Raw genomic sequence first — 60,948 nt, forward strand, 5'->3', positions numbered from 1 at the left:
CCCAACCCGAGGCACCGCAAGGGAGCAGTCAGACCCATGGCAGACAGAGCTCTCCAGCCAGTGGAGCTGTGCCAGGTTTTACCCAGCGTAACCTTGAAAATGGAGCCGAAATATGGCAAAATAAGGTTTTTCCCCCCCCCAGTTTTAGCCGTGTCCTCTGCGATGCTCTGACAGGAGCTGGCGGGGGGATTTGCGTGGGACGTGGGTGCATCTGAGCCAGACTAAAATGATGCCCTTGTTTAAATGGTAAACCGGGCTATTCTGCTCCCCACAGCACGCGGTGGGCTGGCTTTGCTTCCTCAATCCACCCCGGTCTCCAGAAGCCTTTCTGCCAACCACAGTGGTGCGATATTTCTGTAAAATGAAAAAACAGCATTTTTTTAGGGGAAAACAAACCAAACCAAACAGCCTGATCTTGATCCTTCAGCGGTGTCTGCCCAGGAAAGCGGCTCGACCCAGACAAGAGCCACGGCTGCAATAACCCATCCGACAGACTGGGTGTCTCGCTCGGCCGCCCCTCCGCACCCACCCGAGTGTCACTTCATCTGCACCATCCACATCCCCCTAACTGTATCTGCCTCCCATACACTTAACGATAATTACATCCACGCGAGCCCGGCTCCCGTATCATTGCGGGTCTGTCTCTGGTGCACCCATTAGGTTAACTCCGTGTTGTTAAATAGGAGGATCTCATTTTCAGAAGCTCAACATGTATTTCAAACAGCATTTCTATGGCTCCTCGGTCTATATTTAGACACCAGTTGTTTACCCACCGCTGAAAACCCACCCACAATTTCAGAAGCATCATCCTTTTCAGGAGGAGACGACACGACAGGGAGAAATGCAGCCTAATGGACCGCTATTAAAAAAATCTGATTCAATTCTGTCTCTGTTGGATGAAGACGTTCCTGGGGAGCGATCTGGTTTCCGTGGGGTGACACAGAGGCGCGGGGACATTTCACCCAGGGGCACAGCGAGGAACATGGTGCTTCGTGCTCTCGTTTCAAACCACTGAAGCTGTGATGATAAAACGTGGTTTGGGAGGGGGGGAGGCTGGAGCACCACTGGGTTCAGTGAAGTTCCTCCTGCTGCAATGTGGTTGCAGGTTTTTTACGTTTTTAAGCAGGTACTGCTGGATTTCGATGCATTTCAATGGCCTCAAAGGAAAACACAAATCGAAGTGTTCCTTGCCCATTGGCTGGGGGGTTTAGCTGGAGAACAGGAGCTGAGGGGAGACCTTCTGATCTCTGAACTGCCTGAAAGGAGCTTGGAGTCAGGGGGGGTCGGGCTCTGCTCCCCAGGAACAAGCGCCAAGAGCAGAGGAAACGGCCTCAGGTTGCGCCAGGGGAGGTTGAGGTTGGATTTAGGAACAATTTCTTCCCCAAAGGGCTGTGGGGCATTGGAATAGGCTGCCCAGGGCAGTGCTGGAGTCACCATCCCTGGAGGGGTTGGACAGACCGGAGATGACGGAAACACAACACAAAGCCCCGCTGCCCCGATGCGCGCCGCAGCCCGACGCGCTCTGAGCGCTCCGCCGCGGGCGCACGGCGAACTCTGCCGGGGAACCGCCCCCTTCCAAAGAAGACAAATCAGAGTCAGAGCGAGCATGACTGATCTTCGCTTTAGCCAATCCGTAATTTATCTGACTGCACCCAATCATGTGCCAGGGAAGATTTTTCTCGCCCAATGATGAACGAAGAGCGGAGCTTGGGCGGCAGCCCGCGCTCCTTGGGGAGCGGCGTAAGCTTTGGCCAATCAGAGCAGCGCAGGAGAGGTTAGCGGGGATCAATGAGGAAAGGGGGCGGGGAAAGAACATCTCGCGAGACTTTGAAAGGGACGACGGGAACCCTCTTCTAAGCGAATGGGGAAGGGCGGGGCGGGGCCGCAGAAGGAGCATTATAATTGGCATGAAAGAAAGCCAATTAGAAGGAGGCTATGTGTTCGCTAATGAGCAGGGCAAATCCTCTCGTGGTTGAATACTACGATTGACAGGGCAAGAAACCCAATCAGAAGGCCGCGCTCTTTCTAATCATCCAATGCGCGAGCGGGGCATGGAGGAGTGGGGAAGAGGCTCTTCCCGCCCCCTCCTCGCAGGCGCGCGAGGCCGGCCGGCGGAAGGACAACCCGCTGAGCCAATCGCAAATGGCGAAGAGGAGGAGTGGGTGGGTCTTCCGCCCGGCGGCGGCGAGGGGGTGGTGGTGACGCTCCAGGCGGCCAACGAGGGCGGCGGGCCGGCGCCGGGCGGCCAATGGGCGCCGAGGGGGCGGGGCTTGCTGCCGCCGCGGCTTCCAAGATGGCGGCGGGTGCGTGAGCGCGGCGGTCAGTCAGTCGGTGAGGCCGCCGGCGGGAGCAGGGCCGGGGGCGGGAGGGCGCCCCGCCGCCCGCTGCCATGAAGGGCAAGGAGCGCTCGCCGGCCAAAGCCAAGCGTTCGCGGGGCGGCGGGGGTGGCGGCGAGGACTCGGCGTCCTCCTCCTCGTCGGCGCGGGGCGAGCGGAGCAGCAAGAAGCCGAGCGGCTCCGGCGGCTCCAACGGCAGCGGCGGGAAAGCGGCGGCGGCGGCTTCCAACGAGAGCAACAGCGGCAGCAGCCGGCGCGGCCCGCACCCGGACAAGGCCGGCCGGGCCGGGAGCCGCGAGTACGAGGCCGGGGCGGCGGCGGCGGGCGGCGGCAGCCGGCACAGCTACGGCAGCGGGAAAACCGCGGAGGCGTCGCGGAGCAGCAGCAGCCGCGGGGGTGAGTCCCGGACGGCGGCAGCGGCCCCGTCCTCCTCCTCCTCCGAGTCGGGCGGCGGGGAGTACAAGACGCTGAAGATCAGCGAGCTGGGCTCGGCGCTGAGCGACGAGGCGGTGGAGGACGGGCTGTTCCACGAGTTCAAGCGCTTCGGCGACGTGAGCGTCAAAATCAGCCGTCTCCCGCCCGGCACCGGCGCCGCCGACGAGCGCGTGGCCTTCGTCAACTTCCGCCGGCCCGAGGACGCCCGCGCCGCCAAGCACGCCCGCGGCCGCCTGGTGCTCTACGACCGCCCGCTGAAGATCGAGGCTGTCTACGTCGGGGGCGGCGGAGGGAGCAGCCGGCGGCGCAGCAGCCGTTCCCCAGCGCTGCTGGACAAGGAGTCGCCCTACGGTGCGGCGGCCGTCGGGGTGGCGGCGGCGGTGGCGGCAGCTGTCCGGCACCCCCCGGCCGGGGCCACGCAGCGGGCGCTGTCACCCGCCGGCAGTGGCGGAGCCCTGGGTTACCGAGACTACCGCCTGCAGCAGCTCGCCCTGGGCCGCTTGCCGCCTCCGCCTCCTCTGCCCCGGGAGCTGGAGAGGGAGAGGGACTACGGGGGTTTCTACGAAGCGCGAGTGCGGCCGGCCTACGGGTTGGAGCGGGTGGCCGGTGTGGCGGCCGCCGGGGGCTTTCGTGGCGGAGGAGGGGGTGCCGGAGTTGCCAGCGAGGAGGAGATCAGCCCCGAGGATGACCAGAGGGCCAACCGCACGTTGTTCCTGGGTAACCTGGACATCACCGTGAGCGAGTCAGATTTACGCCGAGCTTTTGACCGTTTCGGGGTCATCACCGAGGTGGACATCAAAAGGCCGGGGCGCGGGCAGACCAGCACGTATGGTTTTCTTAAATTTGAAAATCTGGACATGGCGCACCGGGCCAAATTGGCCATGTCAGGAAAGGTGCTTCTGCGCAACCCCATCAAGATCGGGTATGGTAAAGCCACTCCGACTACCCGGCTCTGGGTGGGCGGCCTCGGGCCCTGGGTGCCCCTTGCCGCTCTGGCCAGGGAGTTTGATCGGTTTGGCACCATTCGCACTATTGATTACCGTAAAGGGGATTCGTGGGCTTATATCCAATATGAGAGCTTGGATGCGGCGCAGGCAGCCTGCACCCACATGCGTGGGTTTCCCTTGGGTGGGCCAGACCGCCGCCTCCGCGTAGACTTTGCCGACACCGAGCATCGGTACCAGCAGCCCTACCTGCAACCTCTACCTCTGCCACCCCCTGCTCATTACGAGCTTGTGGCGGAGGCGGCTGCTTTTGGGGCTCACCGGGGAGCCCCACCTGATCCTCTTCGGGGGGCCCGGGACAGGACGCCACCGTTGCTCTATAGAGACCGCGACAGAGACCTTTATCCTGAGACAGAGTGGGTGCCGCCCCCACCCCCTGTGCGGGACAGGAGTAACCGGGCAGCTGCCTACGACCCGCTGGAAAGCTTAGAACGCCGCCGGGATGGTTGGTCCTTGGAGCGGGACCGAGGGGAGAGGGAGTTGGGCAGCAGTAGCAGGGATCAGCCGAGGAAACGCAGGCTGGCGGAGGATGGAGGCCGGCACTTGGACCGCTCTCCAGACAGCGAACGCTCTTCTTCCTCCCGTAAACGTCACTGTTTGACCACAACCTCTCCGCCGGACCGCAGCCCCGAGCTCCTTGGAGGGAGGGAGCGTTACAGTAGTGACCCCGAGCGCTCATCATCCCGTTTGCTCCTCTTGGAGCGACCCTCGCCCGTCCGGGAATCTCGCCGGGGCAGTCTGGAGCGAGGGCAGAACGACAAGCGCGACCGTAAAAATTCCGCCGAACGGGAGCGGAAGCATCGCGCTTCTGCGGCAGCCGCCGTGCAGGAGTGCAAAAGTCCGGCCAAAAAGGACGAACGTGGCGCGGAAGGAGGTGGCGGAGGCTCCCGCCTCAAACCCCCTCCTCAGAAACAGCAGCAGGACGGGGTGTCGCAGGCCGGGGGAGCCCCCAAGCTGTGCTTGGCTTGGCAGGGGATGCTCCTGCTGAAAAACAGCAACTTCCCCTCCAACATGCACCTGCTGCAGGGGGACCTGGGTGTCGCCAGCAGCCTCCTGGTGGAGGGAGCGACTGGTGGGAAAGTAGCTCAGCTCAAGATCACCCAGCGGCTTCGTTTGGACCAGCCCAAGCTGGACGAGGTCAATCGGCGCATCAAAGTGGCGGGTCCCAACGGCTACGCCATCCTTTTGGCCGTGCCTGGGGCGTCATCAGACAACCGCTCCGCAGCCGGGGCCGCTGAGCCCGCGGCCGCCACCACCTCCACGCAGAGGCCCCTCAGGAATCTGGTGTCCTACCTAAAGCAAAAGCAGGCTGCCGGGGTGATCAGCCTCCCCGTGGGGGGGAACAAAGACAAGGAGAACAGCGGGGTCCTGCACGCTTTCCCGCCCTGCGATTTCTCCCAGCAGTTCCTGGACTCCACGGCCAAGGCGTTGGCCAAATCAGAGGACGACTACCTGGTCATGATCATTGTCCGGGGGGCGTCCTAAGGCCCTCGTGTTCTCTGTACCCAACCCTGCCGACTCCTCCACGCAGCCCCTCCAGCGTGTGCCAGGTGCTATGGGATACAGCCTTAGCCAGCCCCGATGTTATTTTAAATTAGATCTTTGTTTGTAGGTGACTTTCCCTGCCCATTTTTCTGTTACTACATTTTTCTATAAAAAACAAAAAGAAGTTAGAAGGCAGAAAGGTTGGTTAGCTGTTAGCGTGAATAGGGTGTTTTGAGAAGCCCCCGTCGGTGGGGGCAGCAGGGAGGTTAGGCCTGCTTTGATTTACAACAAAAAAAAAAGAGAAAAAAGAAAAAAAGAAAAAAAAAATAGAGGAAAAAAACTGGGGGAGGGGGGAAAGAACAAACTCCCGTCTTCTTAATTTTGATTCGTGTCCTTTTTTCATTTCATATATTTTAAAGCGAGTTCGATAGCTCATCCTCGATAGAGCTACAAACCCTAAAGACCAGATTTAAAGCACTCAGTAGTTTCAGTGGCAAACCACACACCTCCAGCAGCACTGCTGGCAGCTCCGTGTTTTCCCAGCCCTTCCGATTCGGCAGCGGCCGCCTGGGCGGCGCGGCCCCTTTCCTGGGGAGCCCCCGGGGTCCCCCTGAGTTGCGCAGCTCGAGGTCGGTGTTTTCAGGTGAGCGGCTCCAGCTCCCGGGTGCACTGCACGACATTTCATTCCCTCCCTTGGGTGTTTTCTCTACTCGTCCAGCCCCTCGAATGCATGCACTGAAAGGATGCTTTTTTTAACAGGTGTATTTCTCCTCTTCCTCTGAGTTCTGTTGTATCCCATAGATGCACTTTGGGTTTGTAGAAGTGACAACGTTTGGTAAATAGCTGAGGACTTTGTTACAAACCATGAATGTCTTGTGCTTACTCTGGTATGCAAGAAACAAGGAGGTGCTTTGAGAATAACTTTAGTTCTATTGTGGGGTTTTGTTTTTACGGCCTTTTTTTTCCCAAAGAGTTGCAGGTACAGTGGGGTCTGGTTCCACAGTGCAAACTCTGAGCAGGTGTGCTTCTCTCCAGAGATGGTTTTAATTCTGTGATGATTTAATTACATAAAAGTTCTCATTAACGTTTTACCTCTTTGTTAATAGCAAGAAACTGCTGTCTGCTTGGGACTTTTCAGCTACAGCACAGTGGGCATTACATGAGGTTTATCATTTCACAGCACCTGCAGTAAAGTGTTTTTAGCATCTCGGAGAAGTATTAAATGTGCTCTGAGGTGCTGAGGTTGGAGCTCTGGTTCCTGTGATTCTAGGAGGAAACACTTTGCTTTTTGTTTTGAAGAGGAACTTAGTTCATTGGTTCTTTTTCCCCCGCTGGTTGGGCACTTTTCTCCAGCTGTCTCCAACACGGGCATTGAGGGGGAAGAGGGATCTCAATCCCTGTCGTTTTCCGTAACGACCCAAGGGATGTTGCAGCGACCTTCGAAACCGAAGCGTCGCTGTGACCGTATCTACCTACAGGCCCCAAAATTGGAATCTTGCACTTAAACCCAGAATGTAGTCTTGCACTTAGCAACGTTTTCAGCGACCTGGGCAGCGGGAAAGCGATGCCGCTCTGCTCGGTCCATCCTCCGATTTATTCCTTGGGCAGTTGATACCAGGGCCGAGTTGATTTCCATTTCAACTCGCACGCCGCCAAAATCCCGTTCAAAATGCAGAATACCGCACGGAGGAGGAAATGTCTTGAATGTATTTTGTGGGCCCAGCAGTTCGGAAGGTGACTGCACCTGCCTGGGATTCGCTGTCACAAAATAGGAATTTCTGTAATCCGAACCACTCGTGCTTTGGTTTACGAGGGATTTGATTCCCTTTGACCGCAATGAGCAGCCGTAGCATCCCCAAAATTGCGGCGAAGTGAGAATTTGAGTGTGGCAGCGTATCTTGAAAACAGATTTTTGGTTTTATAGCTACTTCTCTTTCTCAATGGAAACATAAAAGCCTCATTTAATGCTCTTAAATATTTGAGGGTAAAATCCAGGATTTCTGGGTTGTCGTCCTTCAGCGTGAATGTAATAGATGGCAGAATTCAGCTGTTCGTCTTACTATTAACAATGAGATTTTATTTGAAATGGCACCGGTAACTCCAAGAACTGTTGTTTTAGAAGATACGGCGTGTTTACCGCTAATTGCAGCGAATGTTTTAATTGGGCGGGTGCCTGTTGCGCGGCGGCCGCTGCCCCGTGCTGCCATTCCCGGCGCCTTTTCTGACGCCAGTCGCCTTCAAGTGCGGAGTCCTGAAGGGAACTCGAACCGCTGGGAATTTAAATTACCCAAAACCAAAAAAAAAACCACCCCAAAACGAAGCACTAATGTCATTTGTATTCAACACTTGCTGACAACAGTGTTCATTCCGCCGACACGCAGCAGGCACCTGTTTCTAAAACCCGTAAAACTTGGGGTCAACGTAGTTTGTCGAAGCCAACTCGGTGTGGGAACCTTTTTGGAAAGAGCATCCGAGGTGCGCTTTGCTTGTCCCCTGTAAATCGCGGTGGTTGTACCTCCCTTGGGCTGCAGGAGTCCAATCCAAGCTGCGCTGGGGGCGATCGGGAACAGGTGAGGCCGCATTTGACTCCAGGTTTTCCGGTTCCTTATTGAACCGAGTACCTGCTTCTTTAAATCTGGTTTATTTGTGGTTGCTGCTCTGTTTTGTAAGCAAGGATTTTTAACACCCTTGGAGGGTCCTTAATGTCCAAACGTGGTTGATTGGCGATGTGTGAAGGTTCCCGTGTTGCCATGGAGGCCGGCGCAGCTTTTCCCTTCGCTCCCAACTTTGCACCATTGGAGTCCACGAAAAGTTGTCTTGGGCAGAGCGGGGGGCAAATAAAAGCCCACGTTGTACCAACACCGCTTGTGCGTAGAGCAAAGCAGATGTAGCAGACCGCAGGTCCTTGGCATTACGGTGCTCAGTATTCCTCCGATGGTCGTGTGCAGCTGCTGTTCCGATATTTCATTATTTTGTTGAATTAGCGTGGAAAAAGGATGTCCTTTTCCTGAATCCTTTCATAGCTGGGCGCTGTGCTTTGGGGAAAGAACCTCAAATGACTCAGACTTTGATTTTTGACTATTTTTCAATGGGAAACCTTACGCAACTTCCTCGGCACCACCCGGGGTTTGTTTGACCGCTCTGTGTTCGCTGCGGCACGAGCAGCGACCTCCCCCCAACCCCAGAAATTCCAGGGGTTTTGATCATAAATACCAACGCATCCTTGTGAGAGACAGAGAGGAGGGTGCTATTTGCTGTTATGTGCCAGGCAGAGAAACTTTCCCCTCTCTCTTTATTTTTAATTTCACAAGGATGTTCAAGGGTTGAAATGCTTTGGGGATGAATTGTTCAGCCCCCCGGGAAGAGCTTTGGGTTTCTCACGTGCGTTGAGGAGCCATCTGCTTGATGGGAATGGAGGCGAAAGGCTTTGAGTATTAATGGGGAGGAGGCGGGAAGGCGGGTTCAAAATCTCCAGGGACTCAGGGAAAATGGCCGGGAAAGTTGGGATTCCCGGCTCTGAGAAAAACAGTGTTGAGGGCAGAGCTCGGCCAGAAAGCAGAGGGAAGGGATCCCTGCCGTGGCATTTGGGGTTCTTTCCCCTTTTTCTGCAGATAGCACCCAAGGACAGATATTGCAATGATTTCTAAACGGAATGATGAAATGCATTTTGTATCGGGCTTAAAGCAAGAACGTATGGTTCCGAGAACGGTTCGTTGAATATTCAACTTGGTGCAGTTTCGATTGTGTGGAAATGATGGATGAGGAGCATTACTTGAACGGTAACAGTTTGAAATTCCATTAGGTGTGTCTTTGATTTGACCGTCTCTCTAAGATTGGAGTTGTCCACTGTTAGAATTACGCAGCGAAATGAGAACGGAAGAGAAACGTGTAACACTACATTTCATGGTTCTGTTGATAAGTTGCCTTCAGGAGCTGTTCTTTGAGGAAAGTCAACGGAATTACCGATCATTCCGTTGGTTTTTCTCGTGGTTAATTATGTCGATGTGTCCCATGAACTTACCGCAAGTTGAATAATCCTCAGTACTGTAAGCCTGGTTTAACCTCGGTCCAAAAAGAAGCCCTGCACTACTCGTTATGCATCCATAGAGAAAGTGGCTTAATTTCAAGGTTTCGTGCCCGTGGGTGGAATTGGTGCTTTTTGAAATCCGAGTCGAACATTCAGAAAGGCCTTGTAGCTCTTTATGTTCATCTGTATGATGTAGGAAGGGGAAAAAAAATCATCTGTTGTGTACATTTGTATTGAAATAACATTTTCTTTCCTCCTGCAAGCAAAGCTGGTGGACTGCGGAAGGCAAAGCGCATGGATACCGAGCTCTAATGGACCTTTGGGAAGAGAAGCTGCAGCTTAATGTGGAATTTCCATGGGCCTCTTGATGGAAGAAAGCTTATCTGTTTAGTATTTGTGCATTTTACTAAAATGGCAGCTTTAAAAAAAAAGTTGTGTATCTGCTATTGTGATGCCAATGCCCGTGTTTTAAGTGGAAAACTATGACCTCTTTGCTTTGTGCTGTGTACACAAGATTGCTGGAAAAAGTAAAGGAATACCCTTTTTATGGCTCACACAGCTTAAAAGTAGCTGTCACAAACATGCGCTCACAGTTGAGCTGATTTTGTTTCATTCTAAATAAATTGTTTCTTTTGAGGAAAATGGTTTTTCTGCCTGGAAGTGAATTGACGACAAACGTTTGGCCCCTTGGTTCGCAGCCCCAGGGGTCGTTTGCCGCTGCCGCTCCATGTTTGAGCTCTGATAGTTTGTGGGTCTTTGAGCAAGACGCGGGGAGAAGCGACACTTCTGGCGGTGACCGACCTCGTGTACCGAATCCGGAAGGAATCTGGTTGATTGGCTGCGGCGCCCCCTTGGTTTGCAGTGAAAAGCGGGGTGGCCGCCTGCTCTAACTCCTCATCTTGGCGAGGAAGCGGTGCCGACGCTGCCGTGAGAACGCAGGGAGCGTCGCCCCGCGTCTCGGGACCCCGTCCACGGCTGGGGCTTCGCTGTCGGAAGAGCTGGAGTTGCTGCATTTTAAGTTTCTGATTTAAGTTGTTCACCCACCGCGTTTGGCTTTAGTTTTGATTCTTTTTCTTTTTTCTTTATTTTTTTAATTTTGAAGAAAAAAAAAAAGAGTTTGAGATGATTGCTTTTGAATCTTTGCACGTAAACCTTTGCACCACACTGCCAAAAGAAAAGAGAATTGAGTCCTTAGGAGTGTTAAGCTGATGGTAATAAAGCCTTTGCTGACATACCCGAGGCGCTGCTCCATCTCCGGGGGCTTTTCAGCAGTTACGGGTTTAGTGCTGAATGGATGAAGAGTTCCGGAGAGCTAGAGTCGGTAATTTCACCAAACCTTTGCGTTGGTGTCTCAGTGCCTTATTCTGACCGGTTTACCGAAGCAAACGGTTCCACACGCCTCGGATGTGCATGCACCCTGCTCGCGCCCCCGCTCCGGCTGCACGTGCGCTCGCAGCCGCCTCCCGGTGTAGTACAGATGGTGAGATGAGCAAAAGAGTAATAATTATGGAGGCGTTACGGAGGCGTCCGGAAAAGTGTTGTGTGCTGTAGTTGCTACGTTCTCCTGTGTTTTGGGGGCTCCTGAGCTTTGGAAGGTTCCGGTGCACGGCTCCACGTTTGCTGCACGTTTGACGACCGCGGACGGCGAGGAGGAGCTGACCCGGCGGCGGCGTTGGCTTCGGGACCCTCCGGTGCTGTGCGTTTTGGTAGAGTTAACGTGACGTTGCAGATGAAGACGCCTCGAGACTCCAGCTTGCTCTGATTGCCTTGGCGTAACTTTTAACGTCCCACGGACGCCCAACCCGGCACGGGGTCCTTGCTGGGTGCCCTCAACCCGAGGATGCTGCGGTCGTGCTGTTCCCGGGGCAAAGAGCTCAGGAAATCGCTCTGACAGGTAAGGGGGTTTGCGAGCTTGAGCTGAATTGTGATGTAAAACAACATTATCTTATTGTTCGCCTCTTTTTTAATTGTTTTTCTAGCCTACTAACTTTTACTGATGTGTTTTCTGTGGTCTTTGTCCACTCTGGAGCGAAGGAGCAAACTCGTCGCTGCATCTTCTGTGTTGGATTTTGGGGGTTCCCGTTGATGAATGGGAGGGGTTTTTCTGCCAACCTGGGGCAAGATGCTGCGCGGGTGTAAAACCGCAGGTTTTCAGCTTGGCAAACTAGAGCTGGTATTGGGACTTTGTGAACCGCTTGAATGAACCCTGCTTTTAACCCAGAGCGCTGTGTATAATGTGGATGTGTTAATACGGAAAGCCAACTCGTGATTAGGCAAAGCTACGTGTGTGTTTACGGGATGCTGGTGTGAACGTTTAAATTAAGCTGTTTATTGTAAACGGGAGCGATTGTAGAGATCGGTGACAACAAGGGGAGACTTTTGAGATGCCTTTTTTCCAGAAGCTGGCATTTGTGGTTAAAATCAGTATTTTCGCAATGTATTTCGTGTTGGGTTGAGATACGATCTCTGAATCTGGTGGTGTGAAGTGTTGTATGGAAGGTTTGGGGCTGGGAGCCGTGATGGGAGGTTCATTGGAGCCTCTTTACCGGGGCTGGGTGGTGGTGCCAGCGGGACATGAGCCGTGTGTTGGTGTCACCAAACACAGGAGATGGTTTTGCCGAGCTGCCCGGCGCTCGGGCAACCGGGCGCGTGTTTTAGGGCTCGGGCGCTCTCCCGCTTTTTGGGCCTGCTTGGGCTTGTCTGACAGCAAACGGATCCATTGGTGGCCGTTCCAGAAGGGATCCGACTCCGATTTTACTGTGGGTTTAACCAGGAGGTTATGCCCTGTCTCCTTTATTTATCACAAGACTCGGAGGTGTCGTGGGATGCGGTGTGGGATGGTTCTGCGATGGCTGCTCTGCAATAGCGGGTTGGTTTTCGTGCGCTGGGTCTGAATCAGTTGGAGCGGTGCTGCAGCTGCCAGCTAAAGCCAGGCTTTTGTTAAAACTGGGCTCTTGGAAGGGTTAAGTGCTCTATATGCATCATATTAATTTGGCTAATGAGACTTCTGGGGAAAGTGGATTTATAAAGAGAACCATTTAATTAACTGCTCTGCAGTAGAAAGTGATGCGAGTGGATTAGACGGGGAACCGGTTATTGGAATTCACACATACTTTTTTTTTAGAGTTGTGCTTTTACCAGCCGCAGCTGAATTAATAGGAAAGTTTAAAACATCAGATGGCCCAGATTCTGCTCCTCGCTAATAACAAGCTTATGTTCGCCTCGTGCTGCTGGTTCGCAGTCAAATGGCAAATGCTCTTGGAGGAGACGCTCGCACCGCGTGTCCTGGGTTTGGGTGCAAATCGATGGGCAAAGCGCCTGCAGAAGGGCCGGGGAGAGGGCTGGCAAGTGGCTTGGGCTGCTCGGTGCTTCCTATTGTGCCTTGTCGGTTATTATCTGGGAGCTGTGTGCCCGGGTTTCATTACAACCGCCTGGAGAACCGGAGGGAGCAGAATAAGCTGCCGAAGGGCTCGCTCGGCGCTGGGATGGGTTATTGGGCTGATTAACCTGGTGTTCCCCTCTTTGTCCGTGCGCTGATGGAGCCGAGGTGCTGCTGGAAGGAGAACGTGGCCCTGCTGACACAGAGGTCTCCCGCAGGGTGTTTCGAAAAGACGGACCCATTTCACATCAGTTGCCCTTTGAAATTGGGTCTGTCTGTTTGAAACACCCTACGTTTTGTCAATCCTTTGTATCCCGCTCCAGGGATGTGCTAATTAAGGAGAATCGAGGTACAGGCGCGGTCAAACGTGATGATGTTCATGAGTTGCACCCTCCCAGCTCCTGTGTCCCGGATTTTGGGTTGAACTCACGCGTGTTGTCCCAGGGTTGGGATGGGTTGTGCGTGCCCGTGGTGGCACCCACGATGAGCCGCGGGTTGACTGTGGGTAAGGGACATTTCATCCTCTTTTCCCTGCCTTGACCTTCATACCTAGTGCTGCAATCGGCTCTGAAGATCGGGCTGTAGATCTTTAGCTGTCCGCAGCATCTCCCCTCCCCAGCCCCAGCGACAGGTCAGGCCGACTTTTAGCAACACGTACAACTTAACCCAGCATCCTGCTCCAAACTTGCACTTCTCCCTGGAGTTTCTACCATTTGTAGCAAGTGAGCACTTAGATGCTGCAATCTGTTTCTCCTTCCATATGCAAGCGCTGTGTGTCAAGCCTGTAAAATGAGATATTGCAGGTGTGCCTGAGGACACGCGTAGTGTGCAGGGGGATTTGAGTTAAGGGAAGGCAATGAGGTCTCTCGAGGTTGTTGTTGAGCTCTTGTTGCCGTCCAGCCTGGCCTGGGATGTCTCCAGGGATGGTTCATCCACCACCTCTCTGGGCAACCTGGGCCAGGCTCTCACCACCCTCAGGGCCAACAATTTAATCCTCATGTCCAGCCTGAATCTCCATCCTTTAGTTTAAAACCATCACCCTTGTCCAACCCCGCGCTGCTGCCATCGAACCTCACGGGGTGGGCACAGCGAGGAAGAGGATGGTGTGGCTTCTCTTATCTCAGCCAGCTTGGCCGTAACTCCCTTTTCCTGCTTGACAAAGGCCTTAAGGGTTGAAAATCAATTTATTGACAGTTTATTAGTCACTGAGGTGTTGTAAAGACACCCTTTGCCTCTCCCGAGCCAGAGCGCGATCCTTGCCCCGTCTTGCCCACGTTAGACATACTGGTTGGGGAAAGTTTTCCAAGCTCGGGGGTGACTTAGGAGGCAAAGCCTTTGTGGCTTTGGAAACGGAGGAATTCCTTGTGAAATTGCCCATGGCCGCGAGCAGGAGCTCCCGTCTCCTTTGCAGACACCACAGGCTGGAGAGCTGTTCCCCGGGGATCTCTTGGCTAAAGCTAAAACTTCGTGTATTTCAAACATCTGGTTTATTTTTCTTTTCATTAGAGCAGCTTGTGAATTCTCATTGACTTCCATGGAGATCGTTAGGTTGCCTTTAAAGAACGCGGCTGCTCCGCAGGACGTGTGTGCAGGGAGGGACACGGGGACAACAACTACAGAACAGAGCGCGGTGTCCCTGTTATCGGCGCTGGGCGAGGGCAGAGCCGCTGCGCTTCCTGTGGCCCCGTCCTCACCCGGCTATTTTAGATCGCTTCTTGCTTTCTTCCTGTGGCCAAAGGGAAAAGCAGCAGCGTCGGGAGGGCAGCAGCGCTTGGGGGGTGTTGTGTGTCACTGTGTGCAGCCACCCCAAAACCAGCCCCGTGCTGCCGCAGCCACCGAAAACCTTCTAATTCACCTTTAAAATCTGAATTATGTCGATATTTCTTCCCCTCTGTGTCCTGCCAAGCCGGTGTTTCTCACAGTATCACTGTAGGTGAGAGTCTTGCAGTGTTTTTTGTGCCAAAAAGGGTCAACCTGAGGTCCGGGCGATGGGTTAAACCCAGAATTCTGGGATCCCGAGCGCTCTGTGGTCCCTGGTCGGCTTCTCGCGGTGCTTGTGCACATCGGAGCGGCTGGAACCCTTCCAGCCCTTGGCGGGGATGTTGTTGAGAGATAAAGATCTTCGCTTATTGTGCAATAAACACCAGGGTCGCCTTTCTCTGCGTTTAGTGCCGGGTTTATCGGTCGCCAGCATCTGAGGAGCGGTGGGAAAGTCCCAGCCTTGTGTTAGTACATTATTATATTTTAAATCGAGAATAGAGCTCGGCCGTGGAGAGCGCGAGGCGGGGAGGCCTCTCTTGGGCACTGACACCGGCTAAATCCATGTTTTCAAACCTCTACCCTGACTTTTGGTGACCCGGGGCAGCCTTCACAAGTACCGGGTAAAGAAGGGGACCCCCGGCCGGCCCCAGGGCCCTCGGAGACCACATGCGTGTACAAAATAACGCTATAGAATAACCCCAGTGTGAGCTGAGGACTCGCGCAGCGCGATCTCTGATTGCACCGGCTTCGTAGCTTTGCTAGACCTGAGCTGAGGCTTAGAGACCTTCTGTTGGGATACAGTGAAAATCCGAGCCTGGTTCCTTGGGCTTTTTGCCCCTCGGGTCCTCCAGAGGGTGTTGGGGTTGCCATTAGTTCATTTAGGTTTCTTTTTTCACTATTTATTACAAGTTAAACTGTTTTCTCAGCAAGGTCCCTGCTAGGCTGTTAGCAGGTTCTTTCAAGTATCTCCTCAACCTATATCTGATAAAAAAGGCCATTTAGGACCTTTTCCTCAGCAGCCTTTTGTCTGCCAGGACGCTCAGCAACTTCAGCTATTGCTTTACCACCGTTTTCTTCATTTGTTTCTTCTCTAAGTGCTGGAGCTGCTGTTTCTCACCATTGGAGGAAGTTACTACCTGAGCGGTTGTAAATTCACCCCAAAAAGCCGGACCGGGTGATCCTTGTGGTCCCTTCCAACCGGGTGTTTTAGGCTTCTCCAGCCTGTATTGTGTGGCCGGGTGAGGGACCAGGCGTGAAGGGGTTTATATTACAGCTTTTAAACTCGTTTGTGTCTCAGCGAACCCTGCGTTTTACCATGCAAAACTGGCTTTGTGAAGTTATTTGCAAGACAACTTCAATGGGTTGGAAAACCCTTCCTCGGGGCGGGTGTTCCCATCCCCGTTGCTGTTTGTTTCTCTAATACACCTGCGTTTTGCGAGGAAATAAATGCCTTTAGCATTCAGAGCTAAAACATCTGCTCTGTTCTTGCCTCCCCAGGGAAAGTGTGAGCGGAGGGAAGCGTCTCGAGCACCAGACGGGATCCTGAGCAAAGACAACGGCTTCAAGACTCTTGTCCACCTCCCGGCCACCGCTGGGACCGCGCAGGGATGCTGGAGGAGATTCTCATTGCAAGGACCGGTTTCCTCAACCTCTTTTAATAGATAAGAGGCATTCGGGGCTAGAGAAAGGTACTTTGCCTGTGTAAAATTCCTATTAGGGCCAAGAAAGGCTGATGGTGCCCGTCTGTCCTGAGCTATTTGAGGGTACCAGCACTTGGGAGAGGTGTTTTCTTGAATTAGGGTGAGGTTAGCTAACAAAAAGCACTCCCAAGCTCAAATACGTCTTAGAAATGCAGAATAAGATGAGTTTTTTAAGCTTTTTGGATTGGGAAGCGTGCAAGCCAAGTTTTCCCAATAATTCCCTCTGTTAGCAACCGGGTGTTTTTAATTTGTTCAGTGATGAACTGGAATGTTTCCCGAGGTGAGAACTCAGGGTTTTTGGAACCGGCCCACTCGGGGTCCCGTTGCAGGATATTAAGCGGCAAAGCGAGTCCCGCGCCGTGCTGGATGCGCTGCTGAGGATGTAAAAGGACAGTTTGGAGCACTTGCTGCCCGCGGCTTCCTGCAGGACTCCGGAGAATCAGCGTATGATAAATTAACCGCTTTATAACGCTGGTATTCCCCATCCGCTGCGGATTCAGGGCTCGTTTTCCCCTCATTTCAGTTTCTTTGGTGTCGTGTGGTTGTGTAACTGCTGAATTTGCCCCATTCTCCGCGATGGAACTTTACCCACAGCAGAGTTTTAGCTCCTTAATACCGCCATAATGTCCTGTAGCTTTTTATTAAACACAGGCCGCTTAATTTCATGCTTGGAATAACCCATTTGACAGTTTAAAGGAGTGGTTCTCTACGGGAAACAACTCTTGTTGGTTTAATATTAAAAAAGAACGGGGAAGGATAATGCGAGTGGCTGGGATGGTTGGTGTAGAACCCTTGCAATATCCCAGATCTGCGTAATAATTTCTAATAGCTGATGATAATGCAAAAGAATTGCAACCTCACTACCGGAAAGTGGAAGCAGCTGCGTTACATCTTGCCGGTCCAAATTAAATCTGTAGGACGCCGGTTGGCTGTCGACTCATTATCGCTGCCTCCGAGTGCTCTGTGAACCCAGGGAGCCGCTGGGCGATGGGGAGAGGGCTGTGAGACACGGGTATGGTCTAAATGTGCTGATTGTGGTACTGCCTTTCATTAGAGCTGGTTTTTCTTGCAGGTCCCCTGTGCTGTGGCAATGAACACCATGCCTGGGAGAACCAGCGGCCGTGGTGCAGCATCCTCCATGGAAAAGGGGAATTTTTGTGGAATGGCTTTTCCGTGTATCATCCTGGCAGTCTGATCCTTATCTCTCGGCACCGTCTCTGTCCTCGCATCCCTCCCTGGGGCTGGTTATTCATATTGAAATGGAACAAGCTGCAGTGTCGTGCTGTGCTTTGGCGCTGGGGAGGTGCTTGGCTGCCTCATCCCAAGAGGTGAGTCAGCTCTGCTGTCCCGGACACAGGAAACATGGGATCAGAGCGAAGCCTGGGTCCACCTGAGCCACAGGCATTATTTCCCCCATCAAATAATGCTTTACACAACCTATTTCTCAGGCGGCTTTAATCACACATGCATGAGAAATAACGAGATATACAAAATGTGAGTCCATCACCTAAAAATTCCCGTTTTCACGGTGTGGACGGTCTGTGCCGGCGATCGCTCTCTGATCGTGTCTGTGCCGGCGATCGCTCTCTGATCATATCTGTGCCAGTGATCGCTTTCTGATCGCGATGTGATCAAAGCCCGGTGCTCAGGTTGCCTTTTCTTAGCTTCCATTTTTGGGCCGAAGGCTCGAAGAAGAAGGAGATGGGCGAGATGAGAGCGCAGGCGCCAGCCAGGAGGAAGGAGCAGGCGTACGTCTGGGTGTAGTCGTACAGCCACCCTGCGGGGAAGAGATTCTGATTAAAGCGCTGGGATTTTTCTCATCATTTTGGGAGGTGGGCGGCAAGCAAAGGATGTGTGTTCTCATTTAAGAATTCCTCGGATATTTTAAGTTCTCTTAACTCCTCGTGTGCCTGCTGCTGGGCAGCATTTACGTGGACACTTAGGGCTGGTGTAACAGCAAAACTTGTAGGTTTTTCTTCCCAGAACTAATGTCTGATCCTTTTAGTGCTTGTGGATTTTAATTTGATCGAATTTAATCCCTGATGTGTTTTCCTATTTAAATGAATGGGCCCAAAGCAGCTGCGGCAGCAGACGGAAGGTCCCGCTTGCACGTGTTGGCGTTCGCGACATCTGGGCTGCAAACTGCGATCTCCCCTCGCTGCGCGGAGCAGACCCGGCTCAGCACACCCTGTCCAGCCCCAGACACCCCAGGCATCACGACTCATGAATCTGACCTCAAAGGGGCTGGTTTAGCTACAGCACCTCGCGTCTAGACAATCATTTTAAAGGTGGATAATTCGTTGGAATATACACAAAGCAATGGGGCTGCTTTGCTTTCTATTTTTTTCCCTTTTTTCTTTTCCAGGCACGTTCTGTTGGTTTGTGCCTTTCCCGGGGGCATTCTGGCTGTTTCTGGTCCAGGGCCCTGAGGCTCGGCGGGTCCTGCGGCGCTGGATCCGTGACCCCGATGGTTTGTGGGGTGCTTTATTAGCCAAGGTGGGATGTGGGTTTGTTGCTATCTGAAAACCTCTGCGATATGGGCAGGAGAAGGATGCTCAGGTTTGTAGGATGTACAGGGCATAGAGCCCCAGTTGAGCTCCAGTTTATTTAAATCATTTTAAAATACCCCTCAGGACATGTAATTTTTCGGGGTTCGGGGGTTGTTGGTTGGTTGGTGGGCTCTTTGGTTTTGTTTCTCCAGCAGCGCTGGCGGACGAGGAGCCACGAAGGAGCCTCCAAACTACTCACCCTGGGCTTTTGGCCGAACTCGCTGCCTCCGCAATTAAGGGCTTTTAATTAAACGCATTTGCAGGTAAATCACCTTTTCTGCTGCATTACAATGAGGCTTTGTTCTAGTGTGCCAGATAAGCATTTTTAACCCATTCTCATTACACCTTGTGTTTCATTGCGTTAAAAATACTCGAGTTTTTCAAACTTGTAGCTCTAAAGTCCAGGTTTTGAGGAGCTGGAGGCGCCAAACCCCGGGGTCTCATATGGCATTTAAATCCTGTTCTATACTCTGTAAGGTGCAGGTGCTTTTGGACACTTAATCAGTGACTCTCACGCATATTCAGTTTCTATGCCTAACACAGCCGTCTTGGAGGAGAAAACTGCAGAATTAATCTTGGATCACTAATTGGGACCCTGCACTCTGAATCTGTTCCTCTCACTTCAGCTCCAGCGAGACGGATCAGCGTGGGTTTTGCTGCTTGGCTCCATTTGGCCTTTATTCACCCACCAGCATTAAAAAGACTGATTTCCGTGGGCGGCTTTTTGCGGGAAACCTGCTTGCTTTACAAAACCCCCAAGAGCTGGCGCGGTGACTTATTGGCGCTTTCAGAAACCAAAAGGTTTCCCATTAGCGAAAAGATATTGGAAGCGGCTGAAAGCGTAACCGCTACCTTAGCACGTATGATGCATGGATAAGAGCGGGCCGAATTATTTAGCGTTTTTCATACTGTACGTAACAGCGCCGGGGAATTTACTGCGATGGTCGGGTGGGGATTGCTGGACGTATATCTTGTGGCAGCAGAGGGGCCGGTGTGTGCTGTAGGTTGTGCATCACCGTGACAGGTAAAGCACGCTCGAAATTGCATCCGCATACGGAGTTTTGCCAACTAGAAATAACTGATTAGAGAAATCAATATTTTATAACGTGCGGCCTTGCCGAAACGTTGGGATTTACAGACCCCGCAGGAGTTGGGATTTACAGACCCCGCCGAGGGCGGGAGGCGATAGATGAAGAAGCAGCTGCCGGGTTTATTCCGTGTTCAGGACGCGTTTGCTGGGTGAGGGACGGGATGTTGGTCACGCTGATATTTGACTTTGGAGCTTGTTGGAGTTTGTTTGCACCACGGGGAGAGCTCGGGTGCTGGTTCCAGCTGTCAGGTTTGGCTGAAGGGGCGTTGGGGATAGGAGAAGCTTTGGCCTGGCTGGGGGGTTGGAGAACAAGCCCCTTGCTGTGAGCTGAGATTAGAGACTCACTTTTAAGCGCTTAAATGTGCCGGATAGCCCAAACCACCTTGGTTTTGGGGCAGAGGGAGAAGAGGGAAAGGCTTTTCATCCTCCTCATCTTTAGGCCCAGTTCTTGTGAGCTGTGTCATCTTCCAAAGCAGAGACTATCGAGGCTTCCCCTCGTGTCCCAGCGCCGGGCCCGTCCCTGCGTTACCTCCTCCCCTCCGGCTTCAGGGTTAGAACCCACGGGGGAAATGCACGGTACAAAACCCAGCCGTGCTCAGGCTTCCAATGTCCACGTGGGGTTTCACCTCCTTTTTCCACACGAAGCCATCAAACTAACGCTTGGGTTTTGCAAAGAGAAGTTTCTGATATATGTTTGATTTTGTTTGTTTCTTTGTTTTCCCACTTGGGCAGGAGGGTGAGCACCAGCTGTTCCATCCCTGGGTGTCCGTGGTGGGTGTATATCCCGTGTATACATTATGGATATCCCCTATATACGTTACGTATATCCCATGTATACATTACCTGCGAGTGGGGGTCCCCCCGCGGCCGCGATCCCGGCAAAGAAAGCAGCAAACCCCAAGTAGCTATGGAGCTTTTCCACCCCCACGAGATCCACCTGCGTGTAAAAGCAAACGGGGAGTTATTGCAAGCACAAGAGCTTTATGATCTGATTTTTCCGGAGGAGTTTCCTCCTCAGCTGCGGTTTTGAAAGGATCCAGCGCCTTTAGGTCTGGTCCAGCCTGGAATTCGCTCTCCTCCCCAAGTCCAGCGTGGAAATGATGAGGATCCGAGACGCTTTTCTGCATCTCCCCAAACCAGTAACGCTGCCCAGACTTGGAGGAAAACATGTTGAACTCTGAATTCCTTCCCAGAAAGAAATGTCCAATTATAAGCAGAGAATAGTTTGGGTTGGAAGGGACCTTCAGGGGTCATCTTGTCCAACCCCAAAAGTCGGAAAATTGGCAACGTTCAAAAAATAATGGTGTCTCCTTATCCTGTTGTAACTGGTCTGTTACAGGTAATGCTGGTGTTGCAGTAATTTTGGGGTTGGGAGGAGATGTGCACAACCCCCTGTCTTAGCACTGGGGAGATGGGGACCAGGCCAACTCCATCTATTTCCATTTATCATCTAAAGGCGCAATCTCCTTTAGAAGGGAGGACGTGGAGTGCAATTAGCAGGGCAAAAATCATTAAAAAGCAGCATTAAACCCCCCCCGTGCATGCAGCTCTGCAACAGGGTCTTCAGAGAGTTTTGGAACTGTTGGAAACGCCACGTTTATGGCGGTTTTTGCGCAGGATCCACTCACCAGCACGGGCAGCACCAGCGCCATGAAGCCGCCGCAGCAGATGGCGAAGGCCACCACGTAGGCCAGCAGCAGCGGGAAGGAGGTGGCCAGGGCACCCAGCAGGTTGGCGACGCCGGCCAGGAGCAGGTAAACCACGTGGTAATGGTATTTCTTGGTCCAGTTCTGGTCGGCGAGCCAGCCCGAGAGCAGCTGGCTCAGCGTCTCCGTGATGCCTGCGGGGGGAGTTCGACAGAACATCAATAATTACTTGATTCCTCATTTTCTTCTTGCTGTTCCATAAAAATTAATGTTAAATTAATGCCTTTATATTGGAAATACCCTTTTCCTTTACTTTGGTCGCTGCTATTGCCAAGTGGGCTGTGAAAATCCAATTAAGGGCTCTGAAATGCCCTTCGGTAAAAACAGGGAAGATGAACTTGCTGTTCAATCTCTGTTTTCAAGACATAGAAAAAGCAGAATATCGGGGAGAAACACACTTAAGAGACTTTAATTTCTATAAAGGATAGAAGACCAGCATGGTTTTTTAAAGGCTCAGCAAACTTTTGATACTTGGATTTCCCATTTCTCCCTGTGTTCTGAAGTGACGCTGCCGGTCAGCGGGTCCTGACCGCCTGTCCCTTCTCTTCTAATTTAACACATCAGATTAATTGCTGTGCTCTGCTTCCAGATTCTGTGGCAGCGCCCGTCATTTCTAGGTAGGACATGGCGGTGTAGAAGTGAAATCTGTTCTTTTTACAATAAACTATTTTACGACGACTGAGGTTGCGGACGCTTTCTTAACCCGCTGTGACTTTAGCGTTAATCCCGGTTTAGCATCAGGCCCGTTGTTCCTTTTTGGGGCTGGGGGTGGTTGTTGTTTGTGTGTGGCTGGTTTATTATTATTATTATTATTATTATTATTATTATTATTACTACTATTATTATTACCACTACTATTACTATTACCACTACTATTGCTATTGCTATTACTATTACTATTACTATTACCATTATTCTTTTCCCTGTGGAGGTGAATGTGCCCCATCCAAATGACCAGATCCAAGTTAATGTGGGTTTTTCCCCTCCCATATTGAATTGATCCACACATTGTGGATCAAACTGAAGGTCCTAAAACACCAAGCGCCTCCGGATTTCTCTGCCTTGTGGGTTGATGCAAGGCTGGGGCCGTGGTGGGGAGGCTCTAGGAGGATAGATAGCACCTATGGAATTGGAAATGCGTGGTTTTTCGGTGCACTGAGGACGGGGAAACATCCAGAACCACCCACCATGTGAGAAAGACTTCGTACATCTATATACAGCAGCGGGGTAAAGGCTGCGAGCTCAACCTCTCCCATGCAGATTTATTCTAAGACACGTTTGGGACTATTTCTTGGCGAGGTTTGTGTTGCTTTTCGTGCCCGTTCGGTACAATTTAATGGGTTGAAAAGCCGGTTTGCCGTACCCGCCGCCGCGATGAGGTACGAGGCGTCCATGCTGCCGATGCCCAGCGTGCGGGCTCGTGCCGCCAGGTGGAAGGTGGGCACGAAATAGGCCAGGTGGCTGAACACGAAGGACCAGGTGAAGATGGCGAAGAGGGGGTCGCGCAGCGGGGAGAGGTCCAGCAGGGGCTGGGGTTTCTCCTCCTCGGCCGGCGGGCGGGACGCGTTTCCCGCAGCACAGGCATCTCCATGGTGGGACGTGACGGGTCCCTCTGCGCCGGGACGCTCCTGACGTGCTTCCCCACGGGCGGTTCCATCCGAGCATCCATCCAGGGCTTCTGGAGATGGTTTTGGTGCTAAACGCCCCCGGTTCGGGTTCTTCGCGGGGGGCCGGTGGGTGCTGGTGGCTCGCAGCAGCAGGCTGGACGGCACCAGGTTCAACATGATGCCACCAAAAATCAGGAGGGTACCTGAGGGAAGAGAGAAGATGCTCTTTCTCTCAGTGTGGGAAGCGATCGCTCTACAACGGGGTGTAGTTCCTATTGAACATGGAGAGAGCTCTGCCATAAGGAGCAGGTATCATACAGCAGCTTTTATTCCTATTTTTCTAGCTACAAGTCCCATTTGCTGTGATGCGCGCACCAAATTTGGGGTTTGTTTTGTTTGCCCTCATTAGAAGCCCATTTCACGTGACGGACCTTCAAGATGGCCTGAAATGGTGCAGTAAAGATAGGGATTTTCAGTTTTGGTTTCTGAGGTCTCCGGTTTGCCTTTGACTTAATTCTATTAAGTCTGACTTAACTCTATCAGTCTGTTAAGTCTGACTTAACTCTATCAGTCTGTTAAGTCTGACTTAACTCTATCAGTCTATCATGACTGATTAAGTGTTTAGCAGGATGTTCCCAAACTATCCCAGAAGAGGCAGAGTTGTTCCTCGCTGCAGCCAATCTTAGTTCTTAAAACGATCCTCTTATCCCTGCCCGGATATTCTCGACCACTCTCTAAATGCTGCTGATAAACGGGAGATGATGTGCTCACCCTGCCAGCCGTAAAAATCGATGAGGAACTGAGTGAAGGGCGCGATGAGGAACGTCAGCCCCATCCCGGCGCGGGCCACGGCGTTGGAGAAGCCCAAGCGCGTCCTGCAGCGCTTGGCCGTCACCACCGCGGCCGCCTGGTAGAGGCAGGCGAACCCCAAACCTGCGGGAAAGGGGAGAAAAGAACACATTCCTGCCCTAAAAAGTGGTTTGTTCGCGTTGTGAGCTTTGGGGACGCAAAGTGGCGCCGTCCCAAGGTCGTAGTGCCCATAGCAGAGCTGCTCTGTGGGGGGACTTTTGCTGTTGTGGTCAGTGGGGAATAAGATTTTGTGTGTGGTGTTTAGAATCTGGGGTTGTGTGGTTTTAGTAAGGGGTTTTAAAAGGTTGGGATTCATCTTGGATCTGGGAAAACAGCAAGAGAAAGGGCTGTGGGGCATTGGAACAGGCTGCCCAGGGCAGTGCTGGAGTCACCATCCCTGGAGGGCTGGACAGACGGACATGAGGTTCTCAGGACATGGGGCAGTGCCAGGGATGGGTTATGGTTGGACTCAATGAGCTTGAGATCTCAGTGATCTCTTCCAACCAAAATGATTTTCTGCTTTAGTGTTAATTGGATCTAGTGTGTTGAAACTGGTGTTTTATGCTCCTGAGCCTGAAGCTTTGGGGTTCCACACAACGTCTCGTTAGAAGGGAGCTGGGGATGGTTTCCTATGGAAGGAACCGCTTGGTTTAACGTTAAAGGGGCTGCTTTCGCTCATCGTGCGCGGGAAAATCGCTGCCCGACCGTGGGTCGCACTCACCCAGCAGAAGCCCCATGGAGACGCAGAGGAAGGGGACGCTGGTGGCCTGGGTGCTCAGCAGGCAGCCCCCGCTGACCAGGGCGGCCCCCATGATGGACGTGGGGCGCTCGCCCAGCCTCCTGCAGACCACGGCCACGAGCGGGGCTGGAACGGAGAGCGGAGAGAGGAATCTGGGGCTGAAGGTGTCAAATGGTGCTTTGCAGGGTTTGGGGACTTGTATTGGGGTCATTGCATCTGGTGCCCCAGTCCAGGTGCCACCCGAGGAGGGACAGAGTGACACGAGGCATTCGGGGTGGGTTCATGTGTGGGAGAGAGGCCAAGAGACCTCGTCTGGTACCCTGGGAACTCGGGGGATGGGGCAGGGGAAGGAGTCAAGGCCCACAGGTTCAGATGTCCTGAATCTGCTTGCCGATGCGAGTCTGGTCCATCCTCTGACACCCACCCTGAGATACTGATCCCATCGATCAGATCCCTCTCAGCCTCTCTTCTCCAGCCTTTCCACATCAGAAAGATGCTCCAGACCCCTCAGCATCTTTGTGTCCCTCCGCTGGACTCCCCAGCAATTCCCTGTCCTTCTGAAACCGGGGAGCCCCTGATACCACAGCTTTAGGTTGGGGAGCTGTCCCCGTCCCTGCGGCCGCCGCTCACCTCCGAGGAAGCGCAGGGAGGACATGATGGAGCCGACCCAGCTGATCTGCTCGGAAGAGCCTCCCACCTCCTCTTGGAAAGCCACGAAGAAAATCCCGAATGTCTTGAGCATCCCCATGACGAGGACGTTGACCTGCGGGGGGAGCAGACGCAGGTCAGATACCACCGGGCGGGAGGAAAAGCTTCTCCTTCTGCTTTCTATTTGTGGATCATTTGTTGTGTTATGGGAGAAATAGAGTGGGACGTGTTCGCTAACGTGGTGTGGGGGAGAAAGGGAACAATATAACACTAGAGCCTGACTCTTGTAGGTTTTGTTTTCTCTGTAAGTTGTTTTTTAACGCTACAAAATAATCTGGATGGGTCTCAGCACTGTGAAGATCGCTGGCAGAGATGAGGTGCTGAGCGGTTCCCAGGCTGGCCCTGCCGCGGGGACAAAGGACGGTTTATGGCCTTAATTTTAGCTCCCTCCCTCCTCCCCAGCCGCAGGTGGTTAATGATCGGCAATGAGTTAATTTGGACGCAGTGGGAGAGGGGAAAGGTTTCCTGCCCTTCCCAGCCTTCCCACCCGGGGATGGCGTTGTCTCCATCCCCAGTGGGAGGATGGTGTGTGGCATTAGAGCCTGTGGCATGGAGAATTAGTGCCTTGGAGTGCTGTGGGGGTGCCCGGACAGAGCGCGTGGGTGCTGCCCGCACCCCGTGCTGCTCCTGGGCACCCACCCGGATCCCCCTTTGGGGTTTAACCCCCCAGGGGTGCTGTGTGTGAGTAGGGAAACGTCATTTCATCATCACAAACCGCCCTTGGGCTGCAGGGCAGGCACCTCCGCTGCCATTTCCAGGTGATATTTGGGGGGACAGGGAGTCTGTGCTCAGCCAGCAGGACGTGGGGGAGTTTTGCCCGGTGTATTCAGCCCATCTCGGTCCCTGGTCCATCTCAGCGAGACTCCAGGCTCCCTGTCAGCTCCGGGAGGGCTCGGGTGGGTTTTTGTGCTCACCAGGAAGAAGTGGAACACGACTCCCCATGCGCACCCTCCGGTGCCCGGGCTCTTCCCCACCTCCGCCTCTTCCTCCTTCCTTTCCCCTGGAAATGAGAGTTTTGGGACACATTAACACTTTGCTCTGTTGCTGTTTCAATTTACCTGCAAAAACTGCGCCCTCGGAAGCACCAGCTGCCTTGGAACCCGTCAGCTTTGCTGCTAACCAGGTAGTCACCGGTATCTCGCGTTCAACTTTGGAGGGTGAGTGAAGCTTTTATCGACCTCTTTGCCAACAGATGGTAAGCTGCACATTATCACTGCCTGCAAGCAGCTTAATGACCTTTCTCTTTCCCACCAAATCACTGTAACCGCTGAAGCACTAAGGGATTTTATGCTACAAGCACTTTGCTGGCTCTTTAGAGCGATAGTTGGGTTGGTTTGTGCCAGATGTCGCGGGTTCACTGTCTCTGTCCATCTTGGAGCTCCCATGGGAAGCTCCCCCGTTCCCATCCCATTCTGCTCATCTCCCTGCTCTCACCCGTCCCACACCTCGGGATCGTGCCCATGGGAGCAGATGGGCCTTATCAGGGCTGGTGAACCTGAAACCTTTCCTTCTCCTTACCACCTTGCTGTCGCATGCTGGAAAATCCTCCCCGAAACAGCCGCTTGCAAAGAGGAATCGTCTCTTCATTTGCTCCAGAGACTAAATCCCCCCTCCCTGGCCTGACAGCCCGAACTCTGCTCCTTCATTTGCCTCCGCTGGTGACGATGGTGTCTGTCCTTCCTGACCAGCCCCCAAGTGGGACATGGAGCCGCTAGCCTGGGTGGTTGGAGCCCATCCTCCTCCTCCTCCTCCTCCTCCTCCTTCTCCTCCTCCCCGCACGCAGAGCCAGCTTGCAGGGCCCCAAGGCCAGGAGTCCCTCCCCTTCCCCAGCAGGAAACCCGTGGCTTTCGGAGCAGAAATCCTGTTGGGAGGAAAGAGGAGGGGAAGCCTGCAAGGGTTTGAGCTCCAGGCGAAGCCCTGGGTGTTGCCAGACGTGGAGCAGAGCAGTAGGTGGCAACAGGGGACTTAAGCCGAGCCTGGGGCTGCTGGCGGCTGCAGGGCAGCACAACCCCATCCCTGCCTGTCCTGCGTTGTCCTTGACCTGGGAAACTGCGTTTAGTTATTGGAGTTCAGAGAAGGGCAACAGAACCGGTGAAGGGGCTGGAGCACAAGACACACCATCTCAAAGGAGCTGGGGATGCTTTACTATGGAAGGAGCTGCTTGGTTTAACGTTAAACGAGCTGCTTTTACTCACTGCGCACAGGAAAATCCCTGCCCAACAGCGAGCAGGCAGCGCAGGCACGTTCAGGTTTGAACTTCAATCCAAGGCGCAGGAAGCAAGTAACTCCCGCACAGAACGTTTAACTAGAGGAGGCTAAACATTTCCTAGGAGGAATTCCTTGGAAAGTCTTTGTACCTTTTCTACTAGAGGAGCCTCCATATATTCAAGTCTTGGTGCATTATTCTTTTTCTCTAGAGAAATACTAATGAAGAAGGGACGGGGAGAAGTCACCTCACTTTGTTTAGCAACAAGGCAAAGCATCAGGCAACAGTTTTCCCAGCAGGAGCAAAGAGAAGCCAAGGCTTGTTTTTCCAGGTCATTTATTGATTTATCCAACAAATAAGGCCACACACATACACCTCATAGCATGTGATCATTACACGAGCTTGGTGAGTGACCCACGTTTCAGCCTCAGCAGCACAAGTGCTACAATGTGAGTTAGAGACCCCGGTAGCTGCACAGGAGCTGTTAAGTGGAGAGCAGGAGCCTTCAGTCCAGGTTTGGTTACTAGAAGCACGTTCTGCGCTGGAGCAGCGGAGGAGAGCGGCTGTCGGGTGAGGAGGAGCTGGGCCGGAGCGGGGAGTGCAGCGCGGTGCAGGTTCCCCAGGGTCAGGACGCCAACTTGTGCACTGCCACAGTGATGCTGTCGTGCTTCTGGATCATGATATTCCTAGAACACAAAAAGTGCTGAGGCAGCTGAGAAGCCAGATGAGAATCATAGAATGACAGGATGGTTTGGGTTAAAGGGACCTTCACCCAATGCCACCCCTGCCATGAGCAGGGACATCTTCACCAGCTCAGGTTGCTCAGAGCCCCGTCCAGCCTGGCCTGGGATGTCTCCAGGGATGGTTCATCCACCACCTCTCTGGGAACCTGGGCCAGGCTCTCACCACCCTCGTGGTCTCCCCTCTCTCAGGACGGACGCTCACCCGCTGTCCGACTCCAGGCACACCACGGGCGTATCGGTGGGGTCGGAGGTGAGCTTGGCCGCTTGCTGGGCGAGGACGGAGATGACCCCGGCGTGCTCATCCGAGAGGGTTCCCCGGCCTGCGAGAGGCAGGAGATGTTGGCCGAAGCCACACGTGCCGGGACTGCGCTGCCTCCCCCTGGGCCAAAGCGGCCGCTCCTGCCCTGGCCCATTCACCTCCCCTGAGGGCTTAAGCAGCTTCTCCCCCTCAAAACCCCTGAATTTTAGTGGTATCAAGAGCTGGCTCCAGTTTTCTCCAGTGTGTGGGTAGGAAGCTGGGTACCACAGGCTCACAGAACGGTTCGGGTTAGAGGGACCTTCCCCGCTCCCCCATCCCACCCCTGCCATGACAGGGACATCTTCACCAGCTCAGGTTGCTCAGAGCCCCGTCCAGCCTGGCCTGGGATGTCTCCAGGGATGGTTCATCCACCACCTCCCTGGGAACCTGGGCCAGGCTCTCACCACCCTCAGGGGCACAAATTCCTTCCTCATGGCCGCACTCGCTCTGAGCGCTCAGCCCCAGATCCCCCTCCCCCTTACCCGGAGAATTTTGCTGTGGGTCCCGCTGCCTCCCCCCCGATCCCGGGAGCCCTCGGAGGGCGCGGGCAGGCCCCGCTGCCCCCCAGCCCGCGGTGCTCGGTTACTTACAGCCCAGGTTGAGCCCCTGCGAGTCGGTGCAGAGAACGCCCACCACGGACGGGCTCTTCATGCTGCGGGGGGAGACGGCGGCCATGAGCGCCGGGCCGCACCCCGCCAGGCCTCGGGCGGCCCGGGCCCCGCTCCCCGCTCCCCCCCACCCCGGTGTAGCACGGCCAGCCCTGCCCCTGTCCCCCGTCCCCCCCAGCCCGTACGTGTCCTCCAGGTGCTGCTCCAGCGTCCCCTCCATGCCGCCGGTTCCCCCCCCCGCCTCACTTCCGCCCTACCGGGCCGCTCCTGGCAGCGGCGTCACCCACGTGATGCACGGGGACGGCGCCTGCGCGGGGCCAAAAAGTTTCGCGGCGCGAAGGCGCCTGCGCAGCCTCATTGGGAGCATCGCGGGTGCACCCCCAAAACCGCTCCCGTCTCCGGGAGCTCCCGGGGCTCCGTGCAGTGCAGCACGCACTGGGGGTTCACATATGCCCTCATTTTGGGGGGGTTGCTGCAAATGCCGACCCCGCATCCTCCGCCCCCTAAACCACCCCCCTGGGCGGCCCCTTTCCCACGGAGCGGGTGGCACAGCTGCCATCCTTGGGTTATTTTTCCTCTCTTTTCACCGCATTTATACTCCTGAGTGTGGTTTATTAGCGGTTTCCCTCCCTCCCCGTTCAGGATTTGCATGGCAAAATGGAATTCGCGTGGTGGGTTAATGGGGGGGCCCTCCCACACCCTCCCCAGACAGAGCATCCTCTTGTAGCTGGACCACAGCGAGGGATGCAGGGATACAGGGATGAAGGGATACGGGGATGCAGGGGCTGGAGCCCAATATCCGTGGCAAGGAGGGCCACAATGGACTGGTGCGTGCGGTGCTGGGGGGGTCGGGACCCCCACCCCATTCCCACAGAGCAGAGAGGTGTTAAAAGGGATGCTCAGCCTGGCTCCGCTGCAAGGAGCCCCCCCAAAAAACGAGCCCCACTGAGAGTGGGAGGTAATTTATGGCGGGCGCATCGCGGAGCTCGGCGACGCTAATAAGGTGCCGGCTGAATCCGTTCCCGGCTGCGCCCGGTGATAGATCTGGGCTTGTCAGGTCAGAAAATTAAAATGTTATTGATGGGGGAAGCGAAGTGCAGCAGGATTTTATTATTTATTATTTTATTTTCCGTATTTTATTTATGTTTCTTCCTCCCCAGTCAAGCTGGGAGTTCTGTTGGGCAGCACCCAAACCCCACATGCCCGGGGGCTCCCCTCTGCCTCCCACCTTGCTGGGTGACTTGGGTTTACTTACATTGTTTTAATGATTATTTTTCCCCTATCCTAGGTAGCAACGCAGGACAAAACTCCAAATACAGCCCCGCAAGGCTGGGTGCACATCCCCGCCATCCCATCAGCACCTCAGCACAACCTCACTCAACCAACCCTGGGCCGTTCCCAGCTGCAGGGTTTGTGGCCGGGAAGGTTTTTGGAGGAGTTGGGATTAATTAATTCAAGCCCAGGTGGAGGAGACTTGAGAGAAGCAGCAGAACAGCTGCCACATCAAAAGAAGTGCTGCTCTCCGGGCAGGGAAATGCCTGGGCTATTTTTAACTAATTAAATAGATGATTTAGCACTGGACTGATACTCTACAAAAGAAGTTCAACAGAAAAGGCCCATTAAGCCACGTGGCTCTGATCAAACCCTGATTTCAAGCCCCAGCCCATCACTTCAGGCCATGTTTTCCCCCCCAGGGCTGAGCCCCCCGGCTGCTCCCGGTCCCTAATTTACCCCCATGGACCAGATCTGCTGAGCACGCTCCAGCCCCTTACAGAGAATTTTGCGGCTGTGGCTCCTCCTGACCGGGAGAATCCCCAAAATCAGACTCAAGGGTGTTTATTCCTCAGCGAGAAAAGCCAGAAGAGACTAAATTCAAAGTGCTTCGTCCGGGGGGTCCCGACTGGATCCAGCACCATGTGTTGGTATTTAAACTTTTATTATAGATATGTTTTATATGTAAATTGCTGGACCCCCAACGGGCTGCGTGGGATGAGGTGACGGGTGCCACGCAGCCCCAGCTCCATGACGACGTCGCATGGCAGAGGCCGCAGAGGTTTCTTGCTCCTTTTCCCCCCGAGCACATTGGGGTGTTGTCCCTTCCATCCCCTCAGGATGCAGAAGTTGAAAAAGAAGCCGATAATTCCAGCTTTTCCTGCCTTTTTAGCAATCCCTGGTTTTATTCCCTTATGCTCGCAGCAGATGCACCAAATGCGATTTGAGGTATAGCGGGCATACATCAAGCCATAAATCAACATCTTTACACATTAAATGCAAATACAAACACACCGACATTACTGAGAGAGATGTTTTTCCCTCTCTGCTGCCTTTGATTCTCAGAAACAGATGCAGCTGAGTCTTTATTTCTACAGGATATTTATCACAGAGCCACATTATTACACATTGTGCTCTTACGAGCCGAGAAGTAGCAGGGTAACTTTATTAGTGTGTTTTCTTTTAGCTAAATAATGACAAATTCTTAATTAATTTCTTAAGTACACCTGTCAGGGATAAACACAGACATAGAGGTGTGCTTGGAAAACCCAGCTGTGTTGGCTTAGCTGAAAAATAACCCTGGGACATGGTGTGGGTGGGAGAGGTGGGATCTTCTCCCTTCCCCGGTGGTTCATTGGTATTTTTTTAATACCATTAGACATTCAGGTCTCATCTGCGTGTTGTGAGCTCATCGGGGAGGACACGGCGCCCGGGGTGGCGGCGCTGGGGGTTATATAGGGCGGGAGGAGCGGGGCTGCTGCAGAGCAGCAGAGACCATGGGCTGGTTCCTGCGGACCCTCCTCCTGCTCCTGCTCGTCACCCCCGGGCCCGGCGCCGTCATCACCGGGGTGAGTGCTGACCCATCCCCAACACGGGACAGTTCTCTATTCTTGTTATTATGTTTTCCAAAATAAGGCAGGAATCGGTGGCTTTTGCTGTTTGCTTTTTAAATGTAATGTAGTGATTTTATTTTGTATTTTATATTGCACGTTATATTTACTTATTTATCTATTTACCCCATTTATTACTAATTATTCCCGCACATGGATGCCGTCCCCACACCCATCCCACCTGTGTGGGAAGTGACTCCCGTGAGCTGCTCCTTCTGCTTCTTCCCCCAGCGCCGCGTCAGACCCGGCACGCAGGGAAACGGGGATTTTAGGAAGTTTTCCAGAAGGGAAAAGAATCACACATCCCTATGGGCACCCCCAGGACACGCTCCCAACCCCTTCACCCCATCCAACCTCTGCCCTGCCCCAAACCTCCCCAGCTTACCCCCGAACGTGAGGGCCCCTCAGCCCCCCATGGAGAGGTTACCCCAGCAGTTTGGCATGGGTTGATTGCTGCGCTGCCCCCCAGAAGGGGTAGCGATGTGTTCCCGGTCCCCCTGACGCTGTCCCTGTCCCCAGGCCTGCGAGCGGGACCCGCAGTGCGGCAGCGGGACCTGCTGCGCCGTCAGCCTCTGGCTGCGGGGGCTGCGGATGTGCACCCCCCTGGGACAGGAGGGGGACGAGTGCCACCCCTTCAGCCACAAGGTACCTGGGGGGCGATGAGGGCCGGGTAAAGGTGACTGAGCTTTGGGATGGGGATGGGGGTTGGTGTTGGGGGGCTGGGGTGGGTTTGGGATGAGGCTCTGGCAGCGGCGTTGGGGTCCCTGAGCTGGTGCGGTGCAGCTGGTTCCAGGCTCTAAATGTCTTGGGCAACCTCCTGCGTGCTTGTGCCACCCAAAATCAGAGAATCAGAGAATCGTTTTGGTTGGAAAAGAGCCTCAAGATCACAGAGTCCACCTGTTCCCCCACCCCATGTCCGGAGAACCTCATGTCCGTCTGTCCAACCCTCCAGGGATGGTGACTCCAGCACTGCCCTGGGCAGCCTGTTCCAATGCCCCACAGCCCTTTGGGGAAGAATTTGTTCCTAAATCCAACCTCAACCTCCCCTGGTGCAACTTGAGGCCGTTTCCTCTGCTCCTGGTGCTTGTTCCTGGGGAGCAGAGCCCGACCCCCCTGGCTCCAAGCTCCTTTAGGCAGTTCAGAGATCAGAAGGTCTCCCCTCAGCTCCTGTTCTCGGGATGCTCAGATGTCCCACGGGCTCTGCTGACCATGACTGAGCCACGCAGCCCATTCATTTAAAGCAAAGCCCCCCTGCGCTGCTCCAAATTGAGCCGCAAATGCTCTGCCAAGCGCGGAGAAGCTGAGTTAATGCCCAGGCGCTGCGATTTCTGCCCGATAAGCAGCCCCAGCGCGCCGGGATCAGCCCGAAGCGCCGTTTCCCCGCAATCCCTCCTCCGCGAGGATTTAGCAGCAGCGTCCCGGCCGCGGGGGAGCGTCCGGCTCCCTGCTCCCGTATCGATCCTGCGAGATTAAGTGCTGCCGCAGCTCCTGCTCGCACAAGGAAGGTGTGAAGGGCTTCGGAGGGATCGAAAGTTAATTTCAGGCGTATGTCTATTAAAGCTCTGAGAAGAGCCGGGGATTTTCGGTGCGGTTTGATAGCTTTTTGCCCGCAGCCGAGCCCCGACACTCTCGTCTCTCCCCAGGTCCCGTTCTTCGGGAAGCGCCAGCACCACACCTGCCCGTGTCTGCCCAACTTCATCTGCTCCAGGTTCCTCGACGGCCGCTACCGCTGCTCCCTCGACTTCAAGAACATCGATTTTTAGGGTGATGCTGCCGGCTGCTGAGCCGTGAGCCCCCAGCACCCATTTCTTCCCCTCTGCCGCAGCCGCTGGGTACCCACTTTACATCTTCAAAGTGCTTTTCTAAGTGTTGCTATAAGCTCTGTGTTATGCGGGGAAACTGAGGCACGCTCAGGCCAAGCTGCTCCAAGGTCTGGCTCAGCAAAGCTCTGCCCCAGCCCGGAGCAGGGCCCGGCTCCAGCGGAGGAGGGGAGTGAAGGGGAGTGTGCGTGGCAAATGTTTGTGGCCCCAAAAATCCCTTTCCCAAGGCGTTCTCTGCATGTCGTGGCTGCCGCCACCCGCCTCTCACCTCCCTGCTGTATTTTATACACTGAAAATCAACTGTGATGCAATCTGGGAAGAGGAAAAGTGGTTTGTATCCTGGCACACGATAAAAGCTGGGATGTAAAGATGAGCAGCATCATTTATCTACCAAAGCCTCCCCAAGGCTGAGCCCGGTTGTGCAGGACTTTGATTTTACTTGTGCGGCAGGAAAGACAAAAATCAGAGGGGCAGAAACCTCCTTTTACAGGCGGTTTTAGCAGCTTTCCCCCAATTCCTACTGCGCAAACCATTTCCGCACCAATTCCCATCATGATATTGCCCCATCACGTCTGCTCGGTGTGTTTAAAAAGCCGGATGATCTAATCTGTCTTGCAACTGAAATAAATCGATATCAAGTAGCTGGGCAGGGGGGGATTAAGGGATGGGTTTCCCCAAAGTTCAAGCACCGCAATGTGTTTGGCAGCGGCCGGGGCCAGATGTGGGGTTTGGGATGCAGGGAAATGTTTTCCAGCTTAAGCATCTGCCTGGGGTGCTTTGGGGGCTGTGCTTGATGTCGCTTGAATCGGAGAGGAGAACGGGGTATTCGGGTTAATTAACTGTGCTAAACGGACACGTGCTTTTAATTCCGCTTTAAAAAATATATAGGGGAGAAAAATCCCGTATCACTTGAGCTTCCTCCAGCACCCCCCCCGCAATAATAAATACATAACATTAAAAAATAAAAATCAGCATTTACAGCAAATAAAGGCCCAATTTCCTTTCGAGCAGAAGCAGCACGTAAAGCTCGTTGGGGTGTGAATGGAGGTGGTTCGGTGACCCTTGGGGTTCATTGCGGGGGCAGCGGCACCTCCTGTGCTCCGGGCTCTCCCGGTGGGTGAGTTTTATGCTTTTTGGTGGATTTTTGGTGCTATAGCAGCAGCGGTTTCTATTTCTACGGCTGTGGCAGATGCTGCATTATCACGGAGAGCAACGTAATTCAGATTTGGCAGTCGGTGCTGAGTGAAAGCAACAGAATATTGTAAATTGGCTGAAAATAAAACACTGCAATGGCTGTGTCGATTTGATTGATTTATTACACATCACAATGTCCTGGTGGCTTTGAACTGCAGGAGGTGACAATTTAGTGCAAAATCACTCGATTTTGGCGTGAATCTGTAAAGGGATCCCCCATGGGGAGGGGAGGCGCTCTTGCTGGATTTGGAATTGTAAATGGGATTGGGGCCGTGCGGGCTGAGCGGGTCCCCGACTTTGCTCCCGTGTGGCCCTGCGTGGTTGGACCTGTAGATGAGCAGAAAACACACTTTAAATCTGCTTTCAAAGTGCTTTTGGGGAAGCGAACCCAAGCAAATATATACATATATATATATTAAATATTTATATTTTATTCCATTTAAAACCGCTGTCCTGCGCTGCCACCTCGTGGCTGCGGTGCCAACCCCGACCTGCGGCGCACGGAGTGCGGCCCTGGATTTGGGAGGGTCCTGAGCCGCAAATTGCGGGGGGGGGAAAGGGGTTTTCGGGCAGGTTTTTATCCAGCTGTGTGTTGACACTGGGTATTCACAGCCTGGTTTTCCTCCGCTTTAGGATCAATGGGAAATAAGCTCTTGTGACCGGAGAGGGTTCGTGCCTCTTGTCCTCAGCTCGTGAATGTGGGGATAATAATAGCACTAAAAAGATAAATCACTGCTCCTTTCTGAATGGACTTGCAAGCCGGGGATGCTGCACATTGCGTAATGATCGCGTCGAACCTTCGGGAGATGAGACGCTGAGTGTAACAGATGTGGGATATAAGAGCGGATGTGTAGACGCTGCAGGAGAAACTGTGAGTTTAATGTAGGCAGAAACATTAAAAACAACCAAAAAAAAAAGCCAAGTGAAATAACGAAGTTGGAACAAGATGTTTTTCTCAGAAGAAAACCTGCTGGCGTTAAAGAGAACGGGAAAATGAGCTGTTGGTGGTGTCTGCCATCAAATCTGCATCTTTTAGAAAGCCAGAAGTGCCGTTCAGCTGAGCAGATGAGCCGAGCTGTCGGTACCATCAGCGCTCGTTATTCTTATTGATCTGTGCCCCATTTGCGGCCACACGGGACAACAAAAGCCACAAGGCGAGGGTGGTTCATCCCTATGGCCATTTGTACACCATGAAACCCACGAGCAGAGCATTTGTTGCACAGGAAATTCCCCTTTTCCTCGCTCCACGCTCAGTTTTCCATCAGAAACCACCGTGCCCTGGTCCTTTATTGGTGCTACCATGACCACCTCTCTCCTAACACCCCACTGTGGCTTCATCCCACCCATCACTGCCCGTCCTGCTGTGACAACAAAATTATTGAGGCAGATCCAGCTAAAAATATAACTTTAATTTTCAGTTATTGTTTTTCCCAGTTCCAGACATGGGGATCATTGAGATCCCAAGATCCCATTTTAAATGGATTAAGGAAAGCAGGGGGCTGGACCCATCCACACCCCGGATAGCATTTCATGTCATTTTGCCCTTTTATCTGGTAAATGGGGGAAATCTCTGGGAAACTCCATCCTGATGCCATGGAGAAAGAACAAAAACCTCAAGCAGATGAGTATCAAATAATAAAAACCAGACTGATGGGCAAGGAAGAGAGATAAGAAAGATGGTGTTTATTTGAACAGCCGCAGGAAATCGGAGATTGAAAAATGCCTAGGAAAAGAAAAAAAAAAGCAGCAGCACATTTGGTTTAAAAAATAATAAATCCCAGCGTGCAGATGTTTTATTCGTTATCCAGCCAACCCCATGCGACTCGGCCCAGTCCCGGCATGGCCTCGAGCATCATTTTTTGGCCTTGTCTCGAGGGTAACCCCCGTTGGTCTTATTGAGCGACTCCATGCTGCCGGCTCCCGTCACCACGCTGGTGAGGATCCGCTCCACCTCCCCGGGCAGAATTTGCTTCTCTTCGTTCTCCGTCTCCCGGTGGTAGAAATAGTTGAAGTTCGAGACGATGACGGGGACGGGCAGCGCGATGGTCAGCACCCCCGCGATGGCGCACAGAGTCCCCACGATCTTGCCACCCAAGGTGGTGGGACACATGTCTCCGTAGCCAACGGTCGTCATGGTGACCACGGCCCACCAGAAGCCATCGGGGATGCTGGAGAAGTGGGACTGCGGCTCATCCACTTCGGCGAAGTAGACGGCGCTGGAGAAGAGGATGACGCCGATGAAGAGGAAGAAGATGAGCAAACCCAGCTCCCGCATGCTGGCCTTGAGGGTCTGGCCCAGGATCTGCAGCCCCTTGGAGTGCCGGGACAGCTTGAAGATCCGGAAGACCCTGACCAGGCGGATGATCCGCAGGATGGCCAAGGACATGTTCTGCTGCCCGTTGAGTTCGCTCTGCTGGATCAGCTCGGTGGTGAGCGTCACGAAGTATGGGATGATGGACACGATGTCGATAATGTTCATGATGTTCCTGAAGAACTCGGTCTTGCTGGGGCACACGATGAACCGAACGAACAGCTCGAAGGAGAACCAGATGATGCAGGCTGTCTCTATGACGAAGAAGGGGTCCGTGAAGGTGCTGTGGGCCAGCAAGGTGTCTGTCAGGTTCTTAGAAAGCTCCTGGGTGGATTTAAACTCCCTTTCCTCCCTGAACTCCGGCAAGGTCTCCATGCAGAAGATGATGATGGAGATGACAATGACCAAGACGGAGACCAAAGCCACACCCCTGGCCGCACTGGAGCTTTCAGGGTATTCAAAGAGCAGCCAAAATTGCCTGTGAAAGTCATTGGTTGGTAAGAGGGTCTCAGGGTCCTTGATGAACCCTTCATCCTCCCTGAACTGGTCCATGGCTTCATCACCCAGCTCGTAGAAGGTGATTTCATCAGCAAAGACATCGATGGGGACGTTGGCCGGGCGCCGTATTTTCCCACCGGACTGGTAATAGTACAAGATCCCATCAAAACTGGGCCTGTTCCTATCGAAGAAATATTCATTCCTCATGGAGTCGAAGTAGCGCATCCTCTTTTCCGGGTCCCCAAGCAAGGTCTCAGGGAACTGGTTGAGGGTCTTGAGCCGCGTCTCAAACCTCAGCCCAGCGATGTTGATGATGACTCGTTGGTCCCCCTCATCCATGCCCACCCTCTCCCCCACCAGGTGCTCACTGAACTCAGCGGAAAACCTGGAGAAAATGGTTTCATTGTTGGCATTTTCGCTGTTGATGAGGATCCTCAGGTTGGAGAGGAGGTTGGCGCAGCTGGGATGGCCTTTCCGTGACTGCCCAGCGGGGCTGAGGTCGTTTGAATAACAGGGATCCTCCACGATCTGATCGGCGTTGTCAAAACTGACTAGTGCCACCTCCATCTCCTTCCAACTGGACACGTCCATCATACACTAATCAGATTAGCAGCATAAATCCCCGGGTCGGATGCCGGCAGCTTGTGTCTTTCCCACGCTACGAGGATCTGCAAGGGAACGGACAGAGACAGAGCTGAATTGTCCACATGTGTGCCTTGGTTCAACCAAAAAGAATAAAACAAACCCAAGGTCAGAAAACCCTGCGTTTTTTAAACGGAAACATTAATTTCATTAACTGGCAAAAGCTTTATACTTCCAGCAAGTCGTTCATCTCCGGATCCTGCAAGCCCTTTTGGCACGGCTTCACCATCATCGTTAAACCTCCCAATAGCATCGGCAGCACCAAGGATAAAAGGTCAGGCAGCAGCAGAGGATGGGGCGACCCTGGGTGTCCCATTCAGCCTGGCCCCAGCCCTACGGAGCAAAGGGTCATGGCAGATATTTGTGGGTCCAGAGTTTGGAGCACGATTCGGAGGTAGGAAACACGGGGGTCCTGCTGAGCCGCTGGGAGAGCCATTGGGTCAAAGCCCAGGAGGTCCTGGGCACGTTGCAGCTGGGTCAACTGGCATTTGGGAAGCAATTCCCAAAGTAGGGGCCATGCTGGGAATTGGGGAGCCCACCCCATGGGGAAGGCAAGGCAGGAGGAGAAGGACCCATCCACCAGCCTTGGACAACTCCTGTGCTCTGCGTGAAGAGCGTACGGATGGGGACCCCTTGTCTTCATCCACCCTTTGGGGCACCAGCAGCGGGGTGGTGTCCTCCAGGACCTCCTAGGCCTCCTTCATGGCAGCCCTGATGTTCCCAGCCATAGGGAGAAGACAAGGACTAAACACTCAGATCCCTTGGAGAGCATCGTTCAGGCCACGGGTGGATTTTTTCCCCAAACCGACTCTGTCAGGTGCTCAGCAATGGACACCACATCCCCAAAATCCCCCTGGGCACACAGCTCCTAACACACCGCAGCTTTTGTACCGAACCCAAAGGCAAAGTCGAAGAGGAGCCCAGGGACCCGGCCAAGTTACAGCGCTGGGAAATCACCTGTTCTGCCTCGGGGAGAAGCACGAACAGAACTCAGGTTAACAGGGAAAGGTTCTGGGGAGATTTCCCCAAAACTGTACCTTACAAGCAAACTCACCCCCCTGATTTATCTCCCCTCTTTACACCAGAAATACATTTTCTGGACACGAGAAACCACGGCGAGACACACGGAGCTGCTGCTCACCAAGGACACGCTGTTTCCTCACCCAGCCAAGCTCAGAGAGCGAAAAACCCAAATGCCCTCGGCTGCCAGGAATAGCAACGCAATTTAGGCCACGTCTGCCCGGAGCAGCAGCGCTATTTATTTGGGACCGGTCCTGCCGTGGGATGGTGACCGCAGGCTCCGGTTCATAGAGCCGGGTGCTGGGGAAGGATCCATCCACGGGCACTGAGCCGCACCGGTGCCTCAGTTTCCCTATTTGACATTAGGGTGAGCTGCAGACAAGCCATGGTTTGGTGCCTGTGGAGCATTAGGAGGTAGGGAAAGGGATGCTGAGATAAGCCCAGCTGTGATAAAGCTCTCTTGAGGCTTTTGAGGGGAAAAATAAGCACTAAAGGAAATAAAAAAGTATTGAGGAGACAAAAGGAAAACCGAAAAAAGAATAAAAGAATAAAAATAGAAAGGAGAAAGAAGGAAGAAAAAAGGATAAAAAGGAAAAAGGAAAAAGAAAAACAAGTAAAAAGAAGAAAAAAAAAAGCATTGCAGAAAAAGGAAAAGCAGCACATATCTTTTCCCTACTTGACATATTTTTTTTCTCAATACAAACCACCAGAGATCATTTTGAAGTCAGAAAACAAGGAATCCTTTTGATGACAGAGCAGGAGCGTCGGGTGTTGCGTGGTGGGGGAGCCACCCGCCCCAGCGCATCCCATCCATGGGCGACCAGAGGGACCATGTGCCTGGGACCTTCTCGCTAAAGCTGAGCGTGAAATCGCATCCTAAGTCAGCGCCGTGAGATGATCTTGGTATTTGAAGCATTAAGCTTAACTCTTAATACCACGCAGCGGGCAGAACAATCCCCCAGCCCTTCCTTGGCAGGACGGCTTCACCCTGAGAGTTCTGGTTGCAGAAGAAATGGTGGTGTCTTGCAATCCAGCTTCGCTCCAGAGCCCCCGTGCACATCCAGCTGAGCCCCCCCGGCATTGTCCCTCCTGGGGAAACTGAGGCACGGAGCTGCGAAGGGACAGTTTGCACGTCATGGTCACCATTCGAAGTGGAACGCTGTGCTCATCCTCCCCGGTGGGACATGGAGAAGGTGCTTTCCGCGCTGTTTCAAGCCCTCAGCAAGCGATGCAGGGCTCTGACTTTTCTTCCCTTCAAAGCCCCCAAGGGTGCTGCTGTCTCCCTGTGGCTGGGGCCGCCTGCCCCACCGGCCCCCAAACCCCCGGACCACCCCGTCCGCCTCATTTTCAATGTAGACAAAAATTAACGGTGTTGCCCGAAGCCACAAAACTCCCTCCCAAAGCTTTGCAGCGCGTCCTCCGGGCTCAGCGGAGGCTTGAACTAGAAAGTTGCCTTTTTTTCCTCCTAAATCACCTAACATCTGCTTCTCGGAATCTGATTAACTAATACCCTTCAGCCGAAATCCCTGGCTGGGGAAAATAATAATAATAATAAAAAACAAAGCAAGTGAGGGAGAGAGATGGCGAAAGAGAAAGGTCATTTTTGAGAGAATTTGTGTTTTGCCCATCAGAAAGCAGTAAATGGGGACCGAGGTTTCCGCCAGCCCCTCCGCGACCATCCAGACCCCCCATCTGCAATTCCCCTCCGCTTCCCACCATTGTCCTTCCATCCCCTCGCACTCTCGGGGTGAAAAGCGGCTGTTTCCAAGGTTTTCCTGGAAAACTGGAGATCTGAGCATCTCTCCCCCCATCCCACCCCGGTGCTGGGATGGGGAAGGTGATTCCTCCTGTATCCCCCCCAACGCCGTCACCTGCGGGGACTTACCCGCACAGGGCATGGAGGTGCCAAGGCTCTCCGCATCTGGGAAGAGAGTTATTAACCACACATAGGGGTGTGTAGGGAGGGACAATAACCAAAATAATTCCAGCCATACCCTTGCAAGGTCCCTTCGGGATAACACAGACAATGTCATTTAAAAGTCTCGTCTGTATTTGGTTCAGTGTATAATTGGCAGCCGGGGACGGGCTTTGGCAGGATGCGGCGCGATTCGGAGCCTCGGTTCTGCCATCGCCCTAAAAAAAGCCGGGGGTCCATGGGGACGGGGGTTGGGGGGGTGCAGGGGACACCCCATGCCCCGCTCGTCTGGGGAGGGGGGACCCGGCCACCCGCCTCCTGCCCCCACCTGCTCGTTGGGATGAGCGAGACGGGGGAGGACGTGTCCTTCTGCCCGATGTCACCTTTAATCCCCAATAATGCTCCGGACGGTCCAGCCCGGGACAAGTCTTGGCTGTGACGTGGTGAGGTCCGAGCTGGTCCCCGGGAGGGAGGCGGAGAGCGGGGACAGGGACCCGCATGGCGATGACACCGGGAGAGACTTACAGCAGGTGACAGGGCTCTGGTTATGATTAACGTATAATACGGATTTTTAAAAAGAGGAGGGAGGGGAAAGCCCGAGGGATGGAGCGTCCCTCGTCGCCCACCTACCTCTTGCCGGTGGCTGTGGGTGCAGCGGGCTCCTGTCCAGGAGGGGACGGCCACGGTGCCACCACCACGTGGGACATCTCCGTCCCCTCCCAGGGGTGGCCAGGACGGGTGGCAGCAGCGGGGACGGCTGGCATAGCCCCGCGGAGGGCATGGCGGGGGACAGGGACAGAGGGGACGTGTCCCTTCCTCTCGCCTGGCTGCCAGCCGGCCTCTGGCTCAGACCCCAGCGCCGTTGGGCTTATAACCTCCGGTAATTAATAAATACATGACCCAGGCAGGTTGGCACGATTCACTGAAATAACCCAGATTTATATATATGTATATATTTCCCCATTTTTCCTTTCTAGAGCTTGCTGCACTCATGAGCATCCTCACCCACATGGGGTTGGCTCCCACCTCCACCTTCACCAGGTGACCTTCCCATCCTCCTCCTCCTCCATCTCCTCCCAGGTCTCCACACTCAGGGAAAGCAGAGGAGGGGGTGGCACATTCCTACCCGTGTCCTTCAGCCTCAATTCCTCCGCGGTGACGCTCCTTTGCTCCTGAGGGACCTGGTCACCTCAATTTCCCTCCCTCCTGCTGCCTTTTCTGTCCTCTGAGCTATTTCTCCTCCCATGACGTTAATAAGCACATTTATCCACCCCATCCCAGAGGAGAGTCTGGGACCCACTGGTTTGGAGCATCGTATACTCATGTCTGTCTGTCCGCCTGCAATGCGAACAAGATGCAACATTATCCTGACCTTTGGTTGGGTCCTCCAGGGACAGGTTATCACGTTATATACCCCCTTCTGCACCCTATAGGCTACAGTACTTATATTTACCCTGTGGTTGGATCTGGGGAACAATTTCTTCCCCAAAGGGCTGTGGGGCATTGGAACAGGCTGCCCAGGGCAGTGCTGGAGTCACCATCCCTGGAGGGTTGGACAGACAGACATGAGGTTCTCAGGACATGGGGCAGTGCCGGGGCTGGAGAATGGGTGGACTCAATGGTCTTGAGGGGCTTTTCCAACCAAAACGATCCTGTGATTCTAAGTACCAGCTGTTAATAGGAACATCCCTGAAGTCAAAGCAGTGTTAAAGTCCAGGGGAGATGGGTACAGGGGTAGATGCCCAGAATAACATCACCACCTCCAAGAAACAGGGCAGTTACACAACTCACCCACCTCTGGAGATTTCCCTGGCCACCCTCAGGAAAGTTCTGCCCTTGCACTCAGCCAAGGTGACTTTCAACACCCTTTTAGCCCTCAGGATTTAAATACCCCAAGGGAGGCTGCTGGAGGGGCGATAAAACACAGTCCAAGCCTGTCCTGCTGCAGGAGAGATCCGTTAGCAAACAAGGTGGGTTTTTTGCAGCAAGTCCCTAAATTATTGCTTGGACCCACATTTACACAGAGAGCTTGATCCTCCCTGTGTGGAAAAGAGCAGAGGACCGAGCAGCTCATCACACCCATTTCCCCCATCATCTACCATGGGATGAACTGCACTAGGGTGGGAACAAGGAGGAGAGGACAGGAGAGGTCCTGCAGACCCCATCACCGCTCCCGCCTAACGAGGCAATGGCCCTTAATTCGATTTTGCCCCTAATTCCCCAGCAAAATGAAGCCTGCAGAGACTCCTGCACAGCAGCGCGTCCGCCGGGCCCCGCGCCTCGCTCCGCAGAGCAATTTACTGCTGTAATGAGCCCTGCTCGTTTTCCTCTTTCTTAGCAGAACTAATTAGCTGGGGTTCAGCAGGACTGCTCCAGCTACACGGCTCTGGGATGGAGCTGGGTTGGCTCCAGAGCCCCTTGAGATATTGGGGTGAATTTTTCTTATTTCTCGGCCCTGCACAAAATACCCTTAAATTAGCAAACCCCCCCAGCATTAGGGAAGGCTGGATTTTATTGGGGGGGAAATGCAAGCATTGCAATACACAAAAGCACAAGCCATACCCTTCAAGCCCCTTGATTTAGTGCTGGGTTTATGGACTGGCTCCAGCCGGACAGGCTGCCCTGGCACTGAGGTTAATGAATAAAGGGATGGTGATAATTAAGGGGTTATTTGAGCTCTGGATAGGGCATGGAGCATCCTTGGAGGAAGCCGAGGAGCTCCCAGGTTTGCTGCTGGGGAAGATCCTGCAGAAGTTTGCAGCTCATCCTCCTCCTGGGAGAGATGTTTGCGAAGAGATGATTGGGCTGAACCAGCAGTCACCGACTCCTATGGGCTCATTCGCGCTCCGTGCCTCGGTTTCCCCAGAGCTGGTGATGTGCTTTTAGCCAAGCAGGAGCCTGGCAGGAAAAGATGCACAGGAGGAAGATCCCAAACAGGATTCCTGGTGCTGGGATGGAGGGATCTGCCCTCGGAGGGTTCCCACGCAGACCCCTTTAATCCTCCCCAGTTTACATACCTCATTCTGCTTTTTCCACCCATATTTTTATATATTTTTTTTAAAAAAATCAGATTAACAGAGAGCCTGGTACATACAGTACACACCACGAGACAGATGAAACCTTTCTGATACCCAGCCATAGAGTCCAAAATTAATCAGCTATGGATTAACCAGGTCAGGATGTAATTTAATAAGAAGCGAGGGCGAGTCCCTGCTCGGAGGGAGCCGCCGTGGTCCCGCAGCCGGTGCCCCATAAAAACTGCCGCAGAACAAGGTGGGAAGAGCCAAGTGGGGTGAAACGAGCTCTGCGGGGATGCTGGAGGAGCTGGCGATGGCCTGGGCGCGGGCCAGGCTTTGCTGAGCCCTCCGCATCCTCCCCATGCTCAGACTCAGGGGTTCAGCCTCATTCAGGAACAGATTTAAATGGGTTTTTGACCTGGAGGGGGCTGTGGTGGCTTTTGGGGGTGGTTTTGGATGCTGGCGGTTTGCCCTCCGCTGGGGTTCACAAAGCTATTGCTGCTGCAGAGTGGTTTTTAGACCCTTGATGAACTGGCTGGTGGACAGACAGACGGACACGAAGTGTTTTTAAAGTGCTTTTAGCACGCACCAGAAGAGAAGCAAGAGATGCAGGGACTGATCTTCTCCCCCCACCTGAGCATCCCGGCTCCATCCGGGCGCCTGGATGGGGCCGGGGGGACACAGCCACCCCCCCACCTCCTGCTTACCACGGCTGTAACGCGATAAAGACAACGCGATCCCAAATCGATGGGAAACCTTCCCAGTCTGTCCAAAAGTGCTGGGATATAGAGGCACGGCCCCCCCTGCCCGCCCCGAGCTCAGCACTCTCACCTCAGTCTGCTCCTAAGGACAAACAAAGGACTTTGTCCCCCCCTAAAAATCCGCAGTGGCAGCAAACCCTGCTAGGCAGTCGTCAACCAGAGCCAAAACGGTATAAAGGGAAAGCAATAGGAAGCTGCTAATCGGGTCAGAGTGATACCTGCATTGATCCCGATTTTTGCAACAACGGCAGCAAAAAAGAGCTGGTTTTGGGGTCCTGGCGTCACTCAGGGCTTGTGGCATCGTGTACCGAGCCAGAGCCGCTGCAGAGACCACATCACAGCAACCCCTGAGCCCACGGTCCCGTCCAAGTCAGGACATTTGTAATTTGGACCCAGCAGCAAAGAATAATTAAGATTAAAGTTTCAGTGGGGCCCTCCGGCTCACAGCAAAGTTGGGGTCACTCACAGCACAGCCCCAGTGATCAGGCGCCCTTCACTCTGTTTTACTCCGAGAACAAACTAAATTTCTCCCCTGGTTAACATGACCGAAAAAAAACCACCCAACACCAAAGGAGTTCAGCACCCAACTGCCCCAAACCCACCTGCCAAACCCTCCTTTCTCCTCCACCCCCACAACTTCACCCTATTGCAAAGAAGGGAGCAACAAACCCAGCTTGGGCATCATCCTCATCCTCCCCCGGCGCCTGGGGTGCCTGGTCCTCCCGTCTCCATCCTCCTCGTCCTGCCCGGCTGCCCCTTCGCCGGGTGCGGGGACGCTCGTGCCTCTCCGTGCGGGGCGGGAAGGAGACGCCGGTGCCCACGTGAGCCCAGTGGGACTCCGTGCCCTCGTTCTCCTTGTGCCTGAAAATGGGTTTTTCCTCCCTCGCTGGGTCCTGCAGCAGCAGCCACCGGGACCCCAAGCCACCGTTTTCATGTCCACAAACACACGGATGGTCTTTGCTTTCCGGGGGAGGGTGAGGAGGGAGAAGGCTGGAGTGGGGGAAGAGGAGGTGGTGCTCAAATGTTGCTCTCTTTGCATCCCCCCAACCCAGGGCTGCTTGCTGGGATGGTGCTGATTTCACAGGGACCCCATTCGCTTGCACCCCAATGGACAGGAAAACCCTCCATTCCTGGGAGTGGAATTACCAGTAGCTCCCAAACTGCTGCAGCTTTGGGAGCAGGAACCACACCCCTGGGTGCTTTTTCCACCCTGTTTTTACATCTGCAGGGGGGTCACCCCTCACCTGGACACAGCCAAGAGCAGCCCCAACCAAGGTGCAGAGCAGCAGCTGTTGGATACGGCTGTAACTCTTCATTTAGTCCGAAGAGCCATGAGCATCACCTATTGCCTTCAGTGATGGCATCTGAGCCACTCTTCCAACACCCTGCCCGCTTTGCTGGCAGGATTTGATGAAACTGCAGCTATTTCCCCTCCCAGCTCTCCCCCCAGCCCCAGCAGAGTGCACTGCCATCCTTCCCTGCCCCGCAACTTCACAAGCAAACGCAAAAATGAGAGCATCACCCTGGAAAGGGACCCAGCACAAGTGAATGGGGCGAGTGCCAGCCCAGGGTTGTTCCCAACTGACCTCCAAAAACCACCCCCAGCCCTCGCCTGCATCCCAGCTCCTCCCGCCAGCAGCTCGGGATGCTGAGCCTTTCCCTCGAGCTCCGTTCCAGCCTGTGTTAATCGGGGCAGGTTTCCACGCTGTGCCGTTGAATTGGGAAAGGAAAACATCGAGATGAGGCTGCGCTGACCATTGCAGCAGCATCCCGGCCGCGGGAGGTGTAAAGTCGGGGTCTCCCAGAGGTGCTGCTCAAAAATAAACTCCAGGGAAATAGAACTAAATGAAAACAACCGTTTTCTCACATCCTGGAAAATCCAACTGTGAGGAAGAGGAGATCCCAGAGCTCAGAGAGAGCAAAAAGCTGCCCCTTTGGGTCATCTCCCGACTCCTTCCACCCAGCCCTTACCCACAGTGACCGGTTATCTTTCATGGGAGCGTTCCTTAGTGCGAGCGAGCATTGAGCCAGCGCCAGGACCGCTCTGTCTGTGCTCAGACCAGGCAGACCCAAACCAAACTCGCTGAAAACCATGCTACTCTTCCCCACTAAATGCAAACTGCACTGAATCCACTGGAAGTAGAAGCAATTTTGACCCAATATTCCCATTAGCCATCCCCACATCCCGCTCTGCGTCACCGGGATAAGCACAGTGGGGATTCCCACATTCAGTCCCTCAGGATCACCTAAAACATCCCTTTTATTGCCAGGTAAGACCAAGCCAACCTAAAAGGAAAGATCCCATTAACTCTAATTATTGCTGCCCGAATCTGGTGTCTTCTGCCTTTGCACCTCATCCTCTCCCCATTTAATTCATCCCAATAGAACGGATCCTCCTGCCACTGTTTCGGGTTTTAAGTGGCTCCTTGGCAGCCACGGATTCCAGCCTGTCAGAAATACTGCTGAATTATTTCACCCCAGCTCCTTACGGTTTAATTTGAGCAGGCTGAAGGCAACTAATAGTCCCTCACATGTGTTTTGATGTCCTCAATGTTTCTTGCATATGCTCCAATAAAGCAGATTGCAACGGCTGATGATTTTCTAATGGAAGACTTGCAAAGCAGTCAAGCCCATTAAAAAGATCACAGCCAAGAGTAACTACTTTATTCAAGTCTTGGACGAGAAACAAAGGCTGTAAATGCTCAGAGCACAGAGCGGATCTGTCTGGGTTCAGGCACAAACCCAAGAGCATCCAAAAACCCTGTATCAGCACAACCACGAGCCAAACACCATTTTAGCTGGAGATAAATGGAAACCTTTTCAACCAGGTGATCCTTCCACATCTTAGCGATAAAACAGTAAAATAAAAGGTGTTGCTTAATATAGGTGGAACCTTTCCATGGGCGCTGGGCTCAGCTACGTTTCCATTATATCATCAATACTGTACAGACTTTTGTAAGCACCGTAAATAGAATTAAAACCAGTCACTCACCTGCAGCCCGGTGCAGCCAGGCGAAATTACAGCCTTTGCTCAAGCGACAGGAGTACCTTGGGTGGTTACGGACGTGGCGGTGTCTGCGTGTCTCTGACACGCACGTAAGGATTAGAAAGAGTTTGTCTCAGGAAAGACTCAGATTCGGAAATCCTATCCCCAGTGAAACCCTACCTCGTGGGGCTGTCCTTGGCGTTAAAGGAAACACGGGGAAGAACCACGGTGCTGCGAGCAGGGCTGCGGTGCATCCTCACACACGGGGGTACCACCTGCCCCAACAGCCCTGAACCCTTCAGCAACCAGCCCTGAGAGAGGGTTGTACCCCAAGAGCTCCGCTCCTGAGCTCAGTCCCCCCAAGTGACACCATTATTGCTCCATGGACAACATGCACACAAGGTGAGGGATTCCTCTTGACATTAAGAGCTTCTCACCTGGCAGCGGCACCTGTTTTAAGAAGCAGCATTCACATTTTAAGACTAAAAGGCACTGAAGAGTCCAGCAGCTCCTACCTGCCCAGGGTGGGCTGTGGTCCAGACTCTCAGTCCCACCAAGGCATGGTGATGTCCTGAACAGGTGCTGTGTGGCTTCAGGTTTGGGTCCTGGCCTCACCACCCTTCCCTGTGCAAGGCCTAAGGGACACAAGGACATTACCTTGGGGACCAGTTGACTTGTGGCCCTGCCATGTCTCGGAGAGGCCCTTGGAGCCTTGCAGGGGGTTTGCCAGGAGACACCAAGCATCCCATGCTGTGGGTAAATTCAAAATCAGCCCTGAGCAGCAGCATCAGGCAATGCTGGGGAAGAGGTCAGGGTTGCAGAAGGGTCTTCCCATTAGCAAAGGCCCACTTCATTCCCTTAGCCACCAAGAACCAGCTTGCTGGAGACTTTGGCAGCTCTGGTGGGTTCTTCCAAGCCTATGGTACAGTGTTCTGGTCATTGTTATCCCAAGAATACAAAGGATGGGTTAAGCCCATCTATCTTCTGTTTGGTGAGGAGGACGGGAGGAGTGCACCTGATGGAGGCTTCAGGGTAGCCATGAGCGTGGTGACCAGGATGGAGGGGTCTTCTCCACCTCTACTTGCTACATTGAGCTGATCTGCATCTTGGTATCAGGTACTGTGTCCAATCCTGCAGTAACCATGAACAGCAGGTGGTGGAAGGAAAGGTCCGTGGCTTGTCCAAGTCATTGGCTTGGCCATTCTGCTTTAACCCAACTGACGAGGAAGCCCCAAAGACTCGTCTTGTCCTGTAAGCACCACCTGAACCCCTGCATGCCCAGGATCCCCAGGAGATGGTTCGGTCTCACAGGTATTTCCCAGAGGTTATGGTTACACTGCAGTGATGGGGAATCTCATTAATTACTCGTTCAGCTGAATGGCGGTAACGAAGGTACGGGACATATCAAGAATCATGTTAGCATGGCAAGTGGCACAGGAACACCCAGAGAGGGTGATGCTCCACAGAAAGGCCTGAAGTTGTTACAAGGACGTCGGGAGACTTGATACAAAAGGCCGGCTTATTAATACCTAATGGACAAATAAATTATGTACCCAGTGGGGCGGATTGTGTTTCTCCCTCCTCGCTGTGCCTGCCGTCTCCATCACCTCCTTTCCCCCTGGTTACTGTCCCACTTGGTTCTTTCTCCTCCTATATTTTCCTGATTTGTGGGACTTACGTGTGCTTTGGAAGCCCCAAAGCTGTGGTGCTGATTCCAACATCCCTCCAGGCTCTTGGCTGCCCACGTCCATCCTGAGCAGGACAGGGGACCACCAGCTAAGGACTGGACACCATCACAGCAGCGCTGCCCCTGCTCCCAGAGACCCACCGACGCCCTGGAAACCTGAAAAAGAAGCTCCAGGCAGCAAAACAAAAGCTTCTCGATGCAGCTTTCTCTGGGTCCCTTTGCAGGATGCGACCTGGCCTGCCTGCCATCTGCCCCGCAGGACCGGCCAAGCGCCGGCCACGCTCCAGCGCGTCCCTGGCAGATGCAGAGGGAAGGGCAATGCTGGGCAATGGCACGGGGGGAGAAAAAGGGGGGCTGCTCCATGCACTTGGGAGCTGGGGTTCCCAGCACCCTGAAAAACCCAGACCCAGAAGGAAAAGCTGGGACTAACTTAGGAAAAGGGTGTTTGGAGGTCTTGTTGGCCCCAGATCTGCAGAGCCCAGGCAGGGATGGATCTGACTTGTCAGTGCATCCCCACCCAGGATAACGAGGCAGAAGGCTCAGGTCACAGGCAGGATGGAGCTGCCACCGCTCCAGGGGCAGCAATGTCCCCTCTCACCTTCCCCAGTCCCGTTTCCCACCTGGTTTGTGGGCAACACTCCGCTATCTGCAGCCAGTAGGTCCTTCCCATCAGCTGCTCCCTCCCCGAGCCCGAAATGCTGCTAGTGAGCCCCCGTGCAATGTGTTTAGAGGTCACAATCTGCTGGCAGGGCATGCTCAGCCTGCTCTGGACCCCCGTGGGGCACAGCAACGTGTTGTATTCAGCATCTCGGAGCCCATAGCGCCAGCCCTGTGCTTTGGGGCTGGCTCCTGTGAGCGAGAGGAGCACAGAAGATAAGGGATGCTCAGATAAGTTGACCCTCTGCTGTTGCTTTGAGTCGGGGATCCCGGGCAGGTCTGTGGTACAACCCTGTCCCCAACACACAGAGGAGGTGAAGAGCAGAATCCCAGTCCCTGGACCAGCTCTTTAACTGGAGAATGATGGTTCCACCATCGCTGTCCCTGTGCCCTAAGGCCCCTTCCGCCAGCATTTCCCCCTTCTCTAATCTTCCATGACACTTTCTCAGCCCACTCTGATTTCAGCGGGTTGTTCTATGCTATTCCTCACGCCTGGGTGGTGTTGGGCAATCTGATCCCCCCCCTCATCGGGCTGTCTATAAACACTGTCACTAATCACCCTGCACCCCACGCTGACCCTGATAAAGTTCCACCCCGCGGGTCTTCATTACCCAACTTGATGCTGTCCCATGGGCAGGCAGGCTCCTGTTCCACGCCTGTCACCTCCTCGGCGGGTTTGCATAACCCAAACCCACGTCACGGCAGCTCCTGGTCACCGAAATCGGGCTATTCTGTATCAGTAATAAGAAACTCTCCCCACCTCTGACCAGAGCACGGATCTGCTCACACCGTTGCTTCTCCCTGGGGAGAGCAGCGTCTCACCCGGCACCCATGAAGGACGACACCAAAACACCCATCTCAAGTCCTTATTTAACCCCCGCGGGTCTGCTCCCTTCATTCCTCCTTCGATGCACGGGCAGCAGCTTGAGGAGCAGCTCTGCCTCTTCAGGTTATTCCATCTGATCCTCCAAACCGAGTCCCCGCAGCAGATGATGCTTTGTAACAGCAGAAATTCCTTGCTGGTGTGTCCAAAGCAGCAGTTTTGTCTGCTCGGTGGTCACTGGGTCTTGCTGGCTTAGGGCAGCTCTGAAAAAAACACCCAAGAGACCTGCAGTTACTGTCAGTATTCTTAAATTCACCTCGCAAGGGAATTCGTGGCCCTCCTGGAGAAGCTTTAGTGGACCGTAAACCGAAAAAGGAAAAAGGATCAAAATGTCTTATACCAGGAATTAAATCCAACAGTGCCCCTGTCTGGGGGATGGAAATACAGCAGCTTAATCCGAGACACTGGATTTTTACCGTATGCCACGATATTTACTTCAAGCTCCTCAGGATGGGGGGTGACCCTCCCTAGCACCCTGTGATCCGCAGGATCGGGCGGTTGCACCCAGACCCCCACCACACCCAGGGCTGTGCTGCTGAAGTTGCCCCCACCATCCCATCCCATCCCATCCCATCCCATCCCATCCCATCCCATCCCCTGCAGCAGCGAGGGGCAAATTTACCCAAAAAAAGAAGTGTTCTGCAGGTCTTGGCAAGCGGCTGCGATATTACAGCTCTAGCCAGAAGAGGACAGTGGTGCATGTGTTTTATTTCAGGATGTGCTGCCTGTGGGCACATATGCACCAAAACAGATTTTAAGGGCTCTAGTTCGCCTCTTCACTATTAAACCCACCAATGTGAACACACAGAGCAGGGTCCAACAGGGGTCAAGGTCATTCCCAGTGATGAAAACCCATCCAGGTGGGGGTACAAACGAAGCCGTTGCGCTAAAAGATGTTTAATGGGACATCGGTTAGAGCGGATCTCAGCTCCGACAGCCGGGGATGGAGCAGAGATGCACTGCAAACAAAGCTGAGCCTGGAGACTAAAAAAATTGGGCTTTTTTGGGGGCAAAATTTTCACCTCAACTGAAAATGGGACTTATGGGGCTGATGAGAAAGGTGCAGGGGAAGCTGCTTCAGCTGGTGCCATTGCTCTCTAGGGAGGGAGATAAAGGGTGTGCATGTATGTATGTATTTACGTAACTATGTATGAGCAGGGAGAGGTGACACTAACGCACTCTTACACATGGACACCTTCATCAGGAGCTCTTAGCAATACATTCATCAGCCCATACATTCATTCATGGCCTTCGCACCCCACAATCCTCCCGGGACAATATATTAAAAATAAGCAATTAAAACCAAAACCAACAAAACCCTCCAGGTGGCTCCTGGGGGGCTGGTTTCTCATTGCTGCCCCAAACCAGTCCCCTCCATCCTCCCAGCTCAGCAGGCGGCACCGCATCGCACCCCGAAACAAGTCAGCAAAATCACCGGTGCGGAGCGAAACAACCCACAGAAACCACCTCTCCTCATCCTTTCCCTTCACAAAAACTCTTCCACCCCCCGCATCCCGCAGGGGAGGACAATGGAGACAGGAGCTGCCAGAAACCTGTCACAACATCCCCGGCGCTACCGTGCATGAAATACAGCTCCAATGTTCACACTACGGGGTTCTATTGCTGTCTGATGGTGCAAACACACCCCCCCGCTCACCCGCTTTAACCCGGGAGCAGAACACACCTGCTGTTCCAGCACAACCAGCAGCCCCAGGAACGGCCCCAGACTGGTTTGGCTTTGCCAAGGGTCCTTTTCTAACCTCAGGCAGGTGGAGCTGCTCACCACATCATCAGCCCAACTGGCCCCCAGCTTTGCGAGCTGCAGATCCCCTGATGAGTGGGTTTTCCTGCTGCTCAGAACCAGGTGTGCTGCTTGGGCTGAATATCAGGGGGAAAACCTAGGAATTAGGAAGGGGTTTTGGTGGTGAGCAGCACCCATGATCTTGGGCACCTTGTTTGATCCCAGATCCTCCCTCCCTGCTCCCCACCACCCCTATGGGCAACCCCGGTCAGTGTTTCACCACCTCAGAATCAAACATTCCTGTACCTCACCTGCTCCTCTTTAGGTCCAAAACAGAGTCAAAATCCATCCACGGGCTGCTGGGAGACCCTGATGCCAGCAACAGAGGGGCAAAGAGGGTTTTCCATCCCCCTTTTGCAGCTGAGGTTTTGAACACTGTTTTTGTGCCTCAAGGGGGTGTTGAAAGCCCTTGAGGCCCCAGCAAAGGGGTCTTGCAGGGGGTTTCGTGCTTTCTGCGAGAACCCTTGGGCTAAATTGCTGGGGGATGGACAGGAATATGGAGTATTCCTCAGTCACTGGAAGCCACTTGTGTGACCAGTGTCACCTGTGGGAAATCGCTCCCTTTCCATCCGCACGGGCTGGGTGACAAGAGCCAGGGGTGCCCCGAGCGATGGCAGCGGGACACAGACCCTTGGAAATGTCTCAGGGGGAGCATCTCTGGTACCCAAAGACCCAACACATCCTCCCGTGACACTCAGAAAGACGCACAAAGACCCCTCTCGGTCTCCAGTCGCCCATCCCGAGACCCCCCCATCCCTCCCCACTTTCTCGACCACTTTGCCCACCCCTCCACCGGCGGAATCCTCCTGCAAAACACAGCGGCTCTCACCGAGATAAAAGCGAAGCTGTGAATAATTCATGGTTCAATCTTTTTTACCACCGTCTGTCGTAAATATTTAAATAGCACCAAGATGTCTGGAGCTGAACTTCGTTCCGATGAAGCTGAACGGAGCCTCTGGTTTGGGGGCAGCCCCGTGGAGGGGGACGAGCTGGGGACAGCGCTTGGGGATGTGGCAGGTGCCATGGGGACAGGATGGGACGTTGCTTTGGCTGTGTGTGTCTCGGTTGGTTTCCTTCCATGGGATTAAATGAGTTCAGGACACCAAAAAAATATTGCCGTTGAGTATTTGAGAGTGTTGGTCTTAAACATTTCGTTCAGTTTTAACCTTTTAAAAGCCTTTTCCCCACCAACTTAGTCTTTGAAGCAAAAGACAGTTTGTTTTCCCAATGGGATGCTTTGAAAATTTCAAATCTTTTTCCTTATCTACATTCCCAAGCCAAGATATTAATCAGAACAATATTTCCCACAACAACAACAACAGGCATTCAGTCAATGAGTCATCATTCTTTCTGTGGAAAAATAAAAGACGTTTCTCCAGTTCCCTGCTCAGGAACGGCTCAGGAATGGGTCAGGAATGGCTCAGGAATGGCTCAGAATGGCTCAGGAACGGTTCAGAATGGCTCAGGAATGGCTCAGGAACGGCTCAGGAATGGCTCAGAATGGCTCAGGAACAGCTCAGGAATGGCTCAGGAACGGCTCACAATGGCTCAGGAATGGCTCAGGAACGCCTCAGGAATGGCTCAGAATGGCTCAGGAACAGCTCAGGAATGGCTCAGGAACGGCTCAGGAATGGCTCAGAATGGCTCAGGAACAGCTCAGGAATGGCTCAGGAATGGCTCAGGAACGGCTCAGGAATGGCTCAGAATGGCTCAGGAGCAGCTCAGGAATGGCTCAGGAACGGCTCAGGAATGGCTCTAATGGCACCAGCCCCTGCAGCCAGAGCTGTTGCGGTGGGTCCTGGCCAGATGTGGGGTTTGCTGGGGGCAGGTGCGGGTTCAGGTGAGCTGGGCAGGGTTACCTCCTTCCTCTGGGGTTGATGGCAAGGTCACTGAGGCTGCTTCAGATAAACAGAGAAAGAGAGGGGGGAAAAACCCAAAAAGAAAACGCCAAGATCAAACCAAGCCCCGTCTGATCAATTTTCCGCAGAAGGCCACTGGAAAGCTGGCGGGTTCGCTCTGTACTAAGTGGTTTATAGATTTTCTCTAAATAGGAGCTGCAGCTGCCCGTGCACCAGAGCGAGGAGGGCACAGACCTGCCGGGGGGACAGGGACAGGGCTGGGGGGCTGCTGGCCTGGCCCTTTCCTCCCTTCTCCCCAGCGAGCACAGGAGAAGGGTTAACGGGGGGAGACACCCCAGCAAATGCTCCTTCGCACCCCACATAAAACCACCTTGTGCACAACCACAGACAGTGATGGGGTTTTTTAAGCACCCACAGGACACCAAGCCCCTCTTTTCTTTTTTTTTTTTTGAGGATTTGTGCTCAAAGGAGGGAGAAAAGAGGCAAAGCATCCTTCCCTGAGATGCATTGAGCCAGGCTGGCTTGTGGGCACAAAACTGCCTTAATGTACCCCCATCTTGGCCACATCCCAGCAGTGAGGACCCCAGAGTGGGTGCAACCCCCCCAGTAACAACCTCCTCTTCATCCCACTCTGCGTATATCACATGGGGATCCCATGGGCAGGTGGGCATCCAGGACAAAACCAGCCCTGTGTCTCAGCAAAGCGGGAAGGAAAGGTGAAGCAGAGATTTTTCCAATGCTTAAACACTCCCACCTCATCCTGAGATGAATTCCACCCTGGTACCAGCTAGAAGAGTTTGGAGAAGTTTCCATTTGAGCCACCAAATGGTCGGGGGTGAGGGGCCTGGAGTCGGAGGGAAGTGACTGATCAATCCACTCATCATTTATTTATACAGGCGGCAGATGCGAGTGCGAGCTGAACCGCTGAAAACAGCAGCTACAGGCATTGCAGGAGGATTTGGGAGGAAAAATGGGCAACTGAGGCAATAGCTTTCAGAGGAAGGTCTTGTCTAGAGGGTCCGATCAATAGGGAGAAGAACCATACGAGACTTCTTGTCTCTCCCCGGGCCGCTGAACATCTCCCCATCTCTCCCAATACTTTTATGAAATAAGCAGGAAGCCACTAAAAAGCAGTGGCTTTGCTCCAGGGTGGAACCATCACCAGGACATGCTGAGAAGGACGTTCTTCACTCCCGGGACACTTGGCTTCGGCCCCATCTCTCTGCAGGCGCCTCATCAGGTGCCCTGGAGTTTCTTTTGCTCCTTCATTGGGGATGGAAATGTTCTTGTAGACAGAACTGGTGGAGGGGACACACTTGGTTTGGGAACGTGTAGCCATGAGGCAGTTCCCATGGGCACAGCCCTCACCCGCTATTAAGAGAGCAAGGAGCAGAGGATACCCATGGAAAGAACGTCTTGTAGCTTCTATTCCATGGGCACACATGCAAAATATTCACCTCTAGACAGAGTCTGGGCTCTCCCATGGGGCCCAGAGGGATGAGTCTCCCTATTCCAATGGGACTTGAGCATCTGAACCTTCACCATCACCCCCCTGCAGCAAAACATCACAGTTGATGAAGCCAGGGAAGCAGGACAGCGATCTCTAGACATTTTAAGGTCCATTAACTGGCAATGTAAGTCCTGAGACTCATCAGGCATAAAATTGGAGTAAATCCAGGAATACAGTTTGTCTTGCACCCCCAGAAACCACTGCTATGAGCAGCAATGACTTGAGGATACAAGATGACTCGTACTTGGTGTGGTGCAAGATGGCACCTACAGGAACCTGGAGCCCTATTGACTCTTCTCCTTGTCTCTCATACATATGGAGGCATCCCCGGGAGGACATCATGGGCTCATGTCACCAAGAGCACTGTCATGGTCAGCAGACACAAAGAAGCCCTTCTCCACATCAGTTATCCATGTCTGCAGGCCAGAAGACAAATGCCTTGCAAGGACTCATTTCTCTGCATTCGGGGTGAAAGGAGTCAGGAGAGGAAGCTCAGATGGACCAGAGATGCCCACTGTTGGTGCAAGGGATGTTGCTCAGTGGAGCTTTGAGGTGCCAGAGCCTGGCCCAGGCTGTCCAGAGCGGGTGTGGAGTCTCCTTCTCTGAGACATTCAAACTCACCTGGACATGACCCTGTGTGAGCAGGTGGGCTGGGGGATCTCCAGAGGTCTCTTCAACCGCAAAGAGGGTGGGAGCCACATGAGGACCTTAGTGTCCCCAGAACCCCTTCCCCGTGCTGCCGCCAAGGCTGGTGGCACCCGCAGCGTGGTGCTGGCTGCCCGTTCAACCCATCTTCACTTGGCAAGATCTTGCCTTGGGAAACCAGCTGGCGTGGGCATCGCGCCACCGCAGCAGACGGCGGGAGCGCGGGCAGCCCGGCCAGCGTGGCCCCGGCTCAACAAAGGCACGCGGCCCAGAAAAGAGCAACCGGAGGGGTCTCCTCTCATCTCCGTGGGCATCAGAGGCACCACCTGCGGGAGCTGGGGGCAGGTCCTTATGGCTTCATGGTGAAAATATGGATCCAGGCGTGGAGCAGGTGGTGGGAAGAAGTTATGGACACGCGAATCCCACATCTTGGCATTGCCTGCTCCCCCTCGGCACGTATGGGAGCCATCCCATCCCACACAGCTCCTCACAAAGGTTTTATGAAAAGGGTCTTTCAGGCATCACTGCCCTGGAAATCTGAGTGGCACCAACAGTGGGCACCTACAGTCCATCCAAGCTTGTGTCCCTGGCTCCTTTCACCACAAATGCAAAAAAAATGGGTTCTTTTGAGGCATACCTCTTCTGGCCCCGAGGCAAATGGCTAAATTAAGCTGGATGAATCATTCGGAGGAGTTTCTCTCTGCTGACCGGGCTTGAAACGCTGAGACCGAATGGAGAGGTTCCTCCTGGGGACGCCTCCGTAGGCATGAGGCATCCCTCAGGGGACCAGCCCGATGGGGAGCTTGGCTCCAGGGCTCTTTGCTCCCAAAGGACACGGTCACGGTGACAAATCCTCCGCTCCTGGCCACAGGGTCAGGCGCTGGGGTCGGTGCAGAGCGAGAGGGTCATCTCTGCCCAAGGGAGGTGGGGATCAATAGGACGCTCATCTTCCTGCGCATCAGCAGCCTCTCGGAATATATTTAATACACTAAAACACACTCGCCCAATTTTCTATTTATGGCAAACGAATGTCGAATCCTTGAGCCACGATGTTGCAGCTTTGTGCTGCGCCGGTGGTTCTGCTGATGCTGGTGGGGAGGAAGGAGATGAGCTTGCGGAGCTGCAGAGCTCAGCAGAGCCGGGTCAAGATGTCCCCAAGCCCCTGCCAGGGAGAAGCCACCTGAGCAAACCCTGTCCCTCTGGCAGAGCATCCCAACGCCATCCCATTTACCCTGCACAGCGCCACAGCATTTCAAAAGTGCCTTTTGCTTCTCTTTCCAGTTTTCATCCAGTGACAACTCCTGCCGTGGTCAAGGTGTCACCAGCCCACTTGGGAACTCCTTGAGCTGAACCCATGGGCTGTCTTCCCCTGCAGCATCATAGAATCATAGAATTGGTCTGGTTGGAAAAGCCCCTCAAGATCACCAAGTCCAACCATTACCCCATCCCTGGCACTGCCCCATGTCCTGAGAACCTCATGTCCGTCTGTCCAAACCTCCAGTGATGGTGACTCCAGCACTGCCCTGGGCAGCCTGTTCCAATGCCCCACAGCCCTTTCTGGGGAGAAATTTTCCTCAATATTCAATCTAAACCTCCTCTCCTCCTTATCCGGCCCCTTCCCCAGGTCTGTTCCCTTCTCTGAACTCACTCCAGCACCTCAAGGGCTTTCTCATTGTGAGGGGCTCAAAACTGACCCCAGGATTCGCAGTATAGCTCAGCGCTGCAAGGACGGAGCTGCTGTGGCTTCAGGGATGGTCCTGGGCGCCCGCAGCCCGAGCCGGCACCGCAGGGCGATGGGGAGGGTGGATGATGTTACCTGCCTGGCCCCCAGCCAGGGCGGGAAGGGAGATCAGAGGGAATTTGTACCGCGGAGCCATTCCAGGGAGCTCTCGTGCTGTCCTTTCCCTCTGCCCTTGCACAGCCCCTGCAGAGCAAAACTCCGCGAGGTGTCGGACCGAAGCCACAGGGGTGTCCCCGCTCCCAGGGGCCTCCCAACCCTTCCCATCGTGGGGAGGGTGGCGCTCGCATAAAGGTGCAAACGGGCAAAAATGCTGCGATTTTTCACATCAACCTACTGCTTTCATTGCAGGTGGAATGGGAAGGCTGCGGGGTCATAAGGGAGGAGGTTGTGCGTGGAACGGGGGGTCCGCCCGGCTCTGCGCTGCTTTGTCAGGACCACAGCCCGGGCTGTGCAGTGCAGGGAGGTTTCTAGAAGCTGAATAATAAATCTGATGCCATTAGGGCGGCTGGGAGCGGAGCCCTTGCCCCGCAACCGGTAAAACTGCACTAAGAGCTTCCGCGGGAGCCCATCGCCTGCGTCCCCCACCCAAACCACCGCGGACGGCCCAGACAGCTCAGTCTCTTCTCTCCTAAAGCACTTTAGAGCTACTAATGAAAAGCACTGAGTAAGAGTCATGGAACGTCATCATCAGAATAATAATAGTGACTATCAGAGCCTGCTTCTTGCCAGCCTTATTGGATGCCACAACTTTTTCTTCTTCTTTTTTTTGTTGTGTCTGTCTTCATGCGGTTGTGCCCTGCTATACCAAATGCTCTGCTCTTTGGGTTTTTTTCATCTTTAAGGGTTTTAGGGCATTACAGTAACCCAAAACCTTTAAAAACATTTGTGAGTAAAGTGCTTTGGGCTGCCTGGCTGGGAGATGTTATACAAGTGCAGAGCGTTCTTCTTATTTGACAGGCACCCTTCAGGGTTAAACTCTCCTTCTGCCTTTTAAAGAGTGGAAATAACCAGCATGTGAATGTTCAAGAGGGTGGATCAGACTAGTCTGGAAGTGGAAGACGTTGCAGCCATCTGGACCCCCTGTGCAGCTGCTGGAAGGCGGCCAACAGCCGAGGGGAGCTGCATCCCTGCATCTCTGCATCACTCCATCCCTGCATCACTCCATCCCTGCATCCCTGCATTCCTGCATTGCTCCATCCCTGCATCCCTCCATCCCTGCATCGCTCCATCCCTGCATCGCTCCATCCCTCCATTCCTGCATCCCTCCATCCCTGCATCCCTCCATCCCTGCATCCCTTCATGCCTGCATCCCTCCATCTCTGCATCCCTCCATCCCTGCATCCCTCCATCCCTGCATCCCTCCATCCCTCCATCCCTCCATCTCTGCATCCCTGCATCCCTCCATCCCTGCATCCCTCGAGGTGCCGGTCTCTCCATTGAGCACATCGAGCCCAGGTGACCTCAGCAGACCAGACTGTTGGTTTTAGACAACTGAACCTGCAAAACCAGCTTCCAGCTCCACTCCTTTCCCCTGGGCCTGCCCAGCCTTCCCACGGGGATAAAACACAAGGTTTGGAGCAAAGAATCGTAGACAGACTTTTCAGCAGGGCCTGTTGCGATAGGGCAAGGGGTGATGGTTTTAAACGAAAGGAGGGAGATTCAGGCTGGACATGAGGAAGGAATTGTTGGCCCTGAGGGTGGTGAGAGCCTGGCCCAGGTTGGCCAGAGACCAGCAAACAGCTTCATTTGCTCAGACACAATTCACCCAAACTGTTCCCCGCAGCATCCCCGGGGGTCAGCAGGACCTCACCATGGCCAGGTCATCTCCAAGATCCTCCCCAGGGATGATTTGGGAGTTTAGTTGGTCCATCCAACCAATCCTTTGGTAA

At 53.8% G+C, this 60,948-nt stretch overlaps 5 protein-coding genes across 6 annotated transcripts; 2 read left to right on the plus strand and 3 right to left on the minus strand.

Annotated features, from left to right (window-relative positions):
• The first annotated feature begins 2,272 nt into the window (after positions 1-2,272).
• On the plus strand, positions 2,273-22,155 carry RBM15 (RNA binding motif protein 15). Of its 2 annotated transcripts, XM_071817865.1 has the most exons (5): positions 2,273-11,181; positions 15,925-16,115; positions 17,200-17,455; positions 18,493-18,939; positions 21,384-22,155. In XM_071817865.1, exon 1 carries the CDS (start codon positions 2,390-2,392, stop codon positions 5,258-5,260), a length of 2,871 nt encoding a protein of 956 aa, XP_071673966.1. In that variant the 5' UTR covers positions 2,273-2,389; the 3' UTR covers positions 5,261-11,181; positions 15,925-16,115; positions 17,200-17,455; positions 18,493-18,939; positions 21,384-22,155. The 2 variants fall into 2 exon arrangements, with proteins under 2 accessions (XP_071673966.1, XP_065710431.1); XM_065854359.2 differs by having other exon boundaries at positions 17,200-18,939.
• Positions 17,566-27,099, minus strand: SLC16A4 (solute carrier family 16 member 4). The gene is made up of 9 exons (XM_065854219.2): positions 26,894-27,099; positions 26,290-26,375; positions 25,298-25,430; positions 24,650-24,793; positions 23,851-24,012; positions 22,836-23,282; positions 21,395-21,606; positions 20,610-20,703; positions 17,566-17,904 (listed from the first exon to the last, which is right to left on the minus strand). Exons 1-9 carry the CDS (start codon positions 26,907-26,909, stop codon positions 17,759-17,761), a joined length of 1,440 nt encoding a protein of 479 aa, XP_065710291.1. The 5' UTR covers positions 26,910-27,099; the 3' UTR covers positions 17,566-17,758.
• An 801-nt stretch (positions 27,100-27,900) lies between these two features.
• LAMTOR5 (late endosomal/lysosomal adaptor, MAPK and MTOR activator 5) lies at positions 27,901-29,526 on the minus strand. The gene is made up of 4 exons (XM_065854221.2): positions 29,416-29,526; positions 29,213-29,274; positions 28,527-28,644; positions 27,901-28,267 (listed from the first exon to the last, which is right to left on the minus strand). The coding sequence occupies exons 1-4, from the start codon at positions 29,448-29,450 to the stop codon at positions 28,207-28,209; spliced, it is 276 nt and encodes a 91-aa protein (XP_065710293.1). The 5' UTR covers positions 29,451-29,526; the 3' UTR covers positions 27,901-28,206.
• A 115-nt stretch (positions 29,527-29,641) lies between these two features.
• On the plus strand, positions 29,642-35,202 carry PROK1 (prokineticin 1). Its single transcript, XM_065854220.2, has 4 exons — positions 29,642-30,639; positions 31,881-32,070; positions 32,632-32,757; positions 33,756-35,202. The coding sequence occupies exons 2-4, from the start codon at positions 31,999-32,001 to the stop codon at positions 33,873-33,875; spliced, it is 318 nt and encodes a 105-aa protein (XP_065710292.1). The 5' UTR covers positions 29,642-30,639; positions 31,881-31,998; the 3' UTR covers positions 33,876-35,202.
• Positions 35,203-36,978: 1,776 nt separating this feature from the next.
• On the minus strand, positions 36,979-38,576 carry KCNA10 (potassium voltage-gated channel subfamily A member 10). The gene has a single exon (XM_065854570.2). It carries the CDS (start codon positions 38,527-38,529, stop codon positions 36,979-36,981), a length of 1,551 nt encoding a protein of 516 aa, XP_065710642.1. The 5' UTR covers positions 38,530-38,576.
• Positions 38,577-60,948: the final 22,372 nt, after the last annotated feature.

The sequence above is a fragment of the Patagioenas fasciata genome, chromosome 21 (genome assembly GCF_037038585.1).
Source record: "Patagioenas fasciata isolate bPatFas1 chromosome 21, bPatFas1.hap1, whole genome shotgun sequence".
In the NCBI taxonomy this organism is placed as follows: Eukaryota; Metazoa; Chordata; class Aves; order Columbiformes; family Columbidae; genus Patagioenas; species Patagioenas fasciata.

What these genes read in the sequence shown, in the direction of transcription:
- KCNA10 (XM_065854570.2), bottom strand. Translation starts at nt 38,529, where the DNA reads ATGATGGACGTGTCCAGTTGGAAGGAGATGGAGGTGGCACTAGTCAGT.
- RBM15 (XM_065854359.2), top strand. Translation starts at nt 2,390, where the DNA reads ATGAAGGGCAAGGAGCGCTCGCCGGCCAAAGCCAAGCGTTCGCGGGGC.
- SLC16A4 (XM_065854219.2), bottom strand. An exon ending in CTCCCTGCGCTTCCTCGGAG is followed by an intron (nt 24,794 to 25,297) that starts GTGAGCGGCGGC and finishes TCTCCGTTCCAG; the next exon opens with CCCCGCTCGTGGCCGTGGTC. An exon ending in CGCTGGTGCTGCCCGTGCTG is followed by an intron (nt 20,704 to 21,394) that starts GTGAGTGGATCC and finishes TTTTACACGCAG; the next exon opens with GTGGATCTCGTGGGGGTGGA.
- LAMTOR5 (XM_065854221.2), bottom strand. Translation starts at nt 29,450, where the DNA reads ATGGAGGGGACGCTGGAGCAGCACCTGGAGGACAC. An exon ending in GAGCAGCACCTGGAGGACAC is followed by an intron (nt 29,275 to 29,415) that starts GTACGGGCTGGG and finishes CTCCCCCCGCAG; the next exon opens with CATGAAGAGCCCGTCCGTGG. An exon ending in GCAGGGGCTCAACCTGGGCT is followed by an intron (nt 28,645 to 29,212) that starts GTAAGTAACCGA and finishes TGCCTCTCGCAG; the next exon opens with GCCGGGGAACCCTCTCGGAT.
- PROK1 (XM_065854220.2), top strand. Translation starts at nt 31,999, where the DNA reads ATGGGCTGGTTCCTGCGGACCCTCCTCCTGCTCCTGCTCGTCACCCCC. An exon ending in CCGGCGCCGTCATCACCGGG is followed by an intron (nt 32,071 to 32,631) that starts GTGAGTGCTGAC and finishes CCCTGTCCCCAG; the next exon opens with GCCTGCGAGCGGGACCCGCA. An exon ending in GCCACCCCTTCAGCCACAAG is followed by an intron (nt 32,758 to 33,755) that starts GTACCTGGGGGG and finishes GTCTCTCCCCAG; the next exon opens with GTCCCGTTCTTCGGGAAGCG.